Source organism: Vicia villosa, linkage group LG4, assembly GCF_029867415.1.
Source record: "Vicia villosa cultivar HV-30 ecotype Madison, WI linkage group LG4, Vvil1.0, whole genome shotgun sequence".
Taxonomy (NCBI): domain Eukaryota; kingdom Viridiplantae; phylum Streptophyta; class Magnoliopsida; order Fabales; family Fabaceae; genus Vicia; species Vicia villosa.
In genome coordinates, this window is record NC_081183.1 from 87,686,808 (window position 1) to 87,758,896 (window position 72,089).

The following is a 72,089-nucleotide window of genomic DNA, read 5'->3' on the forward strand; positions in this document are numbered from 1 at the left end:
CAGAGTTGTAGAGAATCCAATTTCCTTCAAAATAGGCTTTGAGTGGGGAATGTTTGATGTTCCATGTGAAAGTTATGCCCAGTCAAAGTTGGGTTGACTTTCTCCTAAGAAACCCTAATTTGAACCTTTTCGTATTCGTTCATCTCTGAGTTTCTATTAATGGAATCATGATCAATCTTTGATCAAATGATGGCTATGCTTCACATACTTGATGTTTGACCAAAATTGGGAGGCTTTGACTATACTCTGATTATGGTTGACTTTTAGGTTTGAATCAGTTGACTGTGGATCTTGGGATTGTTTGAGCAAAGCTTTGGAATTGAATCTTGAATTTTGAATCATTGTGAATGGAATATGGAAGGCAAATTTTGGGGTATGACAGCTGCTCCTGTTCAATCTTCTTGAACCTGAATAGGTAGAAGATGATTGGACACTGAAATGCCCTTAAATTTGCTTGCGTAGGGAAGAAGTTCCGCGGGAGATGGGCTTATAGATGCCACCTGTTTGCCTGGCGGGGCATTTGTCTAAAGCATGTGCTTTTTAGACCTGGATCATTTGATTGTATCTGAGGAGAGAGGAAGTAACGTCTTACATAAGACTACCTGAAGAGGTTCCTGAATAGGGCATATCAAAGGATGATGCGAAGAAGCTTAGGCTTTGATTAATGCTTAGGAAGAATGTCTTGGAAAAGACTAACTGAGGAGTTCTTTAAAAGAATTAGGTGTGTCTTAGAAAAGATTGGATAAGCATTTTAGGAAGGCTACCTAGAAAGGCATGATATGTCTTAACTAAGACTCACCTAGAAAGGCTCCTAAAAAGATATGAAACGTCTTAAACAGGACTACCTAGACAGGTTATGGTACGTCTTAAACAGGACCTACCTGGAAAGGTTCTTAGATAGGATACAGGATATCTTAAACAAGACTTACCTAGAGAGGTTCCTATAAAGGGAACGATACGTTTTAAACAAAACTATCTAGAAAGATTCCTATAAAGGGAACGATATGTTTTAAACAAAACTATCTAGAAAGATTCCTATAAAATACACGATACGTTTTAAACAAAACTATCTAGAAAGATTCCTATAAAGGACACGATACGTTTTAAACAAAACTACCTAGAAAGATTCCTATAAAGGACACGATACGTCTTAAACAAAACTACCTAGAAAGGTTCCTATAAAGGGTACGATACATTTTAAACAAAACTACCTAGAAAGGTTCCTATAAAGGACACAAAACGTTTTAAATAAAACTACCTAGAAAGGTTCCTATAAAGGTCATGGGACGTTTTAAACAAAACTACCTAGAAAGGTTCCTAAAAAGGTCGTGGAACGTTTTAAACAAAACTACCTATAAAAGGTCAGGATACGTCTTACACAAGACATGCTTGGAAAGGATAGGATACATCTTAAACAAGATTGCCTAGAAAGGTTAGGATACGTCTTACACAAGACTGCTTGGAAAGGATGATAATTGTCTTGGACAAGACTACCTGGAGAGGTAAGAAATTCTTTGATTGCTTCTAGACTGTCTTTGAAGAAAGACTTGGAATGAGGTATTGGAATTGTATCTGTTAAGATTGAATCGTTGATACGATCGTATTTGCACTGTAATTGGATGATAACATCCTTTTCGATTATGAAATGACCTGAAAAGGCAGCGTTAGTTTTATGCAATGTCATGATGGATGTGTCATGTAATGAGATTCTCAAAATAAATGAGAATTATGCATGTATGCTTATCCCACACTGCGGGATGTAAATAGTACAGGCGTGGGAAGATCAATTATGCAACAATGCTCCTTGTATGATACTAGTGTGACTCCCCGATTATCAGAAATTTTGAGAGACGTGCCCCTTAATATGAAGGAGGGGCCTTTAGAGGGAACTCGAGTTTCACCATGTCTTGCCTGATATGCATTGCCCCAGTGTTTGATTTTTTGAAAGATATGCCCCTAGTCAATAGGATCCTTGGTTGTATGCCCCTGTTTTAGGAAAACCCTCTGGATGTGGTTTCCCCATTCAAGAGTCTTTATCAGGAATGATCGTCTTTGATTAGACCAATTTTGAGGTCTCCTTGATGCTAAGTGTTGATTTGAATGTGAAGCAGATGCTTTTCAGAATGAGTCATGCGTTTAGGTTGCATCCTGACGGACAATGATTTGCTGAGTACTTAGGATGAGATGATGCCTTCTATAAGACTACCTGAAGAGGTCCTTGGAAAGAAATGGGAGATTGTCTTAAATAAGATCGCGCTTTAAACAAATCTCAAAGGGATGTGTTTGTGCAGAGGGTCAAAATATTCCTATAGAGGATAGAGACTGTTTTTTTTTTTGGCGTTTTAAACAAAACTTAGGAAAATATATCTTGAAGAAGATCACCCTAAAAAGGATGGTGAACTGTCTTAGAGAAGACTCTGTACTTTAAACAAAGTTTGACAAGGTTCTTGAAAGCATAAGAGAAGTTTGAATATGTCTTAAAAGACTAACTGAAAAAAAACTAAGAGATGTCTTACAGAAGACTACCTAGAAAAGGTTCTTGGAAAGGAATATGTCTTAGAGAAGACTGTTTGAAAGGGTTTGAAAATAGAAAGGATAAGAAGGTGGGTCTTTAAAAGACTGTCTGAAAAAGGCTCCTAAAAAGGGTGAGAAGTATTTGAACATGTCTTAAAGAAGACTACATGGACAGATTGAGAAGTGTCCTATAAAGGTTCCTGGAAAGGATGTGAGACTGGCATTGACACCATCTGATACTGAGTGACCTTTGCAACGTGCCTCCAGGTGATGGACTTGCCCCATGGGCTATTCAGCGTCCTTGAGAGATTCCAATGGATCTTGATTATATTGCCCCATGTAAATGGGATAATGACGAGTTATGCCATGTGTACACATTAGCCATCCCAGTCATGAGTAAGGGATGTTTCTTCTTTTGACGAGTTTTTAAAGCTACTTCGTCAGTCAGTAGGATTTTTAGCCATTAGCCATGCCCCATGCAACTTCTCCCTGATGTTTAAACATCTGAATCCACATAGACAAGTGTACTTTGTAATGAAATTCATAGGATGCGAATGCATATGTCTGTCTTGAAAGTTTAAAAACATTTTTTTGAATAAAACGAAGTTTTTTTTTGTAAGAAAGTGATATCAACTCAAGAGTTATAGTAGACCTTAAGGAGTCGGGATACCTTTGGTAACAGTATGCTTTCGAACTAACCATGCTTCAGTTAGGAATTTTAAGGGTTGTAACGTGGCCTGGTTCACGGTTTTAAGAAACAGGGATAGTGGCTCAAAGTTTATTTGTACCCATCCCCCTCTTCGTGATGTCCTCCGGTCCTATGCTCAGTTAGTTATGTGTTTAAGTTCCAAAAAGACTTTGGGAATATTGATATTTTTGATGGTTAAAAAACCAGAAGTTTATTTTGCAAAGGCAGTCATCCTACTTTCTTGTAATATTTTCTCTTGTGAGGGTATGTAATGACCTCTTTTCGACTTTGTTATCCCTAACTTTTGCCTGAACTGTTCGTTTTAAAACTACAGTCAGCGGGATGCCCCAATTTTGCCTAAGTCTCCTTAATAGGTTTTGACTTAGCAGGTCTTTGCATTGCTTTCTTTTTCTTTGCGGATATTGACTGCCAAATTTAATGATGATGGGGAACCATCGGTGATTATGTTCAAAGGAACAATTTGGAATAATTAAGTCAACTGAGCAGCTACCCTACCCCAGGTTATATATTAAGGGTTCTATTTTGTATGAAGGAAAACTCCTACTTCTTTGGGCTCAAAGGGGTTGACGAGGGATTAACATCTTTATATCTCCATTATTTAGGGATTGAACAAATGCCTGTACATCGTCAACACGGTCTGTTCGAAAGCATAGCGTATGAAATTATGGTATCGTTTTCGTCATTCTCCCTCAAAAGGTGTACGACTTTGATCGAGAGTTGAATATCACAAAGAAGAAAACCAAGTAAAAACACCGTTTTAAATATAGTGAGAACACTAGGAATGAATCAAGACAAACGTAAGCAATGCATTAATGATTGTTGTAAAGTACATAGCATATGTCGTAAGACTAATGTTTAAACAAACGAAAAGAAATTGCGAATGAAAACAAAATTAATGATCTAAGAAATCCTCCTTCTAGCCACTTATGGCTTTAGACTTGCTAGGATCTTCGAACTCAATGAGCCCTTCTTCAATTAAATCTTGTATCTTGTGCTTCAATGGCCCACAATCCTCTGTATCATGGCCAGGACTATCTGAATGATAAGCGCACCTATCATGATGCTTGTACCCGGGAGCGGGGTTAGCCGGAGCTGAGTATGGAGGCAACAGAGTTACCAAGTTCTAACTGAGCAGATGTTGCAGAGCTTGAGACAGCGGCATGTGCAATGGGGTGAATGATCGTTTTGGCTTGGACCTCCAGGGGCGTTGGCCACTGATCGGTCACCATTTCTAGTAAGTTTCCGCATCTTTTTCCGACCGAAATTCACAATCTTGGTAATACTAAGTGGCATTGTCATATGTTTTTGAAGTAAGTTTCTTGTTTCTCGATGGTATGATGTTGTTGCATTATTAGTGTGTTTAAGCTTCATAAAAATGCCATTTTATGCGTTGGTTGTTAGTATGTTGTTGGCCAGGTTAATCCCGAGAAAGATGGCGCTCCGAGGCGAGAAAAAGGAGCTGAAAGAGCTAAAGAAGAGGCCAACACGGGCACCCGTGTGCACCCACACGGCCGTGTCAAAAGCTGCCTGGAAAGTGGATTCTGGAGAGCAAAACAGAGGTTTTACACGGGCACCCGTGTTCCTGCACACGGCCCGTGTGGAAAAGTGCCCAGAAAGTGAATTTTGAGGTGAGGGCCAGATGGACAACACGGGCACCCGTGTTCCTGCACACGGCCCGTGTTGTTGAGCGCGGGCAGATGTTCTAATTTTGATATTTTGGAAACCTTGGGCCTCATTAAGGGTATTTCGGTCATTCCGGATACTGAGTGAGTGAAGCAACACTACTAAAACCTAACAGGAATAGAAGAGAGGCATCTTGGATCATTGAGCATAGAGAATTACAGAGAAAGAAGAGTCAAGGGTTTTGGAAGAAGATCTTCAAGAGCACTGGCGATTGGAGATCATATCAACCACTAATTTCTTGTAATGACTTCAATTACTCTTGTTGTTTTCTTTATCATTATGAGTAGCTAAACAACACTATGCTAGGGGTGATGTCCCTGAATCTTTTTATGTGATGAATTGTCACAACCGTTGTTGATGAATTTGATGTTTAATTATAAATTGAGTTTTTGATTCATTGTTCTTAATGCTTTATTATATTGGAAAGTATCTTATTGTTCTACGGTTAGGGTTTGGCGTGACAAACCTCCCTAATGCTTGTGAATCAAAACACTTCCGGCAAATCGCTTAGGAATAAGGATTGCACTTTAGTGATCATTCATTCTAGACTCTAATGCATAAAAGACCTAATACTAAATTCAGTTATTGAGGAATTGAGATTGTCTAATTAGTGTTAAGGGGTTCTTCACTAAGGAATTAGGGAGAACTATTTATAGAATTGATACACAGTTATAATTAAATCATCTCATGAACACGGTGGTTTCAAGGAGTTACATAGGATTCATACATCTACCTTAGCATATCTGCTCATATTTGCACCAAGCTATCTTTTATTTAGTGTTTTATTTATTTCTAGTAATTCTAATTAATCAAACAAACCAAAACAACCCCCATGATATTTTTGTTCAATTGAATCATTGTGAAACTTGTAGTTTACACGCAGTCCGCGAGTTCGATACTGGGTATTTACCCTTCTTTACTACTACATCGAGGAAATAGTACACTTGCTATAATTTCACGATCAAGTTTTTGGCGCCGTTGCCGGGGACTGCCAAACTATAAGCCGAACTCTAAGTCAATGGAAATTTTGTTGCTCTGCGACCAAAATTTTATTTTTATCTGTTATTTTAATTTCGTTGCAGTCTTGTATCTGTTCTAACTGTTGTCTAACTGTTTATGCGAGGTCAGACCTCAGCTAAATTTTCCTTTGACACAGAACCAGAAAGAGCTCTGCACGAGAGACGCCGCAAGGCAAGACTTGAAAGACTGGCAGCACCAAGTGCAAGTCTTAGTGTTCCACATCAGGAAAGCGACGACGAAGTGTCTGTGCACTCGGAGCACAGCGACTCGGACTTTGACAGGGAGATAGTTCAGGAACCAGTTAACATGGCTGGAAATCAACCTCCTGCAGAAAGATTGTTGGGGGACTATGGAGGGGCAAATGCTCACCCCAACCGGATGACTATTGTTAATCAACCTGTGAATGTGGCACATTTTCAATTGCATCCGTCCACCATTCGCCAGTTAGAGAGCAAGCCGTTCTCCGGAAGAATTAACGAGGATGCAAATAAGCATCTTCAGAGATTTCTCACTACGACAACTTCGTTGAAGATAGAAGGTCATTCAGAGGAGGCTAAGAGACTAGTTATGTTCCCGTTTACACTTACTGATGACGCAGAGGAGTGGTTTTACTCACTTCCGGCTGCAAGTATCACGACATGGCAAGAGATGGAAACGGCATTCCTCAACGAATACTTTCCTGCGTCGGTGTTTATCCGAAAAAGATACGATATTGTAAATTTCAAACAAAAAGAGGGGGAATCATTAGGGGATGCATACAAGAGGTTCAAAAGGTGTTTGACTGCATGTCCTACTCATAACATGGACGCTACCGAGCAAATGCAGAATTTTGTGAATGGGTTGCGACTTAAGACAAAGCAGCTCATTGATACCGCTGCTGGTGGTTCAACAAATTTTGCTACAGCCACAGTTATGAAAAGGATCATAGAGGCAATAGCTGCTAATGAGCATCTTGAGTTGTATGATCGTACCATGAGCCAACCGGAGGGCAAAATTGATTTGAAGTTGCCAGAACAGGTTGTAAAGATGGAGGATCAGATTGCTGCAGAGGTAGAGAGAAGGTTAAAAAAGATGAATATTGGAACTCAGACCGTAGCACAGGTGGAACCAGTTAAAGCGGTTCTTTGTGAAATATGTGGTGGACCGCACTTTGCTATGCATTGTGTGGCAACGAAAGAACAGGTTGAGCAGATTCATATGTTGAGGCAGAATAATCCTTATGCCAACACATATAATCCGGGGTGGAAAAATCATCCGAACTTTTCATGGAAAGACCAGCAAGGAAACATCCAGAAGCCGGTTCAAGGACAACAACCATATCAACCTCAGACTCAACAATACCAACCACAGGGGCAACAATATCGTCCGCAACAACAACCAAACCAAAACAACCCCCATGATATTTTTGTTCAATTGAATCATTGTGAAACTTGTAGTTTACACGCAGTCCGCGAGTTCGATACTGGGTATTTACCCTTCTTTACTACTACATCGAGGAAATAGTACACTTGCTATAATTTCACGATCAAGTTTTTGGCGCCATGTTGTTTTTGCTGATCCTTCTGTTGTAGTGTTGGTGTCTGATTAACCAGGATTGCCCCAACAGTGTTGGGTTCCTTTTTTCCGTCATATGACTTCTTGGTGTGATAGGAACCCGGGGATGCCCCTTGTATCTTCCCATTTTTGATTCCATTTTCAATCCTCTCACCAATGACTACCAAGTCCAAGAACCCTGAAGATATGCTTCCGACCATCTTGTCGTAGTACGGTCTTTGCAAAGTGCTCATAAATATATCCACCAGTTCTTTTTCCATCAAGGGAGGTTGGACTCGAGAAGCCATTTCCCTCCACCTTTGGGCGTACTCCTTGAATGATTCATCCTTCTTCTGTGACATATTCTGTAATTGCATTCGGTTGGGTGCCATGTCCAAGTTGTACTTGTAATGCTTTAAGAAGGTGTTGGCCAAATCATTCCAGCTTTGGACAGAAGACTTCTCTAATTGCATGTACCAGTCAATGGACTCTCCGCTTAAGCTTTCTTGAAAGAAATGTATCATTAGCTTTTGATCGTGGGCGTAGGCAGCCATTTTTCGCACATACATGCGCAAGTGATTCCTCAGACATGTGAGTCCTTTGTATTTCTCGAAGTCGGGAATCTTGAATTTGCGAGGGATAGTCAAGTCTGAGACCAAACTCATTTCGAAGGCATCCACATCGAAGACATCATATCCTTCTACCACTTTTAGTCTCTCCTCCAGCGCCTTGATTTGTTCACTGTCCTTGGAGTCTACCTCAGGGTTAGGAATAGACTGTTGTGTCTGAGGTGCTTGGTCTGAGTTGTCCACCTCTTGCACTCCGTATTGTTGCTCCAGGTAATCATCATTCTTAGGGATATTGTTAGCAGGAATGCGAACTGTGTGGGTTGCCCCTTTGGTTTGTGGAGGAGGGAGAAATCCTTCTTGAGAGGCCTCTCCTTTTTCTTGGAATTGGATAGCTCTCCTCACAGATCGGACTTGAGGTCTGTCCTTAGCAGGGCCAAAGCCTGGAACAAATCCTAGCAGCGGGTTTTCGTCGTTGGGGATCTCATCCTGAACCAGGGTATCCCTAGACTTAACCTCTTTTGCTTTTTCTTGTTTATCCAGGAGGGCCTTCATGAATCCTAGCATCTAAGTCATACCTCCTTTAACTTCCTCCATACTAACCTTCAGTTGATCCACTTCCTCACGAAGGGCGGCTTGATTCTGCTCTAGTTGATCCATTGATTTCTTTTGCTGAAATCTTGTTTGATAAGACGGTCGGGATGTTAGGTTATCCTTCCCAATGGTCCCTTGTTCTGGAGATAGAAGAGAAATCTTCTCTTAATGCCATGAAAATTATGTGTATGCCATGCATGATATGCATGATATCCTTTTTTCTTCTTCTTCCCTTTTTTGAATAAGATGTGATGCAAGAATGCACATGAGGAATGATGCATGCAAACACAAAGATATAGCAACAAACCAAAAACAAATCAAACGAGACAAAAATGCAAATCCGATCATAATATTTCAAGAAATCCAGATTCATAGGTTCGACGTAGCGGCTCTTGGGAGCCAACCTTTTTATAGGGGGGTTCTAGAAGGTCTCATGGGGTCGTTCGTAGCCTCCGAGACTTTTTGTCTCTTTGGGTTTTAGAACAACTCATTTTATCCATGAGGTTCGAATTTTTGGGGTAGGTTCCCGGAGAGATCAGCCAAGTATCCAGTCCTGCCCTCAACAAAGTCAAGCCTCGTTTTGGACATTTCCGAATACTCAACCCACTCCGAGTGGAGTTATCAATGAGACTCGTAGGCGATTCATGCTCCCCTATTGATCTCAAAGTTAACTCCCACACTTAGGGTTTAACACATCATAGAAAATACCAGCAATGCATATAATATATAATCAAACATTTTAAGGCATGCAAATGAACATTCCAGGAAAACAAAAACAAATAAAAATAAAAATAAATAAATAATTTAAAATTTATTAAAAAGATGAACCTCCCCAAACCCTAAAAATGGCTAGTTTGCCAAACCCTAAAAAATGGCAAGTTTGCCAAACCCTAAAACTTGCCAAACCTAAACCCTGCCAAAACCTATAGGAGCATAGTATTCACTATTAAGTGTGTCCCCAGCAGAGTCGCCAGCTGTAGCAACCTTCCCTAAAAATTAATATTTAGAGTCGCCACCTATTCTGAAGGGCGAATAGAAAACCCTATGCAGTATAGAGATCAGGGTAAGATACTATATTCAGGTCGAGGGAAGGTGTTAGGCACCCTCAACCCTTTCCTATGGCTTTGAATCTAAGGTTAACAGTTTTATGGCTAAGAGTATTAAGGTAAGGTTTATGCTTTCGAGGGTTAAATAATTAAGGGAAATGAAACGGGAAAAAAAGAGATTTAGAGGGAAGGGGGCTCGCCTTGTTGCCAAGTGCCTACGTATCTCCTTAGGGAGAATCAGAGTCAACGTAGTTCGGGGCACAGGATTGTACGCCTTAGAGTTGAATTGAATGTATTTGAATTTGTTTTGAAGTTGTTTTGAAATGCGAATGTTTGAAGGTATTTTGAGTTACCTTATCGTAGTTGTGAACATCGCAGTGTTGAAACACCGTAGTATCGTGGTTTAGTGTATTTTGAGTGTTTTAGGATTTGGGCGTACAACCCTGATTTGATTTAGCACTATTAACCGCGACGATCAATAGATTCAATCGCCATAGTTAACAGATTTGAAGTTGTATCGTTACCAATTTTAATCAATTGATTTGATTATTACTGATAACGAATTATGATATTTTTTAATAATTATGAATTGATTTGCATTGTTACCCCTCGCAATCGATTGATTCGATTAAAAAGAATAACAAATTTGAAGTTAGAAAAAGGATTAATCATCACAACTAATAAGATAGTTGCAACCATTTAATCGAATATAATTGAATTGCATTTTAATTAAATAGAATTTTAATTAAAATTATTGTTGACCACAGCGATTAATCGATTTAATCGGCACGAACAACAAATTGACATTTTAATATAAATATCACATAATAATTTATTTATAAAAATAATTATTATACAATTAATATATATTAAAAGGTATTTTAATTAAAACAAAATAAATAATTAAAATTAATTAAGCTAATAGGATTAGGATTCAGTGTGGTTATTATTAGGGACTATGGTATGAGTGTTAATCCCAGGGCGTTGGATCTAAGGAACGATTGGATTAAGAGCCCAGATCTGAGGGTTTACGAAGCATGTTGTGGTGTGGCATACACAGGATCCAAAGTTAACAATTTTAGAAAAAAATTATGTTGGAGGGAGGGTTCGAACCTGTGACCCTCCACTCCCGTACGCGTCTCCCAACCAACCCAGCTACCATGCTTGTTCGTTCATGATACGCACCCATGTTAATAAATTATATGCACCTTTTCTAAAGAAACTAACGCGCACGAAATTCAAAAGATCCAATAGCGTTTGACCACGTTATCGTCTTCCCCACCCAGCCTTGAGATTCTCTGCAAATTTAGCTACCAATTTGCTACGATTCTATTCGTAGCAAGCCTACCATGGAAATAACGAATAGCACATATATGAATATAAATTTTTCGCACCCCTTCTAAATCCTTCGTCCCGTCCCCACGAATTCAACCACACGTTCAATTAACCCTAATTTTCCCTCTAGCCAAAAACCCCAATTCAAAACCCTAAAACCCTTGCTCGGACGTTAATGGTAGCACACAATTAAACCATGCAAATCTTAGTTTAATCATCCAGAAACAATCACAGACATCATACAAACCATAACACATCAACAATTTAACATATGAATGCTTCAAACATGCAAATCGAACCAAAGTTTAGAAAGACTTACCTTGGCTTATAGGAGGTTATTCTGGGGTTGCTGAAGCAGAGTAGCGATCCAAATAGCTTCAGAAATCTTCAGGGAACCTTTTTCAATCCTTAGAACTCCTTGAGATGCCCTAATTCTCCCAAACCGGTTTTAGATTTTTGATGACTTTTGTGTTCTTGCAGTTGCGCTTTCGTCCAGAATTTTTCCACCCCTAATCCATTGCTCTGACTTGTATACTTATAGGAGAACCAAATTAGGTCAAAAGAATGAAGCCCAAAGTCCTTGAATCCAATATTGCAAGTTTGTAGAAATTGATTTTATTTTTTGAATATAATCTTTCTATTTTGGTCACAATTTGGTGTTGATCTTTTATCCAATAAATGTGCACGAAAATACATTGTTATTTTGTCATAATTGTGATTGGAAATAATCAACATGAATCCTTTTACCATAATATATGATTTTTTCAATTATATCTTTTTAAATCATTTTTTAAATGAAATAAAAATCAAATAAAAATCAAATAAAAGGTGAAATTTGTGGCACATGATTTGGATAACTTGTGGATCAAGTTTGAGTCATAAAATATAGGCCCACTTGCAAGAAATTCAATTTGGACTTCCTTTATTTCACATTTGGTCCTCTAAAATTACCCAACTTTGACCAAGCATATCTCACTCAATTTTTAAGCTATGAGTGAGTTCTAGGACTTTTTGGAAACCTCAAGAGGTCCTCCATAGGCCACTTTGGAATATATTTTTAATTTGGAGCTTTTATCTTGATCATATCCTCTTTGGGAAAAAACTGGTTTTGGAGGATGCCTGAAAATGACCTGTAATCTTTTGCACTGTATCTCTCAAATGAATCCTTTCTAGCCCTGGCTTGTGAGAGACAAAGTTGTAGAGAATCCAATTTCCTTCAAAATAGGCTTTGAGTGGGGAATTTTTGATGTTCCATGTGAAAGTTATGCCCAGTCAAAGTTGGGTTGACTTTCTCCTAAGAAACCCTAATTTGAACCTTTTCGTATTCGTTCATCTCTGAGTTTCTATTAATGGAATCATGATCAATCTTTGATCAAATGATGGCTATGCTTCACATACTTGATGTTTGACCAAAATTGGGAGGCTTTGACTATACTCTGATTATGGTTGACTTTTAGGTTTGAATCAGTTGACTGTGGATCTTGGGATTGTTTGAGCAAAGCTTTGGAATTGAATCTTGAATTTTGAATCATTGTGAATGGAATATGGAAGGCAAATTTTGGGGTATGACACTAACATGAAAACAAGATGGATCTAGGGGGTTTATTGTGAAAATAGTGGTGCAGGGAGAGATTGGGCGCAGCAGCCCAAGAAATTGGCCCAACATAATGTTTTTTGTTCAGCTTATTGTTATCAACTCAAAAAAGTGGTGTATCGGGCTTAGAGAGGGTGTAATTCGTGGCCCAAGCATATGGTGTGGATCCACTAGCATCAGATTTTGTTCCAGATTTACTAATTGATCCAAATTATGGTTATTAACAATTCAAATTAATGTTAATCAAAGAATTAAAGGATAAAATTAGGTTTACGTGTGTAGTGACCATTGGAATCAAACGAGTCTCCTCTCTTCTTCAGCGTGAACAGCGACGGCGCCGGTAGCTTCATCATCATCCCCTTCTCCGATCAGAATCGGCGTCGTGAGCAAATTAAGACATCGATCCCCTTTCTCATCTCAAATCTCTCTTCGGTTCTCTCATCCTTCTCGCAGCGGTCAAGCTCTCATCACTCAATCGTCTCCGATCTTCTCCTTGTTGTTGATGATATTGCAATGGCGATGATGGCGATTGAAGCGGTGTTACGGTGAAGGTTGAATGGAGATTGATTCAATGAGGCTGCGAAGTTGAAGATCCTCGGTGGAAGCTTTATGTGTGGCTGATTGCTTTGGTCACGAAGAGATGAAACTGGTTACGATTATTGTGTGCACAGAAGATTGAAGGTGATAATCGAAGTCGTTGTTCGGTTGTGAATCTTGAGGTGATATTGTTGTTGTTTGCAGGTTGACGTCTTGTAGCGTTTTGCTGCGTGAACATGGATTGAAGGCGAACAATGAACGAAGAAGATTGTTCTGGTTTTTGTTAGATTTTTGAGAAGCGAGATCGATTAACTTCGGAGCGTTTTCTGGTGATTCGTGAAGAGCAACATCGGCGAGAGTGCGAAGAGAAGGTTCCGAATTATGGTTGATTGAGGAATTGAAGAAACTGAAGATTCTTTCTGTGAATATTCTCTGATTTTCTTGCAGGTTATCTATGATGAAGAATGTGACGAGTCGAAGATTATTTTTGATTGAGATTTCTTGAAGATTGTTTAGAATTGTGATTGAAAGTGATGAAGATTGAAAGAGAGAGTTCTCTGATTCAAGGTTGAAGAAGAGAGAAAGATGAAGATTCAAGGGTGAGAGCCAAAAGTTTGTTACAAGTTCTGAGTTTTTGTTACGTTTTTTTTCGGTTCCTTCTGCCATCAATTTTCTGTTAGGATTCTACTCAAATTCTGTTTGATCCCTCTCCTTCCAATTTCTCTTCTCTGTTTGTTATATTATTTTCCCCTTTTTATGCAGAGCCGGTTCAATTTTTTTCCCCTGTAAGTTACTTTGTGGTTGAATTTATGCAGGGTCTAGATTGTTCATGAATGGTGGATTCAGTTTCTGTACAGGCTTCAGTTTGGCTTTGAGCTTTGAGAGCTGCACGATTAGATGTGGCTGCTGTGGTGTTTAATTGCAGGTCTGAAGCCGCTTAGGAGGATTCTTTGGTGCAACTCGGTTTTGGTTGAATGAGTGCAGGATTTTTGTTGGTTTAACATTGTATGCAAGTCGATTTTCTTTGTTCCTGGCTTGGTAAAGATGGATCAAGACTCAAGATTAATTTTGGTTGGTGTAATCTTTTATATGTTTTTATTGTAATGGACTTTGGATTATATTTGAACTTGAATGATGTAATGGACACTTAAGCCTTTTGTTGTGAACTTTCCTTTTGATGAATGAAGTAAAACTCTCACAACCTTGCAACGAACTTTGAAAGAACTTGTAATAAATCGTGATAGAAATTTGAATAGACTTTGCAAAATCCACATGAATCCTTTTTCTTAACATGCTTAAATCTTGACCCAATTTTATTAATTTGAACACGCATTTGAAGTCATAGTATTAAGTAGTCCGTCGAATGAGTGTTTTCAAGCAATAATTCCAACTTAACCTTCGCTTCTTAAAACCTTAACTTCCATCTTAGATCCAAGTCAACTTATATTGCAAACAATAAGTAGCAATGATGAGAACAAAAACTTCCTTGATCACAATGATTCCACAAGTTGATCTCTCACGCCATGACTCGCATTGTTATTTCAATCCACTATAGCAATAATGTGTTGAGTAGTCTTTTGAAGGTAACTGTAGCTTGAAACGATGGGAACTCTTTATCATTTTCTCAATTTTTGAGAGACGAAATAAACGTCTTTCATAACTTATAGCACAGAGAAAGAGGGCAAATTTTGGGGTGCAACACTTGGTCACTTATGATAGCTCGCGGTATTCCAAACCTGCAAAAGATATTAGACCTGACAAAATCTGCAACAACTCGAGAATCATTAGTCCTAGTGGGGATAGCTTCCACCCACTTTGAAACATATTCAACAGCAAGTAAAATGTAAAGGATACCAAATGATACAGGAAAAGGACCCATGAAATCGATTCCCCATACATCAAATACCTCACAGAAAAGCATAGACTGCTGAGGCATTTCACTCTTGCGAGTGATGTTTGTACCTGCTATTTGGAACTCTTTATAAGTGCGGTAAGTCTCAAAAGCATCCTTAAAAATAGTCGGCCAATAAAAACCTGAATCAAGGACTTTTCTCGCAGTTCTTTGAGGACCAAAGTGTCCACCGACTTGAGATGCATGAGAAAATTTCAAAATAGATTCAATCTCATCGTCGGGGACACATCTCCGGATTACCTGATCACTACCAAACTTCCATTGATATGGATCATCCCAAACATAGTATTTGGCATCACTCTTGAGTTTGTGAACCTGTGATCTCGATGCACCTGTAGGAAAAACACCAGCAACAAGAAAGTTAACAATGTCAGCAAACCATGGTGTAATCCCATGCAGAAGAAATAGCTGCTCATCAGGAAAGTCATCCTTAATAGGAAAAGGATCTTCATCTCTCTCTATCCTGCTCAAGTGGTCAGCTACTAAGTTCTCAGCTCCAGTTTTGTCTTTAATCTCAACATTAAACTCTTGGAGCAGCAACATCCCGAATCAATCTCGGTTTTACATCCGGCTTCTTCAGCAAGTACTTTAAAGCTGCATGGTCAGTAAAAACAACAACCTTGGAACCTAGCAAATAAGATCTGAATTTGTCAAGAGCAAAAACAATAGCTAGCAGTTCTTTTTCAGTGGTAGTGTAATTTGACTGTGCAGAATCTAAAGTTCTAGAAGCATAGTAAATAACATGGGCAGCCTTGTTAACTCTTTGTGCAAGGACAGCCCCAACAGCATAATTAGAAGCATAACACATAAGCTCAAATGGAAGTGTCCAGTCAGGGGGCTAAATGATGGGAGCGGAGGTCAATGCTTTCTTCAAGAAGTCAAACGCTTGTTTGCATTTGTCATCAAAATCGAAAGTGACGTCATTCTTCAACAAGTTCGACAACGGAAGAGCTATCTTGCTGAAATCCTTGATGAAACGCCTGTAAAAACCTGCATGACCAAGAAAAGAACGAATCTCGCGAATGCAAGAAGGGTAAGGCAGTGTAGAAATCACATCAATCTTAGCAGGGTCAACAGAAATTCCTTTTTCAGAAATAATGTGACCAAGAACAATTCCCTGCTCAACCATAAAATGACACTTTTCATAATTCAACACAAGGTTAGTCTTGATGCATCATTCTAAAATCAAGCTTAAACTGTTCAAGCATGCATCAAAAGAAGAACCATAGACAGTAAAGTCATCCATAAACACTTCCATGCAATTTCAATAAAACCAGAGAAAATACTCATCATGCATCGTTGGAAAGTGCCAGGAGCATTGCAAAGGCCAAAGTGCATCTTCCTGTAAGCAAATGTACCGAATGGGCACGTGAAAGTGGTCTTTTCTTGATCTTCAGGTGCAATATGAATCTGAAAATAACCTGAAAAACCATCAAGAAAACAATAATGTGATTTACCAACTAGCCGTTCAAGCATCTGGTCAATGAACGACAAAGGAAAGTGATCCTTTCTAGTAGCCTGGTTCAGTCTCCTGTAATCAATACAAACTCTCCAGCTGTTCTGGACTCTAGTGGGAACAAGTTCATTCTTTTCATTTTTTACCACTGTGAGTCCAGATTTCTTAGGTACAACCTGCACTGGACTTACCCACTTACTGTCAGAGATAGGATAAATGATACCTGCTTGCAAGAGTTTGGTTACCTCTTTCTTTACAACATCAAGAATCAAAGGATTAAGCCTCCTTTGGGGCTGCTTTCTTGTTTTCGCTCCATCCTCAAGTAAAATCCTGTGCATGCACATTGAAGGACTAATACCTGGAAGGTCGGCTAATGTCCACCCGATTGCTTTCTTGTGCCTCTTCAATACCTGCAAAAGTTTGTCTTCTTGATTGAAATCAAGGTTAGAAGAGATAATAACAGGAATTTTTTCATTATGCTCCAAGTAAGCATATTTCAGGTTCCTAGGGAGCTCTTTTAGCTCTAAGGACGGGGGCTGCTCGATGGATGGAAGGCTTGGGGAAGCCGGGATGTCAAGAGCATCGACGACAAAAACAGCCTCATCGGTAATAACTTCACCTGTAGGAAATGTATCAGGCTGCAAGGAAACATCATTCTCAGCACAAAGAACACAAACGTTAGTGTCAGTGCAATCAGGACATGAATAAGTATCATCAAAATCAGAGAGAGATGGAAAATCAAGTGCAAATAATTCATAACAACTATCACCAACTAGTTCAGAAATCAATTCAATGTGAAAAACAGAATGCTCCTCCAAGGGATGTTTCATGGCGTCAAAATGTTGAATTTTGCGACAATGTCACCAAATTCCATGGACATGGTTCCATCATCAACATCAATCTTCGTTTTTGTCGTTTTCATGAACGGTCTGCCTAAAATTATGGGAGCTCTGCTTGTCTTTGTTTTGCCTTCCATGTCTAGAATATAAAAATCTGCAGGAAAAATAAAATCGTTAACTTGAACAAGGACATCTTCGACAAACCCGGCGGGTCGAGCGTTGCTCCTGTTTGCCAATTGAATGATTAAACATGTATGCTGCAAAGGGTCAAGACAAAGGTTATTATAAACAGAAGTAGGCATAACATTAATGCCCGCTCCCAAATCAAGCATGCAATTCTCAAATTTACTATCCCCGATGGTACAAGGAATAGCAAATGTTCTCGGATCCTTCTGCTTTTGTGGCAGCACCTGAGTAGTGAGGGCTGAAACATTTTTCTCACTTACATCCTTTTCAGATGATTGTTTGGGCTGAATAAAGGCAGAAATATTTCGTCCTAAGTTCACTCTTTCACTTCCCTTAATCCTCCTCTTGTTAGTACACAAATCTTTCAGAAACTTTGCATACTTAGGAACCTGTTTTATAACATCAAGTAGCGGAATATTTACCGCCACCTTTCGAAACACATCCAAAATCTCTCTTTCTTTGTCTCCCTCCTTAATTCTTTTATTTTTCAGAACTCTATGTGGGAAGGGGACTGGTGGCACATACTCCTTTTCTTTAATTTTTTCAGTTTCGACCATAACAGAAGAAGGAGAAGAAAGTGCAGCAGGGGAAGGTTCAGATGGAGAAAGTTCAGAAGTTACCTCAATGACTTTTTTATTTTTTTCAGGGGCTGGTTCTGTAACCTTTTCGGATCTCAAAGAAATAGCGCTCACATTAGCATTACCATTCGGATTGACAACAGTTTGTGTTGGAAGTTGGTTCGAACCTTGAGCTTGCATATTATTTATTTGAGTAGCAAGTTGTCCCATCTGTGTGGTCAAGGTCTGAATGCTAGTGTCGGTTCTTTGTTGAAACTGAAGGTTGTTCACGACCATTTGTTTAACAAGATCTTCCAAGGATGGTCCGGAAGTAGTAGCTGGAGGGGTGTGATGTGGCTGGGGTAATGGAACGGTGAGCTGTTGTTGTGAGGGATGCTGATTTCCATATCGAAGGTTGGGATGATTCCTCCAATTGGGATGATATTTGTTGGTGGACAAGTCAGGGGTGTTGTTATACCTGTTCTGGTTGTAAAGGTTGGCTGCATAAGCTTGAGGCAGCTCGGTAACAGTATCATCTTTCAGAAGAGGACAAGTATCAGTGGGATGATCATGAGCTGTACAAATGCCACATACAGTTGCTGTTTGAGGTTTCGCTACTGCAAGTTGTTTGACTAAAGCGGTCAGCTCATCAATTCTGGTTTCTAAAGCTCTGTTCGAGGAACCTTGAATTTGATGTACACCCTTGGTCTGGACAGAATTGGTTCGAGTGGTGAACTGCTGGGAATTTAAGGACATATTTTCAATGAGGGCCCTGGCAGCAGCTGGAGTTTTGTCAACAAGTGCTCCACCACTAGCAGCATCAAGAATGTTTCTATCCATAGGTAACAACCCCTCATAAAAGTACTGAATGAGAAGTTGCTCGGTGATCTGATGTTGAGGACAGCTTGAAACCAACTTCTTGAACCTATCCCAGTACTCAACCAATGACTCGTTATCTTGTCTAATGCCACAAATCTCTTTTCGGATTGAAGCAGCTCTAGAGGCAGGAAAATATCTCTCCAAGAACACTCTTTTCAGAGCATTCCAGCTTGTGATTGAATTCAGTTCGAGATCATATATCCAATCCTTCGCTGCACCCTGCAAAGAAAAAAGAAAAGCACAAAGTTTGACACGATCTTCAGTGATCCCTTCAGGCTTCAATGGTGTAGAACACACCACCTGGAATTCCTTCAAATGTTTGTGTGGATCTTCACCTGCAAGACCATTAAACTTTGGCAACAAGTGTATTAAACCCGATTTTAATTCAAAAGGAACAGCCACAACATCATATTCAATACACAAGCCATTATAATTCACATCAGGGGCTGCAAGTTGCCTTAGAGTTCTATTGTCAGCCATTTCAAAAGCAATTTCAGAGTCAGAATCAAACAAATTATGCAAATAATCAGACTCAGAATCAGACTCAACTATGGTCGGTGAAGGTGAACTATTGCTAGCCTGGACTGCTCTACGAAGTGTGTGCAAGGTTGTTTCAACCTCAGGATCAAAAGCAACAAGTTCAGGACAAGAAGACCTAGTAGCCAGGACTAGTGCACAGCAATGCAGCAACAATCGTGAAAATGCCAACTATGTCCCTAAAACAAACACAATGAAGCAAATCGATTAAAAACAATTCAAAAAAATAAACTGACACCGAAAATAATCAAATGACGTAAAAACAAAATTTTGATAATTTTTTTGGATTTTTTCGACTCTTATGAAAACAAAAAATAAATCATTAAAAATAGTAAAAAGGCTTTTTTCGCGATCCGCTGTCGCGCGCGGATCAAAAACGAGTATTTTGTAAAACGTAGTACAGCGACAATGGCTCGAGTCGTATCGCAAGGATTCTTGATTTTATTAACTAAAAGCAAAGTCGAAATTGGGGGGATTGGTTTGGATTCGATTTAAAAAAAGTGATTCTGAAAATAAGCTGTTTTGAAAGAAGTGATTAAAACAGGTTAATCTGCCGGTTCGATATCCAACTTATCATCGGTCAATATAATTCCAGTCCCTAAATGATTCAATTCCTATTCGATTGTAATGTCGAATTGACAAGCGCAATTCATACTACAAGATTGTAAATTCCTAATTTCCGGATTAAGCAAACGGATTAAAGTATTGTGAATTAAGCAAACACAATTGCGCGGATAAAGCAAACGCGATTAAATTATAGGAAGAACAATCATCGAATCAAATCAATATATATTCTATGGAACTTGAATTAAGCAAACAAGACACAGAGCACGATATTGAAAGGAATGAGCAATTTAATTGGAATTGATAAAAAACCTCAAAGTATTTGGAACTCGACTCCGACAGATTTCACCTTCAGATTAGTTCTCCATTACACGATCGTACAAGCTTGGAAAATTTCGTGAATAGTGATAATGATGAACAGTACCGTGGCTGCTACCCTAAGGGGAAAGAGTACAACCCGTTTTACAATCCAACTGGGTCAAACATACGACCCAGGCCTAAAACTAATTGACCCGAAACTTAACTAAAACTAGTGCTGGAACTTCAACGGATTTTCTGGCCCTTCTACAGTCCGATTCTGACTTCGACTCCAACATAAGAATTGTATCTCTTTCTCTTAGCTTTCCGTCGATTATTAGAACGCCTCAATCGAACTCCTGGAACTCCAGTTATGATCGTTTCCGTGCAGACTGCTAAAGATGAAAATTAAATACGAAAATCAAATAACAATAAAAATAAATTAAAAAATAAAAACATTATAAAATACAAAAATAAGACAAGCAAACCATGAAAATGTATAAGTACAACCGTAGAGGAATGTGCATCAAAATGCACTGATCAAACATCAACAAGAATGATGATAGGGTAATGTTTATGTCCAATTTGTGTGGAATATAGAATTGATTTGGTGTTAAAATTATGGAAAAAGTGGGTTTTGTGGTCAAGAAATCGCAGCCCTAGAAACCCAAAATCGCTGAAAAATTCAGCTTTTAACAGCAATGTGTCGACTTAAAGAATCCATGCGTCGGCTCATGTAGGAAAGATACTCAGTATGAGTCGACCATAGGGTCGGCCTGAGTGAACCTGAGGGGGACAAGATTATCCATGTGTCGACTCATGAAATCCATGCATCGGCTCACAGCCTCCAATTTTTGACAAATTTTTGTAAAGACCATAACTTGAGTTTCCGGACTCCGATTGATGCACCGTTCGAAGCGTTGGAAAGATAAAGCAATGAACTATACCATGATTTAATAAAATGATTTATAGGATATAGTCTCCTATTATTTTTATTAGGATTAATGGATTAACTATGTAGTGTTAACATATGAAGTATGCTCTTTGCTATGAATTGACGTAACCATGTGTAGCGGGGAAAATCTGATATCGAAGCCATGGGATTGACTCGAATCAATATTCCGTTTTGAAATCGCCACCGCGCTTTATTTTTTCAAAGGAAAAGGGAAAAGAACGTAAAACCCAAAGTTTTGTTTTTTTAAAACAAATAAAGAGATCTCAGGTACGGGTGTTGATTATATGAGGGGAAGGTTTTAAGCACCCCTCATATCTGTGGTATTCCACAGGAACCTTTTTGAAAATCTGTGTGTGTGTGCTAAAAAAGAGAGTTTATTTTATTTTTAAAATAAGCTCGGCAAAGCGTTAAGCTTTGGGCCTACATACCTCCTCGGTGCAATGGAGAAGTCAGAGCTAATGTAGTTCCGCTTTTGGGAAAAAACATTTTAAAACGAATCAACACTTTGTTGTCGTTAGAGAGAAATACTCAGCCATTGATCTTGAGCATGAGAACAAACAAGTTCTTTGCATCGCAAATGAAAGAAGGGCTCCAACTCGGATAAAATCAACGAGTATGCCACTAGCTCTCTCACACGGAAAAGATCTCGTTATTATCAATCAATTTCAAAATCGTGGGGTATAACCACTCGTTTCGACAATTAACGGTGTCTAAACTTTTGAAGTAAAGCCACTAAGGGCGAAAGATATTTTTAAGAAAAAGGTTTTGAAAAGATTGCAAACATAAGAATATTTTGGAAAAAGGGAGAAGATTTTGAAAATTTAAGAATGGGAGGAGATGAAGAGGCTAACCTAATGCATAAAATAAAAGCTAAGGAAAGAAACGGTGTAACCGAATAAGAAGCCAACACTTGACATTAAGAGCCAAGGTAGTTTTCCCATCCTTTGGATTTATCAATACCAACACATTAACACTTGGGGATCCAGATGAACTTATTGTCTTAGCACCACTTTGTATTAAGCACATTAAAATTCTGACGAAAATCGGGCAGAGTAACGGCTGTTTTCGGGTAAAATCCTTATATCAATGCCTTGGAATTAACCATCAAGGGCTTTCAAGGAAATACCTGCACACATAAACATACAACAGAACAATGCCAGACAGACAGAACGATCACAGGATAGTAATAGAATGAGTCCAGAGGTACTAGGTCCATAAGTCCGAATCTCCAAAGTGCTAGGGATAGTAACCGATAGTCCAAAGAGAACCTTATGTATTTTTTAGATTTTGGTTATTTATTAGTGTTTTAGCGAAAAAAGTAAAGTATGGTCCAAGTGGACAAAAGAAAAAAATGCGGAAGCATAAACATATGTCCAAGTGGACAAAGAAAAAATGACGGAAGGTAAATATGATGAGATGATAAAGTAAAGCGATAAAGCAAGAAATATAAAGAGCGGTAATATAAAGAGCGGTATAGTAAAGGTGCGGAAATTAAAGTTAGTTGTTAAGTGTTAAAGATAACCATCTTGAAACTTGTCAAGTATGTTATCAAAGTTAGTAGGAAGATCTATGGTGAGTGAATGATGTACTCGGATTTAAATTCAATGGGGTTTATCAGAAGCTTGATAAAATCATAGCGACTACACGATAAAAACCTCCACAAGTCTTAAATCAACCGCATACAATTCTCTTCCATGTTTGATCTTTTTTTATTCGGGACACGAAATATTGCGCTATGTTAAGCAGATCGCCAAGTGATTTATGTAGAAATCACCCTACAACGAGGCCGGTCAAAACTTTATGTGCTAATGCATGCGAGAAGAACGATATGTAGATCGCCTTCCGAAAGCAATACCGCACGAAAAGAAAATAGGTGAGTGATCTAGTCTTCACCAAGAATCCATAAGAATTCTCAAGGCATTAAGACTTTCATCGACCAAAAGAAAAAAAAGAGAAGGAGAAGATAAAATGCATAAAGATAATCAACTCACACTATCATTAATATCACTCATCTAATATTATGGATTTGGTTCTTTCAAACCTATCAACATCCTAGATCCAATGATATTAATGAAATGGAGGAATAAGAATAAAATTCACAAAAGATAATCAACTCACACTATCATTAATATCATTCATCTAATATTATGGATTAGGTCATTTCAAACCTATCAACATCCTAGATCCAATGATATTAATGAAGTGGAGGAAGTAGGAAGCCAAAACAAGCATAAAAAAGGCAAAAAAACACATTCTGCCAGCAGGAAATCGATTTACCTCTATAGGAAATCGATTTCCTGAGTGCAGAGTTCAAATTTTGAAAAAAAATAAGGTGGAAATCGATTTCCTACAGAGGTAAATCGATTTCCTGCACGCAGCACTCAAAAAATCAGCATTAGGAGGCATAAAACTTGACTTAAGCAAACATACAAACACCTTATGATCACATATCCATTGGAGAACGAATTTTCCATCAATTCACCATCAAATAGGACCAATATAGCATCAAAGATGCATCACACACAAGCACAAAAGAATCACATTATGATAGATGAAAAAGGATGAAGAAAATTACCAAATCTTGAACAAAACTTAGATCTACTTCAAGAATCACCAACACAAATCTTGATCTCTCAACAATTGAAGAAAAAGAGTGAAATGGATGGTGGTTTAGCTCAAAGTTTTTGAGGTTCAAGATGTGACTCACAAACTTTATGAAAGAAAAAGAGCTTTGGTGAATTTGGTAAGGATGAGGAGAGAAATTGCAAGGGGTTTTTTGGCTCTCAAAGCTTGAGAAATGAGAGAGTAGAGGGCTCTATTTATAGAATTGGAGCAAGAGTAGTGGCAAATTGGTCTTTTTGTGTTTGGTGATTAACTTGTGTTTAATTGGTGATTAAAGTGGCAATTAAATGGTAAAAATGGTAAAATGAGGTTAAAGTGGGTTTAATGAATGAGTTAATTTTGATGAGGTGGAAAATTGATAAAATGATCAAATAAAAAGGTGCCAAAATGATGTCAAGCTTCCCTCCTTATATTTTTTTTGAATTTTGCGCACAGGAAATCGATTTCCCACAGGGGTAAATCGATTTCCATATTGAAAATTTCAAAAATTCCCTTTCTTGCACTTTTTGATTTTTGCCCGATCTTTCACCTGTAAAATATAAACAAAAGAGACAAAACATATATTTTTTGATTTTTGGTTAGTATAAACAAATAAAAAGGCTATAAATGCTCGATAATTCCCCTCAGAGATAATCACAGTATCAAAGATAAAGCTTCACAATGGTGCTCTTGATTGATGATTGAATGCAAATGATGTATGATCTTAGGGTCAAAAATTGGGGTATGACAGATGCCCCTATTTAAGTTTCTTCTTTCCGAAGATGTGAGGGTTAAAATCCTCAGCTCGACGTAATTGAAGAGACTTAAATATAAAACACACAATTTTTGAACCTAAGGTATAATGCGATGCTAATGGATGCATCAAGTATGATTATGGAATAGAGAGGAGTATAACACCACTGGGGAGATAAGAAAGGATTCCACTGGGGGAAAAGGTATACGTCATCTAGGGATAAAACTTGGATTCCACAGGAGAAAGAGACAGTCAACAGAAGCTTTCAAGATAAAACATGATTGAACTTCGAGAAGAGAATATCTGAGGCCTACATGAATGTGGCTACATCAAAATGAATATCAAGGTAAAACATGATTGGACAACATCAAATGACAACCAAGGTAAAACATGATTGGATATCGTCAAAGGACAATCAAGGTAAAACATGATTGGATAATCATCACAGGTCCATCAAGGTAAAACATGAATAGATAATCATCACAGGTCCATCAAGGTAAAACATGATTGGATGTCATTAAGGGATAATCAAGATAAAACATGATTGGATAACATCAAATGACAATCAAGGTAAAACATGATTGAAAAATACCAAATGACAATCAAGGTAAAACATGATTAGGTAACACCAAGGTCAATCAAGGTAAAGCATGATTTGAACTTTGGGAAGAATGTATCAGAGACGTTCAAGATAAAGCATGGACGAAGCAACATCAAATGACAATCAAGATAAAACATGATTGAAGGTAACCAAGATAAAACACGGTCGAAATTGATCAGGATAAAGCATGATTAGAGACAATCAAGATAAAACATGATTGAAGGGAAACAAGATAAAACATGGTGTAAGTGATCAGGATAAAGCATGATCAGAGACAATCAAGATAAGACATGATTGAAGGGAAACAAGATAAAACATGGTGTAAGTGATCAGGATAAAGCATGATCAAAGACAATCAAGATAAGACATGATTGAAGGGAACCAAGATAAAGCATGGTGTAAGTGATCAGGATAAAGCATGATCAAAGACAATCAAGATAAGACATGATTGAAGGGAACCAAGATAAAGCATGGTGTAAATCTTTCAGGAATGACACTAAAAGAAGAAAAGATACATCTAGGAACAACACTAGACGGACAAGACAAACAAGTATCTGTTTTGGATAGGTGCCAAGTAAGTTGGACTTTGATCTCAAGGTGAAGATGTTGATAGCAACAGGACCTCGAAAAATGCAAATGAGTATGAAATTTGTTTTAATGCATGATGTTGAATTTTTCTATGCATGATATATGAGCAATGCAATGCAATTGTTTGTTACAACTGAGGGAGGCTCTTTTGTGAGGCAAGATTAGGACTCTGATTCCTCAACACGGGAACTCTGCCCATTCTGCTTACGAAGAAGATGCTTGGACATACTTCTATTACACCGGTAACTGTATCAAAACGATGATCCTTTGAGAAGGGCTGATAAAACTGCTTGGGGATTGCTGAAGAAGATTGCCCCTGATTCACTAATTGTAGAAAGTTAACTGATCATTGCTTCAGCTGAACTGTACTGGGGATGAACTGATCATGGCTTCAGTTCTTGAAATGCATATTGGGATGGCTTGCCCCAGTACAAGTATTGAAATGATATTCTGATCAACAAATCTTGAATGAACAACAGGATCTTGAAATAACGTGCCCCTGATAGGATCACTGATCAAGTTTCTCGACTGTTTGAACTTCCTGAAAAATGAGTGCTTACTTGAAAATAAAATGTTCATTCAAGAATGGCAATTTTAATGCAATGCTCAAAGAATATTTTTGAAATCAAAATCATTTTTGGAAAGATGTTATTGATGTAAAGCAAATGGAATCACTGGTCAAAACATAAAGGTTGAGACGTTCAAAGTGAAAGATAAAGCAAAGGCATGATATCAAACAAATGATTGGAAAATCTCATGGGAGTCAGCTCACACAACCTTGTTGTAGTATGCTTTCAAACAAACCTTGCCTCAATTAGGTCTTTCATAGGTTGTAACGTGGCCTGGTTCATGGTTTAAGAAACAAAGGATATAAGGCTCAAAATTTGATTGTTCCCACCCCATCTTCGTGATGATCTCCAGTCCTAAAACTCAGTTAATTCAACTTATGCATTCAGGTCCCAAGAGGCTTCTGGAATTGCACCTTTGATAATGATGATAGTTCACAAGCAAAGAGAACTTTTGAGATGGCAGTCACTTCTTCCTTTTGGCAGTCACAACATTGTGTTGTTCAGGAATTTATTGACTTCTCTTTTTCATCTTTTCTTTTTATATATCCCTAACTTTTGCCTGAACTGTTTATTTTTGTACTTGCAGTCAGCGGGATGCCTTTATTTTTGCCTAAGTCGTTTTTGGTTTTGACTTAGCAGGCTTTTCTTTGTATATATATATTTTTTGATACATTTTTTTGAAAGATAGTGACTGCCTTGCTTAATGATTGATAAACTATCATTGGCTTTTAATTGGCATCTCCAACATTTCTTTGATGTATGCGGAGGAAAGCTTGCGATTGAAGCACTTGTTGAAAGGTGTACTGAATGATTCTCTTAAAATAGAATGCACAGCCAAATTAACTGAGAACTACCCTGCCCCAGGTTAAAAATGCGGGTTTTTTCATACAGAAAGAAACTCCAACTTCGAAGGCTCAGAGGGGTTGACAAGGGATTAACTTCCTTATTTCTCCAGTGTTTGGGAATTGAAACAATGCCTGTACATCATCAGCAAAGTTTTATTTGAAAGCATACAGTTCAACAACTTGGGTATTTCGTTGTCATCATCCTCCCTCCAATCTTTGCATAAAACACAAGTTTGATAGAGAAAGCAAATGGAAGAAAAAGTTTTGTAAAAGAATGTATAAACATAAACATAGTAGATGAATGAATTCAAAATATGCAATGCTCATTTCATTAAAATCACCATTCAGAAACAAACAAAGTCTAAAAGTAAACAGCACAATAAAGGAAATGCAAACAGTAAAGAAACAAGGCCCAGTGACTAATCAGTAACAAAGATGAGCTATCTCGTCTGAAACACTTAGCTTTAGGAATATCTGGCTTTGACTTATCTTCAGCCACTTTGATCTGGCAAAGGATTAGTGACGACATTAGGACCCATATCTTTGAAAGAAAGCATCTTTGATCTCACCAACTCTTGAACTATTTCCTTCAGAGGGAAACATCTTTCTAAATCATGGCCTGCTGCACCCTGATGGAAAGGACAATGAATGTTGATGTAGAGTCCTACGAAGCACTGATCGAGGAAAGAAAACAGGCGTTTCCTTCTCTACTTCAAAATATGAATTACATGACACAACAGATGATTGCCCTTGAGTTGGAGTAGAAACGGAAAAGGCTAAAGGAGTACCCACTTTCTTTGTAACAATCGGAGGAATGTTGCATTCTCTCTTCAACAAGACTTGCAGGATTTCCACAATCTGATCCATCTGGCTTTTCAACTGGCTAACCTCTGCTCTTAGCAACTCTTGGTCTTGTTGAAGTTCTTCCATACTCTTTAGATACATGCTTCTAGTTCAATGTGTCGAGGAATCAACTTGACAGTAGACAGACAAACTCTGAAGATGGAGACAGACGAGAATAAGTTTTCTGGACAACCTGGATGTACGTATGCAAATGATGCAATTTCTGTTTTTGTTTTTTATTTATTTGATTTTCAAAGAGTTCAAGTTATTAATTTGTAAACATCAAAACATGAAGGAAGTAAATCCTATATTTGATCAAAGCTTTGATCAAGTTATCATCAAGATCAATCATCCATTTTGGTGGATTAAGGTTTTCACCTCATCGACACCCAAGATCCATTGAGTTTGATGAAACTTATGATGTTTACAAAGAAAGACCTATGAGTTCCTTGGAAATCAAATGAATGCATGGATGCATGATTTATGCATCAATCACAATCAAGATCACACACGGTCACACAAACAGGGTTCAAAGGTTCGACGTCACGAGCATGGAGTCAAGGTTAAGAACCACCCACAAAGGTATGTACTATGGAATTTTGTACCTGCCGAACGGGTTCTACCAAGGTTCCCAGAGTTTTCAATCTTCTATCGGATATTACCGGCACACACAATTGCTCATGGGCGCCAATAATATGCCTAAAAAGACCTCGTCTGAGCGTAGTATCGCATGACAACAAGCTCAAATTGGTACTTGATCTTGTTTCTGCACTACATCCTAAAAAGGCTTAGATTGGTTAAAAAGGTTTTAGGCCATTCAGCTTCTACGGACACTCACTATTGAAAGTAATAGCGTTATCACGATGATTCGTAACAACCTCTACTACCTTCCATGAGGCCTCCACTGATTGGGGTTCCACCATATGATGCTCATGTTAAGGATTGCTCCTGACATGCAACTATTGGTCTTACCACCTCCTATCTCAAGTTACTCACCAAAGTTCGGGTTAGAACTTTATCTCATCACAGAGGAACCATCGAGCACCAAAAAGAAAAAAAAGAAAATAAACAAACAAAGCACACAACAATATATACATGTAAAAACACACAGATAAACAAAAATAGGCTTAACACACTTAAAACTGGATCCCCAGTGAAGTCGCCATTTTTTCTGTAGCGGGGAAAATCTGATATCGAAGCCATGGGATTGACTCGAATCAATATTCCGTTTTGAAATCGCCACCGCGCTTTATTTTTTCAAAGGAAAAGGGAAAAGAACGTAAAACCCAAAGTTTTGTTTTTTTAAAACAAATAAAGAGATCTCAGGTACGGGTGTTGATTATATGAGGGGAAGGTTTTAAGCACCCCTCATATCTGTGGTATTCCACAGGAACCTTTTTGAAAATCTGTGTGTGTGTGCTAAAAAAGAGAGTTTATTTTATTTTTAAAATAAGCTCGGCAAAGCGTTAAGCTTTGGGCCTACATACCTCCTCGGTGCAATGGAGAAGTCAGAGCTAATGTAGTTCCGCTTTTGGGAAAAAACATTTTAAAACGAATCAACACTTTGTTGTCGTTAGAGAGAAATACTCAGCCATTGATCTTGAGCATGAGAACAAACAAGTTCTTTGCATCGCAAATGAAAGAAGGGCTCCAACTCGGATAAAATCAACGAGTATGCCACTAGCTCTCTCACACGGAAAAGATCTCGTTATTATCAATCAATTTCAAAATCGTGGGGTATAACCACTCGTTTCGACAATTAACGGTGTCTAAACTTTTGAAGTAAAGCCACTAAGGGCGAAAGATATTTTTAAGAAAAAGGTTTTGAAAAGATTGCAAACATAAGAATATTTTGGAAAAAGGGAGAAGATTTTGAAAATTTAAGAATGGGAGGAGATGAAGAGGCTAACCTAATGCATAAAATAAAAGCTAAGGAAAGAAACGGTGTAACCGAATAAGAAGCCAACACTTGACATTAAGAGCCAAGGTAGTTTTCCCATCCTTTGGATTTATCAATACCAACACATTAACACTTGGGGATCCAGATGAACTTATTGTCTTAGCACCACTTTGTATTAAGCACATTAAAATTCTGACGAAAATCGGGCAGAGTAACGGCTGTTTTCGGGTAAAATCCTTATATCAATGCCTTGGAATTAACCATCAAGGGCTTTCAAGGAAATACCTGCACACATAAACATACAACAGAACAATGCCAGACAGACAGAACGATCACAGGATAGTAATAGAATGAGTCCAGAGGTACTAGGTCCATAAGTCCGAATCTCCAAAGTGCTAGGGATAGTAACCGATAGTCCAAAGAGAACCTTATGTATTTTTTAGATTTTGGTTATTTATTAGTGTTTTAGCGAAAAAAGTAAAGTATGGTCCAAGTGGACAAAAGAAAAAAATGCGGAAGCATAAACATATGTCCAAGTGGACAAAGAAAAAATGACGGAAGGTAAATATGATGAGATGATAAAGTAAAGCGATAAAGCAAGAAATATAAAGAGCGGTAATATAAAGAGCGGTATAGTAAAGGTGCGGAAATTAAAGTTAGTTGTTAAGTGTTAAAGATAACCATCTTGAAACTTGTCAAGTATGTTATCAAAGTTAGTAGGAAGATCTATGGTGAGTGAATGATGTACTCGGATTTAAATTCCATGGGGTTTATCAGAAGCTTGATAAAATCATAGCGACTACACGATAAAAACCTCCACAAGTCTTAAATCAACCGCATACAATTCTCTTCCATGTTTGATCTTTTTTTATTCGGGACACGAAATATTGCGCTATGTTAAGCAGATCGCCAAGTGATTTATGTAGAAATCACCCTACAACGAGGCCGGTCAAAACTTTATGTGCTAATGCATGCGAGAAGAACGATATGTAGATCGCCTTCCGAAAGCAATACCGCACGAAAAGAAAATAGGTGAGTGATCTAGTCTTCACCAAGAATCCATAAGAATTCTCAAGGCATTAAGACTTTCATCGACCAAAAGAAAAAAAAAGAGAAGGAGAAGATAAAATGCATAAAGATAATCAACTCACACTATCATTAATATCATTCATCTAATATTATGGATTTGGTTCTTTCAAACCTATCAACATCCTAGATCCAATGATATTAATGAAATGGAGGAATAAGAATAAAATTCACAAAAGATAATCAACTCACACTATCATTAATATCATTCATCTAATATTATGGATTAGGTCATTTCAAACCTATCAACATCCTAGATCCAATGATATTAATGAAGTGGAGGAAGTAGGAAGCCAAAACAAGCATAAAAAAGGCAAAAAAACACATTCTGCCAGCAGGAAATCGATTTACCTCTATAGGAAATCGATTTCCTGAGTGCAGAGTTCAAATTTTGAAAAAAAAATAAGGTGGAAATTGATTTCCTACAGAGGTAAATCGATTTCCTGCACGCAGCACTCAAAAAATCAGCATTAGGAGGCATAAAACTTGACTTAAGCAAACATACAAACACCTTATGATCACATATCCATTGGAGAACGAATTTTCCATCAATTCACCATCAAATAGGACCAATATAGCATCAAAGATGCATCACACACAAGCACAAAAGAATCACATTATGATAGATGAAAAAGGATGAAGAAAATTACCAAATCTTGAACAAAACTTAGATCTACTTCAAGAATCACCAACACAAATCTTGATCTCTCAACAATTGAAGAAAAAGAGTGAAATGGATGGTGGTTTAGCTCAAAGTTTGTGAGGTTCAAGATGTGACTCACAAACTTTATGAAAGAAAAAGAGCTTTGGTGAATTTGGTAAGGATGAGGAGAGAAATTGCAAGGGGTTTTTTGGCTCTCAAAGCTTGAGAAATGAGAGAGTAGAGGGCTCTATTTATAGAATTGGAGCAAGAGTAGTGGCAAATTGGTCTTTTTGTGTTTGGTGATTAACTTGTGTTTAATTGGTGATTAAAGTGGCAATTAAATGGTAAAAATGGTAAAATGAGGTTAAAGTGGGTTTAATGAATGAGTTAATTTTGATGAGGTGGAAAATTGATAAAATGATCAAATAAAAAGGTGCCAAAATGATGTCAAGCTTCCCTCCTTATATTTTTTTTGAATTTTGCGCACAGGAAATCGATTTCCCACAGGGGTAAATCGATTTCCATATTGAAAATTTCAAAAATTCCCTTTCTTGCACTTTTTGATTTTTGCCCGATCTTTCACCTGTAAAATATAAACAAAAGAGACAAAACATATATTTTTTGATTTTTGGTTAGTATAAACAAATAAAAAGGCTATAAATGCTCGATAATTCCCCTCAGAGATAATCACAGTATCAAAGATAAAGCTTCACAATGGTGCTCTTGATTGATGATTGAATGCAAATGATGTATGATCTTAGGGTCAAAAATTGGGGTATGACACCATGTTATGGTATAACTTGATGTATGTTTTCCTTATGACGATACGATGCTATTAAGATGATGATATGTAATTTAATTATGATGAGATAATGATGTCTTGTGATGAATTAACAATAAATATGCTTTTATTAAGAAGTTGAATTAACCGTGCAATGTTGTTACTTGACTTGTGTGCTATGATGTTGATGTTATTGTGATGATTTATGTATGTATGAAACATGCAATGAGGTATAATTAATATGATGTTTGATGTTAATATGATGATATATGTAAGTATTAAACATGTGATGAGGAATGGTTAATAAGATGAATTGATGTTGTTATGATGAGAGGATTATGATGGGATTTCTTGACGTAATGTTGTTATGACGATGTATGAATAAGCGATGTGGAAGACGTGGCCTGTGGTTGCATAGTTTTTGGATGTGTGTTGTGTTAATGCATAAGTTGTTATCATATGATAGAGTTGCATGCATTTTGTAGCGATGTGGCCTTTTATGGCAAATAGCGATGTGGTCTTTTATGGCAAAAAGGATGTGGCCTTATATGGCAAAAAGCGACGTGTTATGGTACCACATGCATTTAGTCAAAGAAGTCGGTCTCATTGCATTTTGTGATATTGTGGATGAACAAGATGTAAATTGTATGATCGTGAGATGTGATTGTTGCAACTGCGATGTGGATTGATGAGATGCATGAAGTATGAATATTATAATTATGTATACCATACTTTATCTGCTCATTATCATATTTTCGTTTATATTGTTATGATATCTCACCTATTCTGTTTGAATGTTACCTCTATGTGGGTAACACGCAGGTGACGAAGATTAGAGTTGCTTGAGGTATAGAGTGGCGCCTAGTATTATGTAGATTGAGTCGAGTCTTGCTCTGATACGTAACACCGGGGATAAACGCTTGTTTTATTATTATATTTTGAATTGTTTTTGAAATATTGTGAGAGCATTTTAGACTCTCTTTTATTTGTTGCGATGTTGGTTTTTAAGTTGTTAAAGATGATGACTGATACATTTTGAATTGTTTTTGTTGCATTAATAAAGTGTAGTTGAACACCATGATGATTGCGATGTCGATTCATCCGAATAAGTGTGTTATGTATCCATTTGTTAAATGTTTAATAAAATTGTTTGATGTTGAAGATGTAGCATCCTAATTCATGTTGATTGAAATTTTAGTTACTCTTATTTTCATTTAAATATCGATGGGGAAATTAGGTGTTACAATTGCCACCTAAAGAGAAAATCAAATGTTGGATACTTAAGTAGGATCCTTGCCACCCAATGAGGCGATCAATAATCTGATCCTTAAGTATGATCCTTTTCGTCTAATGAGGCGACTAATTAACTGGATCCTTAATGGCCAATGAGGTGATAAATCTTTGGATCCTTAAGCGGGATCCTTGCCTCCCATCGAGGCGATCAAATTGTTGGATCCTAAAGTAAGATCTTTGCCTCCCATTGAGGCGGTCAAATTGCTAGATCCTTAAGTGGGATCCTTGCAACCCAACAAGTTGATCAATTGTTATATTCTTGAGTGAGATCTTTGCCGCCTATTGAGGTTATTAAAACGCTGGATCCTTAAGTGGGATCCTTATGACCCAAAGAGGTGATCAAACGCCAGATACTTATGTGGGGTCCTTGTTGCCCATTGAGGAAATCAAATGGCTAGATCCTTAAGTGGCATCCTTGTCACCCAATGAGGCGATAAAAAAATATGGATCCTTAAGTAGAATCCTTGCCGCCCATTGAGGCGATTAAATCGTGGGATCCTTGTCGCCCATTAAAGCGATCATATTCGTTGGATCCTTAAAATGGTTTCCTCGCAGCCTATAGAGGTAATCATGACAAGAAACACCCTTAGGAAAATGTTAAAAACAAACAGATGTCTAAACCCTGAAATGCTTCTATGAAAAGAGAAATGGAAAAGGAAAATAAAAGGGTTTTGCAAAATAATAAAGGGAATCCCAAAGACAAGTGGCTATACGTTCACCTAATAAGGGAACTGCCACAAGAAATGGGAAAGTCTCAACACTTGGAAGACACGTGTAAGAACTAAAACAAAATGTTTTTCCCATGAAGTTGCATATTGAGGTGCATTAAATGCCACCATTCCTTTTTACCACTTAACCACTTAAGATTTCATAAGTGATTGACGTTTTGACGAATCAGAAACTCATCTAAAAGTAGGCATGTTCTTTCATAGTCCATTCACCCTTTTAATAAATGCCTTTAGCTGAAGGACTCACCCCTATTTGAGGGTCTCTCCCTTTAAATATTGGTGCCTTCAATCGATGGACTTGCCCCAGTTGAGGGGATTACTCTTGAGCATGGTCGCCTCGACTAAAGAAATCACTGATATGGAGAGGCGCGCGCTTTAAGTACAAAAGGAGTTTAAAAATATTTTGTCCGTAGAAAAGCTCTCATGCTGGAGGGATTATGAAGTGTTATATTTGTGGAAGTCCTAAACAAGGGAACCCTCGCCCTGGAATCATGTTGTAACACCCCTTTTATACCCCAAAATAAATAAGCATATAATCAGAGAATAAGCATGCATATAATTCAAAAGGGCGTCACATCGATGTTTTCAAAAAACTAAAAGCTTTTAAAAACCGACAGTATTTATCCACAATATACAATACACCTGGTCATTCCAAATAACACCTAAACATTTAATTACAATTCATGCAGAATATGCATTCACAGCGGAAAGTACTAAAAATACTCATGTATTTCATAAAATGATTCATGTCCCATACCATGATCATATCTCAATAAGTATCTCAACATAAAATAAACCATAATCATAATATTTGGCTTAAAAGCCTCCCGAACAACAAGTAAACAACAAACAGATTCACGAGTCATAACATAATACATAAACAAATATAACATGAGTTCAACACGCCTAGTCTACCCACACTAGTACAAAAATGTTAATTTACACCCGTTTTTTATTAAATTTACACCCATTATTTTTAATAAAAATCGGGTGTATATCCACAGGGTGAGAAATGTCTAACGAATTTACACCCGTTATTTTTAATAAAAATCGGGTGTAATTGGGCGTAATTACGTTTTTAATTACACCCTGTTTTAATACAAATTGGGTGTAATTGAGCGTAATTACGTTTTTAATTACACCCTGTTTTAATAAAAATCGGGTGTAAATGGGCTTAATTACGTTTTAATTACACCCTGTTTTAATAAAAATCGGGTGTAATTGAGCGTAATTACGTTTTTAATTACACTCTGTTTTAATAAAAATTGGGTGTAATTGAGCGTAATTACATCCTGTTTTAATAAAAATCGGGTGTAAATGGACTTAATTACGTTTTAATTACACGTTTTATTAAAAATCGGGTGTAAATGGACTTAATTACGTTTTAATTACACCCTATTTTAATAAAAATCGGGTGTAATTGAGCTTAATTATGTTTTAATTACACCCTATTTAATAAATATCGGGTGTAAATATGTTCTTAATTACCCCTTATTTTAGTAAAAATCGGGTGTAAATACGTCATTTATGAATGAACAATTATATCTATTTACACCCTATTTCATAAACACCATTTAGTTATATTTTATTTTCAATCATAATATTGTAAATACTATAAAATCATACACATAAATATCATATTTTAACTAAGTCAAAATATTTTTAATATTAACCAAAAAGTATACAAAATCATGTACAGTCATAATATTTCAAGTATTATAAAATCATACACATAAAAATTATATTTTAACTAAGTCATAACACTTTCTTCATATATAATTTTACGCCTTGCTTGACGGTTAGCTTCGGTGTTCTCTAATTCAATTGAATCCAACCGCTTTCCACATGTAGCATTGGATTTATCCATGGCCAAAATACCACGTCCTGGCGAAGCAATTGTTTTCTGTATGCAAAAAAACAAGACACAAGAAATTATTACAAGAGCCACATGTATCAATGGTAACCATACCGAGCCGTTGATAGTGCCCCTCCGAGAATATGACAAAAATGCCCGTTCAAGAAACACAGAACGAGGACTATCAAAATCACTAGTTGTCTTAGAAGACCTATTCCTTGAGTGAGCTACAGTATGAGTATCTACACAACAATGTTAAACCCATTAATTTATTATCGTATCCTCTTTCTCATAGAGATAACTTAGTTATATAAACTAAAAACAAAATCCAAAATTCTACATTTCTTAAACAAATAAACCTCGTACACGATTCACCAGCTGCGGTGTTTCGACCGACAACAAATTCTACATTTCTTAAACAAATAAACCTCGTACACGATTCACCAGCTGCGGTGTTTCGACCGACAACAGTAAACGACATAGCAACTCTCATCAAGCTGTCGTTCAACAGAGCCATGGAGATCATCACTACCAACAGAGTTATTCCACGCGGGGACAAGCCATGGCACGTGACAGTGTTGTTGTGGACATGAAAGGGTTAAGAGAAAGAGAAGATGGTGAAGTGGTTAAGAATAATATTAAAATGAAAAATGGTAATGAGGGGATTAAGGTTTTTGGAGATGCTAAGGTTGGATACTATGTTGATGTTGGTGGGGAACAACTGTGGATTGATGTTTTATATGAAACACTTGAATATGGACTTGCACCTGTTTCTTGGACAGATTATCTTTACTTGACTGTTGGAGGAACACTCTCTACTCTAATGCTGAAATTAGTGGACAAACCTTTCGTTATGGACCTCAAATTACTGTTCATCAATTGGATGTTCGCTCTGAAACCCTATTACCTTAAATGGTCCGAATTGACATTTATAAACTTAAGAAAAAGACATTTTTAAGAAAAAAAAAAGCTGAGGAATTTCGCTCTGAAACCCTATTAGGGTCTGCGACAGTGGTTTGGACTGGAGCCTCAATTAGAGGCCACTGTAACCGCTATTGTTGATATTTCTTCATCCGTGAAAGAATGTAAAGAATGGAATTACAAAGTATGTCAGAGCTGTGTTCTTTTTATTTTACTAGCTCTGTTTTTCACTTTCTTCATCTAAAAGTATGAAATAATGTGTTAATATTTCTAAGTATTCCTAACTCATGAGCCATTACCAGAAAACAAGTTATTTCTAGCAGTAACCATTTCAGAAAAACCCATAATAATAAACATACCAGAAGTTCCAGATTTAGCTATGGTCCCCAAATTCTTTATCAAATCCTCCTTTGTCATACCAATACCTCTGTCTCTAATAGATAGAATTTTCTTTTCCTTATCTAACTTAATCTGTTGCAGTACATAATACAATTTAGTTTCACTAAATAAACTACAAAAACAGCACTAAAACATATTTCACAAATCGCCGTCATAATTTACAAAGAAATAAACTATAGAGAAATAATTACTAAAATAGATAGAAGCTTATAAATAAATATTTAGCTAAACTAACCTGGATTTCAAGCTTGGCGTTGTCACCTTCACCCAAAATCTCTCTAACAGTTAGAGAAAGGAACTTAATCTTGTCCAATGCCTAAAACACACAACTCATTTCCCATCAATACAAAGTTCATTTTCAGTATACAAAATCAAAATGCAACAATTTTCCAATTCTAAATAAGCTTACATCAGAAGCATTTGAAATAAGCTCCCTAAGGAAGATATCTTTGTTACTGTAAAGCGAATTGATGAGAATATCCATAAGTCGCGAAACTTCGGCTTGAAACTCAAACTTCTCCGCGTTGTTTCGTAGCGATCTCTTCGAGATCGACTCCGCTTCTCTTCATTCAACAAATTCAAACACCAAAATCACAAATCTATACATAGAAACAAAGATCGAACTTCTGGTATGTTTATTATAATGTGTTAATATTGGAGACTGTTGTGGCGCTTTACCAGTAAGCATTTCCAAAAGGAGGACACCGAAACTGTACACGTCTGATTTATGAGTGTGTTTCCGAGTTTCGATTACCTCGGGAGCACGGTACCCTGAGGTTCTGGAAGGGGTCGCAGGAACATTCATGATTGGCAGCGTCAAGCTTCTCTTTAATTTCCTTATTTTCTTCATTCAAATAGACGATAGTATCTTGTGCTTCATGCAATGCACCCTGTAACTCATTAATCAATCTACTCATTCTATTATTTTCTTCTAGAGTTTCATCCTGAACTTTCTTGGTCTCAAATAAATCCTGTTCCAAGGCCATCATATCAAGCTTCATAGTTTCAACTTCAAACTGAGACTCCATGGATGAAAATGGTTCATCCAGTTTCTCCACGGACAATGCTGATAGCTCTAACTCCACTTCTTTAGTCTCTAGCTCACGAATCAAAGAAAATTGCTTTGAATTGGAGATATTCAGTTCCTCCCTTAAGGTGAAAACTTCTTTTCGTAAATCTTCCATCTCCTTGAACTTCAAATCAAGATCGCAAGCATGCTCTTTTAGATAGTTCACTTCCGTGTTTTTTTGTACTGAGTTGATCCCGAAGATAATCTGTATAAAATAAAAAATAAATCATGCCAATTAAAGAGCACCAAAACCTCAAAATTAAATATGGGAATCAAATAGTTATTACAAAAGTATTCAGGGCAAAATGACAACCAAGACGGAAACAAAAATTACTCTCCAAAGGCAATCATTGGTCAAAATTGGTTTACGAATGAAAGTTCATCAATACAATAAATTTATCCACACAACTGCATGTATGCCATGAAAAAGCACTATAAAGTTAGATTCTTGATAATTTGTTAATTGCAAACATGAGTGAAGTTATAAAGCTTAAGCTGAATATATCAATTTCATATTGAAAGGAACTCCATTCATTTCTAGGATTGGATTTTTAAAGTCTGTACATACTTCTGTCCAAAATATTCTGACTTCCTTCATTTCAGATCTAATTACCTTCGATTTCGAGAGAAGTTTGCCACAACTTTCTTAATAGATGTTTCCTTTGCGCCGGTTGAAGTTTACAACCAGTGCAATACATGAGATCCTAAACCTTTACACCCTATCAAATTCAAAACACTCATGTGTAAAGAGAGATACTACATGATGAATACAATTTTCCTTTATACATAATCAACAAATGAAAGCCCGTACAGAACTAGCATTCAAAATGAGGTATATATAAACATTTTCAGGCAAATTTCCAAGACTAGTCGGAATTGAACCACTAAAATGATTATGAGACAAATCAAGATTTCCTTGCAAACTCGACAATTTTCCAATGTCACTAGGAATCAAACCATGAAAATCATTGAAAGAAAGATCAAGCTTTTCAAGAGAAGACAAACCAGCACCAAATCCATTAGGAAAAAAGCCAGTAAAATTGTTCCTACTCAAAACAAGAGCTTTAAGTCTCTTACATTCAAGAACTGAATCAGGAAATGACCCGTTAAAGAAATTCTGAGACAAATCAAGAGTTTGAAGGTACTTAAGATTCTGAATCTCATTTGGAACAGACCCGGAAAAGGAATTTCCATAAAGCACCAAACATAAGGTACAAATTTTCGCCACTCGACCATGTTTATTTTGCCATCTTGGTTCAGGTCAGCGTCCATGAAAGTCTGGCCATGAAAATTATAATGGTGAAATGGCGCACAAATTTTACAGCCAATGGAAATCTATGGCAATTATAATTGTTACAATTAACTAGTTCATATAGTATAGTAGAGCCTAACTTGATAAAACATAAATAACAGTTTAATAAATGCATCTAAAAAACATACCAAATTGGTGAGTTGAGAGCGGTGGGTCAAGCGTCGACCGGCAGTCAGTGAGGGTAATAATCCCATACTTCTTACAACTATTCTTGTTACCATGTGCTGCCATTAATCCTGCTGCTGTTATTGCTCCACACACCGATAGGGAGGTTAGCGAAAATCCCGAGCCAACGGTTGTATGCTGGAGATGAGAAGCGAGATTGTGGCTGAGCTCATGGATTGCCAAGAACAGATTATGGTTGAGAAATGAACCGAAAAAATAAGCTACTAGAAGTATCTTCAGCCATCCTGCATCCTTAAGTACAATAGCAGTACCAAGCTGAAGTAAAACAACAATACTAATCTGCAAAAAAAACAAAACAATTCCAAAGATCATCAACATGCAACCTATCATATTCAATCCAGACAAAATACGTTTCAAATCTCTACCACAAACTAATATCATCTGCATTTACAGTTTACAGAATCTCCAACTGTAGAACCAATTCAAAGTTGTTAACTTAGTTTTTTGTGGTCCCTATAATCACATGTCAACTTGAATTTTAATATCTTTAGCAGCTTTTCATAATAAGGGTGTGTGTTCTCTTAAGAATTTAAGACAGATCCCACATCTTTATGTCTCTTTTAAAATATGGATTTCACAATCAACATCAAATTCGACACTAACATGAATAATCAATGTACCTCAACTAAAACTGTTACATAGACTAGACACATTGAATATTCAATAAACCTAAAATAATTGAATACAACCACATGTGTCGTGTCGGTGTCTAACATCAACGTGTAATAATTCAAAATACTAGAAGCAAGTAAATGCAACCGACACGAGAGCCTAAGAGACGCTTGGTGTCAGACACCTAGATGCCTTCAACTTAAAATGTCAACTAAGAACCAATTCTTAATAATAATATAAAATAAGTGATCTTGCCTATAAAATACAAACATCAGAAACAACACTGATCACTGTCATAATTGGCCATCATGAATGATATCTTCCTGGTGTGAGTTAAACACAATGACTAAATATCATGAATTCATTCGACTATTTTAAAAAGTTTTATAACATCAACAAATCAGAATAAATATCTATGAAACACATACACATAATACTAATGATAAAGAGGAATTACGAATTGGCACCTCAAAATCGAGGATGGAATCGAGATCGATACCAGATTTTACATTTTTTAAGCTTTACACTATAAGTTGTGTCAATCCAGTTGTCTACTGTTAGTTACAGGTTGTTATGTGTTAGAAACTCAGCCAAAACACTCACCTTAAAATGTGATGCTAAAGATGCAGGGGTTGGTTGAAAGAAGAAGGAGATTTAATCAATACAATTTGTTTGGACCTATACAATGAATTTGCATCATTTCAAACAAAATTACACATAGCAATAGGAACTAGTTTCTGAGTATAAAACCCTAATTCTTCAGCTACCAATGTCGCTCAAAGTATAAAACCCTAATTCTTCCTTACCAATGTCGTCACGAAATGGTTTCCTCTCAGCTTCGTTGTCGTCACTGCGAAATGGTTTCTCTCAGCTTCGTCGTCACTGCGATAGTTTCCTCTCAGCTTCGTTGTCGTAACTGTTTCGGTGAAGTGAGAGTGAGCGAAGAGAGCTTCGTTTTTCAGTGAGCGAATGGTGTCGTCACAGCAAGTTGAAGGGTATCGTTTGACAAAATGGGGTTTAGAGAAAGGATTTCGTGAAGCCCAAAATCAAACTTCGCACAAACCCAAAATCAAACTTCGCACAAACCCAAAATCAACCTCTTTTTCCAATCAAACTTCGATGAAACCTCAAATCACCATTGCCATTCATTGCCTGAAGTAGCGCGCTAAAGAACAGAGTTAGATTGAAAAATGGGTTTCTTGAAAGAGTTCAAAATACGTTTCGTGAAATAAGTTGATTGCAATTACTGTTTGAATAGGAAATAGAGAAAGTATTTTATTATGTTAATAAATTTAAAGTATTATGTTTAAAGTATAATGTTTCACCTATTAAAATTTAAAATAAAAAAAAAACAATAACATATTAATTTACACTCGTTTTTTGTTTAAAAGGAGTAATTGAACTTTGATTATAATAATATTTTTAATTTAAACCCGTTTTTAGAATATAGGGTGTATATTGTCACCTCATAATATTTAAAATGACATGTTATTTACAAAATTGCCACTATATTTCTAATTTACACCCGTTTTTAGTATAATGGGTGTAAATTTTAAAATTGTATTAATCTATTTGTACTAGTGCCAGTGTTACATGACCAGAGCATCGACTCACTACCTAATCTCCAACAAACACAAAAGAAACTCCAGTTAAGTCTCGCAAGAGCTACTAAACGCCAGAACCTGCATGTCGCCAAACGAGGGCAACATTAAAACAGAAGGGTGAGAATACGAATCATTATGAAGAAAGTATAATAAGATACAATGATTCAATCAACAGTTATAGGAATTCATCACACTTATATAACCATGTAAATAATATTAACCAACATTTATTTCACATGTTACAAGCATACATCAAAACTCAAGGAGTATAATATTAAATTCCAATACTATATTCCCAAATAATACACATAATTATAATTATCATATAATCATATATTTTACCAAGTCATGTGTCCAAACATCACCAAATCCAATTATCACATCTCATGTACACATAACAATCACATAAATGCATATACTCAAACATCACATAACCTCAATGTGACTCAATGCAAAACATGTGACTCAATGCATGTGGTACCCAATGTGGACCCAAAGTTCTACCGCTTCTGATTCATATAGAATCTAGCCACGCTTCAGATCCGGACAAGATCGAAGCCACCAAATGTAAACATATAGTTTACCGCTTTCCGAATTCACTCTAGAATCCAAGCCGCTTCCGATCCGGACAAGATCAAAGTCACTACGCATGTTTCCAATTAAGGATCAATGTAATCTACGTCTATTTCCATTCAAGGATCACCGTCTAATACCATGTGAACCCACAGTTTCACCGCTTCCATAATAAAGCTGACTATGCCATGAATGAATGTACAATTACCAACCAATTATGCAATTAAGATCATCTCTATTATCTTAACATTCCGCATATCACAATAATTCAACTCGATGAATTATCCACTAATTGTACACAACATTCACAACACATACATGCCATTCACATATAAAAGGCCAATTAATCAATTATGATTCACAAAATCCAATTAACACTAGTATCCATACTATCTCATGTCAATTCACATTTACCACATATATATGAATATACACATTATTAAAACAACAACATTGGCATAACAATATATTATTCTCAACATAAATATTCGAGCCAAAAACACAATTACGAACAAACTCTCAAAATACCGTAATTTACCGATAAACCGAATAAGTTATCCAAGTCCAAACATAATCTGATTAAATAGACTCATCGCAATTAATTCTATTATTTGTTTAACCAATTAATATCAAACTATATTAATTTAATTCACTTCTATTTCTATCCCATTTCCATTTTCTAGCATTCTATTGCTCAAGACTATTTTTATTGAAAAGAATATCGCGCTAGCTTTCTAACGCTTCGAATGGAGACTCAAACGGAGTTACGGTTCAAAAGATATGAATTGTTAAAGTTTCAACGAAAAAGCAAACATCGACATCATACACTAACAACTCTAAACATGTCAAAATTACGCAAAACAAATAAAAGTATGACTCTTAATAACTCAAAACAATTCTGACAATTTATTTTCAACTCCAATAACTCTATTGACAATTCTATTGACAATTTTATTAAATTGTTATAATTTATTTATAAAGAATATTTAAATAAAATACAATTTCGTTCGATTCGTAAAAATCACAATTTCAATAAAATAACATCACCACATTAATCTACTAATTAAACTTAGCTACCACGTAAATTTTCATTAAATTCCGAACAACTAATTATACCGTTTAATTCAGTTATTTCGATCAAACGGGACTGTTTTATAGTTCATTGTGTTCTATAATTGCTACTGTTCACAATTTATTTTCCCATCTATACAAGTATATTTCATTTCTATTATATATTTAAATTTCGGTTTCGGCGGGTTTTCTTTGAGTTTCCATGAGTGGTGTAATTGTTGTTCCGTTGTGTTTAAACGTGTAATTTGTTCTTTGAAATTCACCTCATGCATGCATGCTTGTAATTTACTATATTGTGGAACTTTGTTGTCGCGTTTTTGCGTGTTTGACTTGATTTTCCGTGTGTTTCCATGTTGAGCATCATTGCTGCCCCGTTTTTTTTTTTAAAGTTAATGATTTATAAGTATCAATAACTTATTTACAAATAAACGCTATTGTCAGGATTTGAACCCTGGACCAACAACTCCCTTAACCCAACAAGCAAGTGTCAGCTGAGCTACCCCACCCACCCCGCTGCCCCATTTCTAAACGTGTGGTAAATTGTGTTTTCTTTATGTGGTATGTTTGTGTTATCCTTGTTTCGTCGATGGTATGACTCATGTTTACTTTGTGGTCGTTTTCACGACACTAACTTTGACGTTGTCATGGCTGCCCCATGTCGCACCCTCACGAAAAAAGATACCAACTAACTGGCTAAAAAAATAAACAGAGTTGCCACCAAACTTTATTTATCCCACGGAGGGAAGGGAAAATATCGAGAAAACCCGGAAAAAAGAAAAGGATAAGAAAAGGTCTTACGACCAGAGATCGGGTAAGGAAATCGGTTACGCAAGTGGAAGGTATTAGCACCCCTCACGTCTGTGGTACTCCATAGGATCCACTTATGCTTGCTTCTAATCTAAGGGTATGTTATCTAATGCTAAAGCTAAAGGAATATGAAAAATAAAGGAGAGAAAATACGGGGAAAAGAAATAAATATTTACAAAACTGTGCTCGTTCAGACCCCGCGACCTGATGCCTACGTATCCCTTTTGAGGAATCAGAGCACCGTAGTTCGACTCAATATTTTCTGTTTGTTTTGTGTTTTTTAGCGGATGAAGTTACATTCGCATTCTAGCATTATGATAGCAACTCGCTGAGTGGAGTCTTATGCGTTACCTGTTTGCGATCGAAAGGAAGTAATGTGTCCGTTTAAGGGAAAGAAAGCCCTGAAGGCGAGAGAGAAGAGAAATGATTGGTTGGTGTTTTTTGATGTAGATAATGGCGAATTGAATCCCAATGTGTTTTTTATTGGGTTTTTTGTGTTTTTTGTTGGGTTTTTTGTTGGTGTAGATAATGGTGAATTTGAAATTTATCTAGTGTTTTATGTGTTTTTTATTAAGTGTTTTATGTGTTTTATACTTTTTAAGAATTTGAAATTTATTAAGTGTTTTATGTGTTTTTTATTGGGTTTTTTGTTGGTGTAGATAATGGTGAATTAAATCCCTATGCAAGGATACTCACCTCTTCTCTATCTTTTTAAGAGTTTAAAATATTATTAAGCGTTTTAAAGGTTGAAAAACAAAAAAGAAGGAAAGGAAATTTAGGGGAATGACTATCCTATTGTTATGTACAATGGAATCCTAATATTTGAAAGACTAATATAATATTTTTGGGGTTTTTACTAAACTAAAAGAGAGAATAAAAGTCTAATAAATAAAATGTTTTTAAGTTTTTTAGACATTATGCATTTAGAAATTAAAACAAGAAAGGAAACTATTTAAGAAAGTAAAACACTTAAACAAACGGCTACAAAGCAAAATAAAAGGATAGTGTAGCTGGTAATGAGGCGCTGGCTTTAGGAGCTAGGCCCAAATTAAACAAGAAGCTGCTAAGAGGAGGTGTACTGCAATAATGGTGCTGCAGTATGGGAACATGGATAGGGTTTGAATTCATAAGCCCAAAGCAAAGTTAAAAATTAACAAAAAAAAACCCTAACAATAACAACAAGAGAGTTTGCCTTCTTCTCTTCTATCAAACGGTCAACTCTCTGCCTCTTACCTAATTCCACGCTCTGCTTTTTCTTCTTAATGAAACATCTCTCAATTCGATTCCCTTCTAGTCTAACAACAAACAAAACCGAAAGCCATAACAAAGAAATCTTCCCATCTCTCTCGATCTCACAATCTCTTTCACTCTGTTCTATCTCTCGACACTCTCTCACTCAAATGTCTCAAATCTCCATAAATAACACAACAGAACAGCAACATGAACAAGCATATCAAACATCAGTAAAATAGATATCACGGAAGAATGACATACCGATCGGAATCCTAGAGATGACTTACTGATAAATTTCAGGATGTGAAGCCTGATGCCCGATGAGTTGTTGTATTTTGCGTCGGTTTGAAGCTGATGCGTATTCTTCGTTTTACTTCCAGGTTAAATGAATCGGATGTTGATAACTCAGTGTTGTCGCCATTTGTTGCTTGTGGTTCTTCGTTGCGAGCGGATTGAAGACGTGTTGCTTGCTGTTGTATCGAATTGCTTGTTGGAATTAAGGTTGTTTTTGTGTGTAGGACAAGTGTTTAGAAATATTGGAGGCTTGAATAGAAATTGGGTTTAATATACTTCACCCCCTGCCAATATAGCGAGTTTTGGTTTACGCCCCTGAAAAGTTTTTTTTTTTATTAAATGCCCCTTATAAAACCCAAAACCTAGATTTACCAAACCCTTTTACCATATTTGCTGACTGGATTTTGATTTAATTGGTGATGTGTCAAAAGAGTTGTATAATTGTTCTTTTCCCTCCACATTTGTATAATTGTATAATCGTTCCTCTTTCTTTCTCTCACCACCACCACCACCACCCCCACCAGATCCTCCCTCTTTCTCTCTCTCCGAAATCGTTCTCTTCCCTTCCCCTTCATATCGCGCTGCGTTTCTGAAATCGTTCACTGCCATATATTGCTTGGATGGTTTGATAAGATTACAAGGGGCCATGGTTTTTGGTAAGAAACTAAACTACCCAGGTGCAGGCCATTGCATTATATTTAAAACTTTCACCACATTTATGGACAAATAGTCAATAGCCAATTACTATAGGTTGTCGTTCTCTTGCACATGGAAAGTACTTTATAGCTGCTTGTGCGGGTTGACAAAGTAGCAGTTTTTTATCTCCAAAACATTTGTTACCAAACTAGATTTAATGTAGTTCATGTTATTAGCAGGGCTTTTCACCTACAATGTGGGAACCATTTTTCCATCTTTGTGTTGGATAATTAGAGCAACGACATATAAGAACTATATATGAACTGATAAACAAACAAACAAATAAATAAATAAATAAATAACATTGTTTTAAAAATGACTGGTCAAAACTGTTACAACCGGGAAAAAAATAACAACAAAAGAATACTAGAATGCTATGCGGTTTACTGAATCAAGCATGACGCAGGGAAGCGCCTCCTCTCCGCCATCCAAACAAGGATCAAGTCACGAAGTTCATTCCTTTTAACTATAACACACGTATACACATTTAACACCAAAACTGCTTCTCAATCTAACCAACCCAACACCTCGCTGTAAAAAAGCCATACCTCAAAAGTCATGGGGTGGATACTTGGATCGCCAAAATGGTTCAGCAACCAAGAAACAATAATCAGGTGCAGCTGTTGGTCTGGAAGGCACTGCAATGCTAAAGGAACAAATTTGACCTGACACAGTAGTTTCACCGAGAGCAACCATAACATCCCATGACAAAAGACACAAACTTTCTTAAGGTAATGGACACAAGAATCTAAAATAACTAGGATCATAGAATGGACTGAAGTGCAAGCTGTTGCTGAGGGTGCCTCGGCAAAAATTGTAACAATCTTGGGAAGATATTGATTGTTTTGACCTATAAGTTCTCTATCAGATCTGAAATTGAATAAATGTACGACAGATTAAAATCATTAGTCAACAGGAAGTAGAGACATCAATTAGATATAAAGCATTTAATCAAAACATATTCTGGATAAGACTTCTACCTTTCGACCATTGAACAAAGTAGGTCATGTACAACTTTAGCCTCAATTAGTTCACCTTTTATAGGCAAGCAACTTAGCCAGGCCGGAACAACCTGCAATCAAGAAATGATCAATGAAATAACAAATCAAAACATACAAGCGGGGTGGATGTTTCCTCAATCTCATTTCTACAAGGAAAACAACTGGCAAATTAGTGCTAAACTTGTGTCTTCAACTAGTGTTACAAAAATATTAAGTGGAAGTAAAACCATGACCAAAATTAAATAAATATCTTATAGTAGTTTTCTGCATTTAATATAATACTCAAGGAAGCCATGATGTAATATTTGGCAAAAGCTGAAAGTGACAGCCCTCTATATTGCCAAGACTGGATTTGAATAAAGGTAAGTCAAAAACATAGCTGTGATGATCAGAAATTCATTACAAAAAGTAGTTTTAAAACAAAAAAACTCAAGAAGTATGACTAACAACCTGTACTTGTTCAAGTGATATTACGATCGCATGCATGACTAAGATCAAAAACATTATAGTGTGTACCTGGGCTGCATTTATGCTATCACGGTGGAACTGGCATATTTTTCCAAGAGCTGAAACAACATTATCATATGCCATAACATTATCAGAATCCCGTGCATTCGGATGTGTTATTACAGCATTTAACCTTGAAAGTGCCTCTGTGATGGAAAAAAAAACGATTATAACAATGGTGTAATAACATATGGATAAAATAACAAAAAAAGAAACTGGTACGAGTAACTGACCTCCAACAAGGGGTTTGAAAACAGATCCACCAAACTCAGCACATACCCCAACCCCATAAACAGCTGCCTGAGAAGATATTTGAATTTTGCTTTGAGAAAACACATTTAAATGTAACAAAATTGTAAAAGAAATACTGTAGCATGGAGCAAATACTTTTTTAGTTCTTTGTATTTTCAGAGAGTGAAGGAAGTAGAGAGGTAGTAGTGGTGGTGGTGGTGATGGTGATGGTGGAAGTGATGATAGGAGTGATGTTGTTCTAATGGCCATGTCATCAAGTAGCTTTTGCCACATCACCAATTAAATCAAAGCCCAGTCAGCAAATATGGTAAAAGGGTTTGGTAAATCTAGGTTTTGGGTTTTATAAGGGGCATTTAATAAAAAAAAACTTCAGGGGGCGTAAACCAAAACTCGCTATATTGGCAGGGGGTGAAGTATATTAAACCCATAGAAATTTGATAGGTAGGAGAATTCTTTATGGAAGAGAGAACTTTGTATTTTTGCTTGATGCAAATGTGTGAGATTACATCTCTATTTATAGTACTCTAAGGAGAACTCTAGACTCACTAATTCTAGAGATTTCTCAATCCTAGAAAGTCAAAGAGTATTCTAGAGAATATTATAATAATTAGAAATATCTAGACTCTCTAAGTACTACAAGAATTCTCTAGAAACACTACTCAAAATTATCTAAGCTCAAAATAACTAAGCCCAAGAATACCATTAATAATTAGGCCCAAATTAAGTTTATATCTCAACATCCCCCCTTAAACTTGATTTGTGACTCCAAGCATACTCCTTAGCTTCACGAAAGTTTCCAGCTTGAGTGGCTTGGTGAAAATGTCGGCAGCTTGATCTTGAGACATCAAATACTTTAACTTTACCTCCTTTATCTCGATGCATTCTCTTATGAAGTGGTAACGGGTGTCGATGTGCTTACTTCTTTCATGAAAGACGGGATTCTTTGCTAAAGCAAGTGTTGATTTATTGTCAACACATATTTCCATAGGATCTTTTTGTGGCATCTTTAACTCTTTCAACAAGTTCCTTAGCCAAATTGCATGACAAACACATGATGTGGCGGCGACATACTCAGCTTCACAGGTTGATAGTGTGACTATAGGTTGCTTCTTTGACATCCAAGTGAAAGCAGTATCTCCCATAAAGAACTCAAAACCAGTAGTGCTCTTTCTATCATCCAAGTCTCCAGTCCAATCGCTATCACTATAGCCAAAAATCTCATAATTGTTAGAAGAGTAATAGTGCAAGCCAAAGTTTGTTGTACCTTTGATGTATCGAAGGATTCTCTTTGCCGCCTTGAAGTTTGTTGTTGTTGGAGCTTCCATGTAACGACTTAGGACTCCTGCGGTATAGAGAATATTCGGCCTTGTACATGTCAAGTAACGTAAAATTCCAACCAAACTTTTGTAAAGAGTTGGATCCATAATCTCTCCATTTTCATGCGTGCTCAACTAGCTTCCACATTCCATTGAGGTGCCAACTGGATTGGCGTCATCCATCTTGAATTTCTTAATTATTTCTTTGGCATAATCTTCTTGGGTGATGAAAAATCCTTTGTCTCCTTGCTTTACTTCGATGCCGAGATAATATGCCATTAGCCCCAAATCTGTCATCTCAAATTCATTTGCCATGTCTTTCTTGAACTCTTCAAACATGCTTGGACTGTTTCCTGTGAAAATCAAGTCATCTACATACAAGCACACAATCAAAATATCTCCACTTTGCGCTTTGATATAAAGTGCATGCTCATATGGACACTTGATGAAGTTCTTGTCTTGAAAGTACTTGTCGATTCGAACATTCCAAGCTCTTGGTGCTTGCTTGAGACCGTACAATGCCTTCTTCAACTTCAAGACTTTTTCTTCTTGCCCTTTTACTTTATAACCCAATGGTTGCTCGATATAAACTTCTTCTTCGAGGAAACCATTCAAGAAGGCCGACTTTACATCCATTTGATATATCTTCCATTTATTCAGGGCTGCCAAAGAAATGATCAGTCTAATAGTTTCAATACGAGCAACAGGAGCAAATACCTCATCATAGTCAATTCCTTGTCTTTGACTATTTCCTTTCGCCACCAATCTTGCTTTATATCTCTCCACGTCTCCTTTTGCATTCTTCTTCGCCTTGTACACCCATCTTACTCCAATTGCTTTGTGTCCTCGTGGAAGTGTAGTAAGTTCCCACGTATCATTCTTCGTGATTGACTTAATTTCTTCGTCCATGGCATCTCTCCGATTTATGTTTTCCGCCGCTTTTTGGTAGCTTAGAGGCTTACAATCACCAAAAAGACAAAATAGATTAATGTCATTTAGGTTTTCGGTTACCTTATAAAGCTCTTCAATGCTCCTTAGTCGTGGTGTACTCTCAATTGAGCTTGTTTCTTCCAACCTTGGTGTCGGTGAGGTCGGTGGTGTAAGATGTTCCTCTATCATTGGTTGTTCAATTTCTTCTTCTTCTTCTTCTTCTTCTTCTTCAAAGTAAGGAAGAAAATCATACCTTTCCTCTTGAACACTCTAATCCCAACAATCTTCTTCATCGAACTCCACGTCGCGGCTTATGACGATCTTTCCACTATTTGGATTATAAAGCTTGTATGCTTTGGAACTTGAGTCGTAACCTACGAACACATATTTCTCACTTTTATCATCGAGCTTTGTTCTTATTTCGTCTGGAACATGGGTATACACAATACTTCCAAACACTTTGAGGTGAGAGATCCCTGGCTTCCTTCCACTCCATGCTTCGAGAATCTACACTCGGATGCATAGTGACCAATCTTGTTGCAGTTGAAGCACTTGATTTGTGATTTTTCATACCTCGACCATGAATTTCCTCTTCCACGACCTCTTGTCGCTTGTGGAATCCAACTTATTTCTCCATTGTTGATGTTGTTAGAGTAGTTGTTGTAACCTCATATTCCTTCTCCTTCACGTCCTCGTCCACGTCCACGATCTTGGCCACGACCTCGTCCTCTTTGGCTCTTGTAGTTTACATAGTTTGCTTCCTTTATGTTGAGTTGTAGTAGTTTCTCTATAGCCTCCTTTTGTTTAGTTTTTCTCTTTTGTTTTTCTTCATATGCTTGTAATGAGCCCATGAGTTTCTTAATGATCATGGTCTTTAAATCCTTGTTTTCTTCAATGTTGGTAACAATGAAGTCAAAACTTGGATTTAAAGTGCGAAGTATTTTCTCCATGACTTTCACATCAACAACATCTTCACCATTTCTTTTAAGTTGATTGACTACGACTAATACTCGAGAAAAATAATCAGAAATTGATTCGGACTCCTCCATAAACAAACGTTCAAAGTCACCTCTAAGAGTTTGAAGACGAATCTTTTTTACCTGCTCAACTCATTTGTTGCAAGTTTGAAGCTTGTCCCATGCTTCTTTGGCCGTCGTTGCGTTGGATATCTTCTCAAAAGTATCTTCATCCACTGATTGATAAATGAGGAAGAGAGCTTTCTTGTCTCTCTTTCTTGACTCCTTCAATGTATCTTTTGCACCTTGACTTAGTGAGACTTCATCTTGCTCCTTGAAGCCTTTCTCAACAAAATCCCACACATCTTGAGATCCTAGTAGCGCCTTCATCTTGATACTCCAATTATCATAGTTGTTCTTTGTGAGCATCGGCATTTGAAAAGGGAAACCTCCATTCGCCATCTTTTGAGGTCCTTGAAGCTCTGGTACCACTTTGTTGGAATTAAAGTTGTTTTTGTGTGTAGGACAAGTGTTTAGAAATATTGGAGGCTTGAATAGAAATTTGATAGGTAGGAGAATTCTTTATGGAAGAGAGAACTTTGTATTTTTGCTTGATGCAAATGTGTGAGATTACATCTCTTTTTATAGTACTCTAAGGAGAACTCTAGACTCACTAATTCTAGAGATTTCTTAATCCTAGAAAGTCAAAGAGTATTCTAGAGAATATTATAATAATTAGAAATATCTAGACTCTCTAAATACTACAAGGATTCTCTAGAAACACTACTCAAAATTATCTAAGCTCAAAATAACTAAGCCCAAGAATACCATTAATAATTAGGCCCAAATCAAGTTTATATCTCAACATTGCTTGCAGATTTGTTGTTCTGTAACTCGCATACTAAATGTTTGGTGAATCGGTTCAGTTTGGTCTGGTGTGATATGCGACGAAATCGAAGATTGGTGATAGTGGTTGTCTGATCTCGTTAATCTCAGTTGAAGCTGTTTTGAAAGGAAATTGAAATGAAGTCAAGCGTAGAAAAGACGCCGAAACGGAGACACAATGGTGCTGAGTGATGTCAACTTGTGCATTTGGTTTTCTGTTTGATGTTGTGCAATGTCTTTATATAGTCTCAGTGGTGGTGAGCAGCTCAGGTGAAAAAAAGTGAAGGTGAAGAACAAAGTTATTTTAGCTGTGAGTTATGTTTATGGTGGTAGGGTGAGCTTCATGAAGAAGGTTGTGAGGGAGTGAAGTGCAGAAGGTAAGAATGATGTGGATGAGTGGGGAAGAAAATCGTGCATTGTTTTGCTGCAAAGTGGAATCAAATTTGTTGCATTTTGTCTTTTTTGAACTTCTAGAAGAAAGATGAAAATGGCTTGGACCAATGACTAGCAAATGGGCCTCTTGATTGAATTAGCTTGGATCTCCTTTAATATTCACACCATACAATAAAAAAAGAACAAAACAAACAAAAATACAAAAAATGTAATAAAAATAATTTTAATTTTAATAATAATTAAAAAATAAATTGAATTAGAATTAAAAATGAAAAATAGTTAATAGCAAGAAAAACACCATGAATAAAAAATGTACAAAGAAAATGTATATGCAAATGATATGCTATTAATATTTTTTTTTATTTTTCTCGAATGAGATGCAAACACGCTAATGTCTTAATAAAAGGATGCAAATGAACACAAAAACCTAAGTCGGATAGAAAACGAAATTAGGAGGGCAAATTTTGGGTTGCAACACCCCATGGGGGATTTGTATGTTAATTGCCGAATATTTTGTTGTGATTACTATGTATGATATTGCCTTGCTATCCTAATGCTATGCGCTCGATTGCGGTTCGGTTTGAGGACACGTTTTCATGTTGTGCTCACGGCTGTCAATGCATGTTTTTCATTTATTTCTTCACCATTCATTCTTGTTTTGCTTCATAATACAATTGTGCAACCCTGGTTGCAATTTCTTTTTATTTCTAATAAGTGTGATAGCCTGTGCAAGGAACATTGAGGACGGTTTCCGATGGATGCGTGTTGCTCCGTGTTTCACTTTATTTGCGGAACATGACGATATTTTCTCTATTCCTTCATTCGTCCCACTCTTTTGAACATGATACATATACCTGTTGTTGCTTGTCTGTATTTCGAATTTTCTTGCAGGTTTATGGTTCGGATGTACCGACACACATCCTGACACGTGATTTATTTTCACATTGTTGATGCGCTTTGTTGATGCTTATGCCATCAATCGAATTTCTCACACTGTTTGTTGCTTGATGTTAGCTTGCACGCATTCTCTGGGTTTCTGTTGGAGCGGTAAAGCGGCAAGCAACAAAAGTTTTGGAAATATTTATCCGGGAAATTATCGTGTCCACAGAGATTAGTGATATTGAACTGCCGTTCAATAGTTTCCAAAGTTATGAGTTTGGATTGAATTGGTAAAGATAAAAACGGAAAAGTAAATATCAACACAAAAAGAATTCATTTTTCAGAAAGAAGAGACTTATCAGGGATTGCATATAATCTACTTCTCACAAACTTAAACTTATCGATCAGTTATACTCAACCTGCAATACTCATCAATATCATCAAGTACACCCTAAGTCATTTCTAACCCAAAGTAGAGAGAACTACTATATCATCTCGGCGACGATCTCTCAGCTAACCTCAATAACACAGCAGACAACTGTATTACTCGTATCGATGATCTCTCAACCAACACAAACAACACAGAGGCATTAAACTTTGATACCCATGGCGAATATTAGCTCCAAAATCTATCTCTAGAATCTAGAACTAATAGATATCCATCCCTAATCAAGATTTGTGAGGTATATGTCTATAACAACCCAAATCCAAACATAAAGCAAAAAGATTAAGGAAGACATCAATAATGATTTGTAAAGCAAGCTTTATACAACACCATGATCAACAAATATACATGAGTTCAAAGTAAAATCATATACAAAACCCAACCAAAGAGAAAATACACAAAGAGGAAGATAAATGAACAAAAAATCTACCGGTTTTTCAGCTCCGATCGATGATCAATCCACCCCGGATCATCCGTATGCAAGCTCCGAAGTTGTTTTCTAAGCTAATCTAACTAAAAAATGTTTGGTGATGGAGTGGGAGCAAAAAATACCCAAACCATAACCTAAAAATTGTGTTTTTGGCCCTTAAAACGTGTTTCTGTCAGCACCGCTTCGCTCGGCGGCAAAACGGCTTCGCCCGGCGGAACACACCAGAAACAACAAAAATTTCTGACTGTTTCGGCCATAACTTGAGAATTGTAACTCCGATTTGCGCCTGGTTCGAAGCATTGGAAAGCTTATTCAATGCTTTATCTAACTATGAATAAATATCAATGCTTGAATACCTACAAAAATGAGATGAAAATAATTAAACTCAATAATATTTACACGATAACGCAATATATACACTATAACATAAACTATACCAAATATTGGCTAAAGTTGAGGTTTATTGATGTAAAACAAATGAATTAAGCCGATGAGTGCTAATTATTCACACTCAAATTTACAACAATTTAGCACTCATCAGTTTCTTATTACTTATCTGTTGTTATTTACGGATTACTATCCGTTTGGTATTATTTCTTATCCCTTTTACTCTTTCCGCACTTTTTGTTTTCAAATGCCATGAGAAGTAGGACTGGAAGACCTTGCCACTTGGCGGGCATACTGGAAGTTCTCACTAGGAGGCCATGTTTTTGTGTGTTTATATTTGTACTTGCAGGTAGTCAATGGTGTCGTAAGACCTCATCGAAGGCAACACCGTTAAGTCTTATTTGGTAGGCAAGCGGAAAGGGTTCTCAATCGACCCCCACCATGTTTCATCGAGTTTGTTCAGTTAAAGCGCGTTACACACTGTTGCCCTTGAACTCGTCCCCGGATCTTTGTCTTTAGTCGCAAGTGGAAAAGGATCTTGCAATCAGATCCCCATATTTTGTCATGCTCGCGTCGACCAAAAGATGATGCTTTGTGTATGCACGCATAGTTTAACGAGTCTCCCTTTTTCCTCCCATGATAGCTTTGTTTGCCTCAGATGATCTTTCCTGTTGGCTAAAATCTCCTCGTTTTATTTTCTTTTTTCCCTTGTCCCCAGGTCACTACATCGGTAGTTGTTTAATTTTCGAGCGGCACTTGATCGTGTGATATTGCTTATGTTGTTTCCTCCCGTAGGATTGCTAGTCTTAGCATAGTTCCCTTTTGCATGCCAACTTAGGTAGATATTTCCCTTCGCATTAGGATTTCTTTTCATGCATGTTTAAAACACAAACCACACTCTTTCTTTTCTTTTTCCTCACGGTGCTTAAGAGCATGTTATTTCCTTCCTACCTCCCTATCATAAGTCTCCAAAGGTAGAGCTGCCGTAGGATGCGAATGTAACTATTCCCCTAGAAAACACAAAACAAACAGAAACTAGTTAGCCGAGCTACGATAACTCTGATTCCTCAAAAAGGATACGTAGGCAGCGGGGTAGGACACGTCCGAGTACAATTATTTCTTTTCCTACATTTTGCATACATTTTAGTTTTTAGCTTTAGACATAGACTTTTACACCCATAGATTAAACAACAAGCGTGGATCCCATCGAGTACGATGAACGGTGATAGCATCTTCCCTTCACATAACTGACTCCCTTACCTGTTTCTATGGTTCGCTTTGATCATACTTATTGATCCGCTGTCGCACACGGATAAAAAACGAGTGATTTTGAAATATAGTTACGATAACGACAACTCGAGTATCGTTCTCAAGGATTCTTGTTTATTAATCAAATGTAAAGTCGAATTTGGGGGGGGGGGTTGGTTGAGTTTCGAATTACAGAAAAAGTGATTATAAAATAAGTGATTAATAATTAAGCTAAAACGAATCAACCTATTGTATCATCGACTTCCGCCATATCATTGATTCATATAAATTTCCAAACGGGTCTGATCCTATTCGATTATAAGAACTATCAACAAGCGCAATAACAATTATATGAAGGAAGTTTCTGAAATCCGAATTAAGCAAACAGAATAAAAACTATTGCGAATTAAGCAAACGCAATTTGATCGAACGCGATAACGCAAAAGCTACGGTAACACGAATATGATTCAGAAACGACAACAACAATCGAATTTAAGAATTATATCCTATAGCCACAAACAAATTAAGCAAATAATTGAGATTATAAGAATAATTCAAAGGAAACAGATTAATATGGAATTTATAAAAGAACCTCAAAGTGGAATTCGATTACAGCAGATTGATCCTTGAGAAATTAGTTCCTCCTCATCGTACAAGCCAAGCGTATTTTTTTGTTCGTGAATCGTGAATAGTGAATTTCGTGGACCGTGTATTCGGCTGCCTAACCTAGGTAAAAACAACCAAACCCGTTTCACAACTTAACTGGTTCAAATGTACGACCCAGGCCCAATACAACTAACCCAAACAAAATACAAAAATAATGAAGCAGCTTCAACGAGTTTTCTGGCCTTGTTAGATTCCGAATTAGCTTCTGACTTCTGAACAAAAGTCGTAGATCTTTTTCTTATCTTTCCAACGACTGGTAGCACGCTTCAATCCGATACTCCAAGCTCCAGTTATGAATTTATTCGTGCAGGCTGCTAATGCTGAAAAATTAATACGAAAAACAAATAAGTGCAAAAATAAAATAAATTGTAAAAACATATTAAAACATAAAAATAATTAAAACAAATCAAAGAAATGCTTGAGTACAAACATGGAAGAACATGCATCAAAATGCACTGATCACTTATTCTTTCCCTAAGTTTACTCTGTGTTTCCTTTCCTTCTCTTGGGATAAATATACACGGATGGCGACTCTATTTCTTCCGCCACTTTCACATTTGTACTTAGATGAAAATCCCGGGAGCAACAGTTGGCAACTTTGCTGGGGAAAGATTGACCTCTTGCCGGTCCCTTCGCTATGGGAGTCAATCCTAGTGCTCTCTTGTTTATTGTCTTTGGGTGTTTATTTCTTTATTGTTTTGCATGTTTATTTGCTTGCATTGCATCTTACTTGCGCCTTTACTTTTTGCATATGGATATTGCTGGACTGTCTGATTTTCCTTGGCGGTGAGATTGTTTCATGAGGTAAAAGGCCTTGTACCAAGACTATGAGTGAACAATATGAACACTAGAAATAGAGTGGCCATGACAGCTATGAGGCGTATGTCATACTAGTCTGATCATGCAACCGCGTTTCAGAGGGTGGTTCGAATGAGGTAATATTGTATGGTAGCACCTTCATTCGAACCAATTGACTCTGATTAGCATTAGACCTTACCTTGACCTAGACTACATCCGTGAGTGGGAAGGGAATTGTAACGCCCCGAATTTAATTAGTTATTTAATTAAATTAGTTAAGGGATTATTTTATTGGAATGGTCGAAGTTGGGATTTATCAGTGTTATTTTAAGAGGCGTATTGGATTGACTCGTCGTTTGGAGTTTTGAGTTTAATTTAGATTAATTAGTCAGTTAACCGGAGAATAGATATTAGAAATAATATTAGTTATATTTTATTCTTAAACTATTTTGTGGTGTGTTTGTGTACTATTTGGCATGGTGTGATATTGTTATTAGTTTAGTAATTAGCTATAATATAATAATATGGTTAATTAGTTAATTGGGCCAAGTATGTGATTAGTAATTGGGAGGGTGTGTAGTAAACCCATTAGTAATATTAGAAATTAGTATTATTAATAAAATAAAATAGAATTAGAAGGAGGAAGGGTTTTTTTTGGCTAAATTGTGAAGAACGTAGAAACAGAGAAAGAGGCTAGGGCAAGAGAGAAGGAAGGCTTCCACCATTGTTGAAGGATCAAAGCTCAAAATTAAGGTAAGGGGGAGAATGGGTTCTTTAAATGGTGATTAAAACATGAGAGGGTAGTGAGGGTTCCTTCCCCTCTATAGGAATGAATTGGAATTGATTTGTGTATAATCTTTTATTGGTTTGATGTTTGATTAATGAATGTTATTGATTTTGTGTGTGATTGATGTCATCTCTGAATTGAATCTGTGTGAAGTTCTGATTTGATTGATGAATGTGATATGAGTATTGTGTCAGTTGATGTGTTGTCGTGTTCTTCTCTTAAAAACCCAAATCTGAAAATATAGGTTGAATTGATGAGGAGAAAGTGAGTTATTATCATGTAAAATGAATGTAGAACAATAGGTTAATGAATCTAGATGAAAGGTATGAGATAATAGGTGAAAAAGTGATGTTTTAGACTTAAAATTATAGCCTGTTATGAGTGAAAACGAGTGGAAAACATACTGGTGCGAAATTGCATATTTTTGGAGAAATACTGGTGTTTTGCGTATGGAATTCTGGCATACGCGTATGGGATGAGGCCATACGCGTATGGGTCTGTTGATACGCGTATGGGATGAGGCCATACGCGTATGGGTCTGTTGATATGCGTATGGGAATTTTCAGTGTAAATTTAGTTCTGTTGATTCGCGTATGGGATTGCTGAAACGCGTATGGGTTTGGGTGATACGCATATGGAAATTTCCATACTCGTATGGCTTTCTGTGTGTAAAAATTCTGTTTTGTGATTTTCTTCGAAAGTTCAATGATGGGTAACTTTTGATCCGTAACTCCGTTTTTAGTGCCGTTTCGAGCATGATGAACCTTAGGAGATAACCTATGTGTAAATGATGAAATGAGATGTAAATTTCAATTAATTTTAAGTCATGATTTTATTGCTTGATGAATGATGTACTGTGCATATATGTTATAATGATGAACTAGTAAGCTATTAAATAATGTTTCGATAAGCGAATTATGTTGTTGTTGGCTAATGGTATTGTTGTGATATGTTGTTGATTTTTGATGTCGTTGATTTGTTGATATGAGTTGTAGGCCGATGGCCAGAGTTGATTGGTTTGAGTTGATTTGTCCTGATATGTGGACATTATGAGTTGTAGGTCGTATGACCAATGTCGATGTTGTTGAAGGCTTATGCCTTGTATGGTACGATTGTTGTTGATTGTGCATCCATGTTGCATACATACATTGATGAGGGCTTATGCTCTGTTGCTGAAGGCTTATGCCTTGTTGTTGAGGGCTTATGCTCTGATGCTGAAGGCTTATGCCTTGTTGTTGCCCTTTTAACTGCATTATGATGGGGGCTTATGCTCCGTTGGTACCACATGCATATAGATATCGTTGGTTGCATCGCATTTCATATATTTGAATGCCGATTTTGTGAATAGTATTATTGATGTTGTGAATGGTGTTGTTGATGATGTTGTGTGTGAGAATTGATGTGTGATCTATAATTGTATATATGTGTAGATACTACTCCTTAGCATGTGATAATTCGCCGTGTATTCATTGAATGTAATTCTCACCCCTTTTCTGTTGTTGTGTCTGTGCTTCTTCGGGAGTACAGATATTCAGGTACCTGAGTAGTGCTTGGATGTTGAGTGTTGCTTGATCGAGTCTTAGGAGTTGCTCTGATACGTAACACAGGATTGGGAATTTGTTATGTTTTACTTTGTTTGATTTTGTTACGTATCTTACCTTTATATTTTGTTGGACCACGAATATTTGTGGAGGATATTGTTATTTTAAGCCATAGTGCTATGAAACTGAATAATTGATATTTCCGCTGTGTAAGAAATTCTTTTATGAATAAATGGAGTAATAAAATGAACTTAAATGTTATGAGTTTTTGGAAGATGTGACATCCTACTGGTATACTATGATATAAACTGTATACTTTTATTATAAATCTATAAGTTGGAAAAGTGGGGTGTTACAGGAATCATATTCTTTACAGGTACAAGTACATGTTCTATTGGTGACTCATGTTCTGATGGTGACTATGTTTCCGTTTGTGATGGTGACTTGTTTCGTTGGTGACTTATGGTTTGTCTAGTGATCCTAAACTACGTCGAACCTTTGAACCTGCGCCATGTGATTTTGCGGCAGTCCAACAGTTTCCATTATGGAGATCTTTGGTCCCACCATATTGCATCATTGCATGTTTATTTCATAAAAAATGATGTACAAAAGAATAACTAGCATTTTCATGTCATTTTTCCATGGTCATTCAAGAGTTTGCCTACGTCGAAGATGGAAGATAATACAGATCTCGTCCAAGAGCCTACGAGACATACACGTGCTTACAAAATTCCGACTACCAATGTCTCTGAGTTGAAAAGGTTGAGTTCTCATCTGACGGGGAATGTTTTTCAAAACTTCAACATCAGTTACGACAATTTGTTATCAATCCTTAAGACTTCTTTTGATCTGATGGCCTTGATCACACTCCTACAGTTCTATGACCAGAAGTTATGTTATTTTACTTTCCAAGACTATCAACTGGTCCCTACACTTAAAGAGTATTCATATCTCATCAATATCAAAATAGCTGATGAGTTTCCTTTCGCCCGGGTGCTTGAGGTTGTAAAGTTTGAAGTAATTGCCGAAGCTCTTCACTTGAGTCTGAAAGATGTGAAAAACAATTGGAAAACGAGTGGAGATGATTCTGGTTTTTATTTGAGTTTCCTGGTTAACAAGGTTGGAGACTTACCAAGGAAAGGAAATTGGGGTGATTTCAACCTGCTGTTTGCTCTCATGGTATATGGTATTATGTTATTCCCTCATAAAGACAAGTTCATGAGCTTGGCGGCCATATGTGTTTTCAATTTTCATGAGTAAAAATCATGTGCCAACACTTCTTGCTAATACCTATTACGCCATCCATTCTAGGCATGGGAAGAAAGGGAATGTTAATCTGTACCATCCGATGTTGTATCAGTGGCTTATGACGCTTTTACTAACAAGTGGACCATTCATGAACATGAAAGGTTATCTTCAATGGGCGTCGAGGATTGTCAACCTCACTTCTTTTGATATCCGATGGAATCATATCATGGGAGAAGTTCGGAGTATCATTACAAGTTGCGAAGAATATTCCAATGTTCCTCTCATGGGAACCAAGGGGTGTATCAACTATAATCCTGTGCTCTTCTACAGTCAGTTGCGAGATTATGGTGATTGAGTGACTAAATGTGAGGTGACTATCACCATTAAGGAGTTGTGTAATCTATAACACCCTAAATCTACCCATCGAATATTAATAAAATCAGAGTGCAGAAAATTTATTCATATAAGGGATGTCACATTTACTTCGCATAAGCAACATACATTAATCATAATCATGCAGATACATAACACTTAGAACCTGTATGAACTTATAACAATATTTTGCAATTCAATTAATCAACTGAACAATGGAATCATAATTTCTCAATGGTAACAACGTCACATCTTTTATTCACTAGAAACACTTCGCAACTATTAATATTATCCAACTTCAATTCACTTAACATATTTATTTGACTAAAAAAACTTCAAAATCAACATGATAATTCATAATTCAACTTAAGGTGATAACAACATTTAAACAAAACAACAATCGTTCATCCCCGAGTGCTACGTATCAGAGCAAGACCCTTTTGACTTATTATAGAGCAACATGAAGACTTCATAAATTAACTTCAAACTTCCACAATTATACTTGAGTACCTACCCATTTCCCATGGTAGGGGAAACATCAGCAGAAGGGGTGAGATATCTAACGATATAATATGATGCATGATAAATAATATAATAGAAATCAAATCGTATAATTTACCACTTCACAACTTTCAAACAACAATTATAACAACAATTATAACAACAATTATAATAACAAATAGCAACGACAATTATAACAATAACTATAATAACAATTAGCAAAAACAGTTATAATAATAGTTATAATAACTATTACACATCTTCCCAACAATACCTGTCACAACAAATTGTTAGCATAATTTCACACTAAGTCATCAACAACGTATTACAACAAAATCATCAATTTAATACAACACTTATCCATCATCACAACAACATCATCAACAACAATTAATCAACTCGAAATGCGACTCATAACAATGCATATGCATGTGGTACAATTTGGAGTAAAACTCCCAACTTAAACATTTGTCATTCAGGCCATCATCACTTTTGCCATTTTCAGGCTAACTTAAACATTTGCCATTTTCAGGCCAACTTAAACATTTTCCATTTTCAGGCCGTCATGTTTGCCATAATTTTCAGGCCGTCGCGTTTGCCATAATTTTCAGGCATGCATTATGTAATAGATGTGACTCAATGAATGCAACAATCACATACAACACAACAAAATCTCATCACGAGGCATACGCCTATATCCCTGTTATTACCAATTATTGGAGGTAATCATCATCACAAAATGCATAAGCCTATATCGTCACTACAACACTGGCCATAGGCGTACAACATCATCATCGTATCAACAATATAATCATAACGATAATATAATCATAATCACATCACCAACATCACAACATCAACAACATATTATTACAACAACATAACAACTATGCCAACATCAACATAGAACAATTTTCAACAATAGATTCATTGACAGTAGAACAATTTCAGCAATATCATAAACAACCACCACAAACAACCACACACCGCAACAATTTTACACAACCACAAACAGAGGCGATTATACAAACCCAATCCCACATACAATTCATCATAAATCCCATTATTGAATCAGAACCCCACCCTTACCTTGGATTGTAGATTACTCTAAAATTCTACCGATCGAAGCCTTCTAGCATTAGCTTCTAACCCTGACCTCTTTTAATCAGAACCAAAAGCTGAAAATTTTCCCAAATATGCAGCTACAGTGTGATGATGATATATTGCAACTCATTCCTTATTTTGAAGATCCTAACGGTCAAAATCTAGATATATGTGTTGCGAACCTACTCTCAAAATTTGGTAACGATCCAACGGTTAATGAATCGAAGATCTTTGATTTAGTGAGACTGCGGCAAGAAAAACGGGAATATGTTTCTCTCATATTTTCTCTCTTCTCTGCAACTTCCCATGACCAATTCCCCATGACTTTTTCCCTTCTAATTAACCTAACCCCTATATTAACCTAATTTCATTAAACCTATTGGGCCTAACATTCTCACCCCACCTTTTACTACCACCATCACTTAATTAAGTCCATATAATAAATCTAGTATTTCTTCAATACTATTTCTACAACTTAATTAATTAATTAATCAACTAATTAATCATAACAACCCATGTCAACAATTCTCAACACTCCACAAATTCAATAATTAAATTTGAAATAGTTCGAAAATATTTAATTAAATAATCAATTAAATACGGGGTATACTTAATTGAAAACATTGATGACAATGAGAAATTCTTAATTGTTATCACACGAGTGAAAAACATGGAAATACTTAATTGAAAACATTGATGACAACGAGAATTTGTATGTAATAATGTGTATTTTTTAATTTCAAAATAATATATCAATAAAGAGGTGAAAATCACCAAAGTATAGAAAGATTAGTAACTAGTAGCACAAAGAGTGTTAAACATCCCCTCTCAAGAAAAAACAAATGATACAACAAGCAATATAAAAAACTAGAAAGTTATCAGAACAACTAAAAACTCAGAAGGTTCTCACAAAGAAAACAGACGAGCATATAGAAATCTCACCCATAAGGTTAAGGTTAGATCTTATACTGCTAAGACCATCATCAAAAGTTCAGAGGACAACAAAAAAGGACTAAAAAATTGTTAACCAAAAAATTTCACTATGGTAACTCGACGAGAGGAAGTTGGTCGAAACTTCTGCACAAGCGTAACACAAGGTTTCATACTATTTGACCAGAGGCAAGTTTAAAGCGAAGTGTTCAATATTCGACTTGCTGAGACTTAGCGAAATTTCCAGAGGTTTGAAGATGACTAGTTCAACGGATTGAAGGAGATTTGACTGAGGCAATTTCAAAATTAAATCAAGTAATTGCTTTCTGATCTTATCTAGAAGCGCCAAAGACATGTGGAAATCAATCGGAGGCAAGCAAAATATGCAAGATAGACGTGTCAAATGGAAGTTAATTGAACATTGAAGACAATTATTTTTACAAATACTATAAATAGGGATCCTAGTGTTAGGATTCAAGGTGGTAAAATGATTATAAACTTCAACACACACTCAAAGTACCCACACATAAGTGCGAAACGAGTCTATGAAGGAAATGTATGAACTTGACCACCAATTTTTACTTATGCAAATAAAGTCGTTTAACTTTTTTCTAAGTTTGTTTGCTTCTTTCTGTTCAAAACACCAATTCGACCCAGTCGAATTGTTGTTTCTTTTAACTCTTACTTGCATGTATATAACCCTTATTTCTCAACACAATTGACACTAAAATCACTACAACTTTAATGCTCACTTTTTTCATAAAGAAATCACACAATATGTCCCAGGGTTTACTAGTTTGGTCTTTCATGCAATTAATTTAAAATTAAGTGATTATTTACCAAAATCACTTGTGAACAAAACCATAAACCACTACCAACATCAGAATCAAGAAAAATTCCCAATCTACTATTGGTTTAGGCGAATGATAGGTTTCTTAAACAAGTTAGAGGAAGTGTATGAGTCCACCTTTATTCCTGGATGATTCTACCTCCACTTATAAGAGAGTAGAACTAAGGAGCGTAGAGAGAAGGTGTTTACGGTGATTTCCGGTAAACAACCGCTAGTCTTCCAAATTATAATAAATATGATTTGGTTACTCGCAGGATCGACTAGATTGATCCTAGGACATAGTCAAAAAGATTGTTATTTATGATGATTCGAACCATGTTTATGATTTTGCCTTGAAAATAAGAATTACTCAATCGAAACAATAAAGGTTAGTAGTCACTTGGTTATACACGTAAATATAACTTCAGCGAAAGGTAAGTCAAGATAAAACATAAGATAAAAACTGTAAAAGTGCAAGAATCTTAAAATGCAAAAATGTTAAATACTTCAAAGATAAATAACATGAAAATAAAGAGTGCAGGAATGTAAATGGCAGGAAGTAAATGAAATGCAATAATATCGAAAGATACTTGAAAATAAAGGAAAATACACATGTATTAAAATGGTGGTGGTGTCATACGTACATTTCTCAGCGAACTCTTTCTCTTAACGCTTGATACTTGAGTAATATGTGAGTGATTTGTACAAAATGAACACACTGAATCCTAACATTAGAACCCTTATTTATACTAGTTTCGACCTTAACGGTCCTACGCTAATTTAATGCCACGTTTCTCATGAGAATCCCCGGAAAGCCATCTGTCTCTGGACAGTTATGCAAACTTCTTCGAATTTCAAATCTTCCCGCCTGAATCCTCCTTCGACGCGTGGCAATATAACTTAACATTAAAATACCACGGAAATACACTAAGCATCAGTACTTAACATATTTCGTAAAATTTGTCTAAGTCTCGAAGATATACACTCCTACTAGTTTCAGCACTCACTATCTTCGTTATTACTTAAAATTCTTCATTCTCGAAACATGGCCATCAGGAGCCATTTTATCTTCAAAGATGGTCATCAATAACCACCTCCTTCAAATTTCAGACCTTCGAAGGACATTTCTTCCTAAACGAAATCTTCAGCTAACAAATTGCCCCCAATAAATGCCTGTTTCGAAAAACAAGAGAAATAGGCGTTTCTTGCTGTAATAAGATTTCGTTTTTAGAGTTCCAAGATCATTGACTGACGTCATAATCATTGATGACCCTATTTCCAAAATGTCTTGTCATTTTCAAAGATGTCTACTCATAACTTACATTCCCACGTTCTGGTCTTACTTTCTGATCATTACTCCTATATACTAGGAGTAAAGCTAATAATTATTCGACCGCCGTTGGATGAAATCAACGCCTGCCGTGTGTCTCTTGGCTTTTACCCAAAAGATTTGAAAGGGTTTCTGTTAGACCTTTAAATACCGAAACTTTAACCTTCACATAACTTTCACCTCTTATTTCCTTATTTCTCCACAGAAAAGAACACTCCTGATTATATTCAAAACCCATTCCAAAAAATCAAACTTACTCATGGCGTCTTCCTCAAATGTTCTTCAACCAGCTCTGAAACTTCAACAATCTACACAGATGGGGGATCAAGAGTGCGTACCAAACCCAAATTCTGCGGAAGTGCGCGCCATTTACGCTTCTCAGGTAATCATTCCTTTTGAACTTTCTGGGAAAACTCATGCTTTCATGGGTCCGTTACCAGGAGAAACTAACCCTTCTCTGAATAAATTCTTTCCTGCTTATTATAAAACTAGGCCGTTAGTTAGTAAGAACAAAATAGATGAAGATGGTCGTCCTATTTCAGCAAAGCCTGATGATACGGAAAAATCTTCGACCGAAAACCCTTCAGCCCTAGAGAAAATTAGGTTAGACTATGTAACCAATTTTGTAAAAGTTTTTAGGTCAATTCCCTTAGCAAAAGACCCTGAACTATACTATGCCTGGTTGGCAAGAGTAGAGAAACACAAGGCTGCTTTCTGGAAAGAACTGGGCATTTATGATTTAATCCAATTGTCCAAGACTGGTTTAGAATACAACCAAACCATGTTAGTTGCGTCAGTTTATTTTTGGGATACTTCCCACAACACTTTCCATCTTCCATATGGAATGGTCACCCCCACGCTTTTCGACATAGCTGCCATTACGGGGCTTCGACCAACTGGAGAACCCTTCGACCCCAACGTCATGGACACTGATACTATTAACTTCAATGAAGCAACTGTTACTTATACTGCATTCATTCAACAGTATCATGACGAAAATAATGAGGTAGTCTCAGACGAAGAGCACATTGCTTTCTTAGCCTTATGGCTTTCGAGGTGCGTCTTCTGTTCTAGGTCCATACAAGTAGCAAAAAGATATCTCTGTATGGCTAATCAACTCCATGCTGGAACAAAACTAAACCTGAGCCAGTTAATTCTAGGGTTTCTCTACGAGAACCTAGGTGAAGCAACAGACCTTGTAAAGAATTATAAAACAGGTTCTTTGCTTTTCGCTGGCCCCTTCTGGCTGCTACAACTATGGCTCAATGCTACTTTCGAAGCTCAACTCCCATTTCGAGGTGTTGTGAACGAAGAAGATCCAAATATTAAAAATTGAACTGTAGAAGGAACCAGGTTGGCTTCGCTAACTCCAAAAGAAGAGACTGGTAAACTTCGCGAGCATTTTCTAGCATATGTCATGATGTTTGCTCGGTGTCATCAATTCAGCCCTTCGATGGCTCCATTCGTAAACAGGACAGTGGGTCCCGAATGGTTCACTCGAAAGTTTCCACCAACATCTCAAGATCAAGAGACTGAATCTATGACTATTTGGGGAGCTTTCCTTACCCCAAGGTTATTCTATCACCGTCTTCGCCCCTCCAAAAGCCAATATGTTCTCCTTTGCTACCAACCAAATCTGGTATCAAGGCAATTTGGATTGGTTCAAATAAAACCCAAGTGTCTATACGAGAAAAGGAACCACATGTGTTTGCACACTTTATATCTGACTGAAGAAGAATGTGAGTCAAAAATTGCTAGATATGCTGATGTGACCAATCTTTCGCCTATCCCTTTCAATCCCGTATTTTACTCTACTCCAGATTTTCAACAATGGTGGACGGACTATTACACCACGCAAATCTTTGATGCTGAGAGCCTTACTCGCGAACTAACTGAAGCTTTTGCTGATGTGCAGGAAAAATTTCAAAAAGGTACTTCGACTCATATTAAAGAAATACAAGCCTTTCAAAAGTTCTTTGAAACCATTTACAGGCCTGATGACCTTAGTCGGACCGTTCGTGAAGCTGCAGTCACTTTGCGCGAAAAGTTTTCTGCTAAACTGGATAAGTTGAAACTGCCCTCGTCTGTTCGACCAGAACTGTGTTATGAAGTGGCTTTCAAACTTAATCCTCCAAAATTCCCTCCACTGCCAAGCGCTGATTTTGGTGTGGCTTTAAACCCTCCTTTCCCAGACTGGTTCGTGTGTGGGAATGCTTTTAAAATTCTTCAGGAAAGTACTAAAAAACGCGCTGAACGAGTGGTCCCGACTAAGCATACCCTGGATACTTTCAAAGGACATCTCCATATAGATCTTGAACATGTTCGTGTCTTGACTCCAATACCTGAAGGTTTGGGTTCAGACAAAATTCTTTGACTAACGTTCCTTTTCTGCTGAAATACTAATTCCAGTTCCAACTACAGCTGTCGCTCGATGGAGAAAGATTAAACAGCTCCCTGCGCAGAAAGCTTCTGAAGTTTCGCAGAGCAACAAGCCCAGTGAGAGTGACTCTTTCACTGCTGACAAGAAAACCACGGTATATACATACTTTATCTTTCATTTGTATGTTACATGAATCATCCTTACCTTACCCAATTTATATTTTCAGAGTTCGAAACCTCCACCACATTCGAAGCGAAAAACCTCTCCAGTAGTTGTCTCAGATGAGGATGACAAATCTCCACCTCGAACCAGACAAGCCCAAAAGAAAAGGCAGAAGGCCGCTACTCCTTCAAGAAAAAAAAAGGGATCTGGGTCTTCGAAACTTACTTCACCGGGTGACAAGGTATCTTCTGAAGAATCACCTTTGAAAGGTGGTAGTAACGCTTTCGTTGTCGAGAGCCACAATTCGAGCCCAGATAACATCCTAACTAAGGTATTTGGATTTCCCAACCTGCTCATCTTTATAAATTTTTAACTTAAAATAATTAAGTTAACGTTTTACCTTATGATTGTAGGATGATGTTGGCACAGCCACTTCCGACCTCAAATCCTTCACTCTTAATATTGATCTTGATAAACTCCAAGGTAAATGCATATTCTTTTTACAGCGAAGAAATTTCTTGCAACTTTCCTTACCATGACATGTTCTAATTATTCCATGCAGGTAAATCTCATGTGCTTTCACCAGTGATCGAAGACGCTCAACCTCTTGCGACTATCATTCCTAGTACAGCAGTCGAAGGGAGCCATTCAACTGATGATTCTCCACCTACCTACAAGAGCGAAAAAGCAGACCAACAATGTTCAGGTAGCAACAATGCAGCTGGTCATCCAACTGGTAGTGAGGACACTTTATCTGAACAAGATGTCATGGAAGAAACCTCCAAATTAACCACAGTAGTTCCTCACGAAACCATAACTTTTGGGACCATAGTTTCTCCTGAAACTACTTCGACTCCTGCCCCAACAAAGCCTACTCCTTCAGAATTGGAGCAGCTTAAACAAACCGATCCTCTCAGCTTCCTCAAGGCTATGATGGATATTGATAATACTTCACCTTCTGAGCTCGAAACTTCTCCAGTTGTACAGCCAGAATCTGGTAATAAAGAGGATACTTCTGTCCTTCTTCATCAGATAAAGGAAAAGTTCTTCGAAACCAAACTCGTCGAAACTCTTAGCAAGGATCCTATCAAAAGTCACAGCTTGAATCAACTTCTGAAAAAGGTGGATCTACTCCTAGTTTCGAAGGAAGTCTCAGAGGTGATTGTTTTGCTGGGTTCCCTGATCGAACAACTCCAGGCCAATATTCTTCGAAAACACAATGTCGACGAACAGCTCACTGCGAAAATGGCCTCTCATAATTCTTCATGGAAATCTACTATTGATGCAACCAAACAGGGTGAAGCCCTTAAGCTTAAATATTCGAAGAACCAGGAAGCATATGACGAATGTGAGAAGAGAATCAACTCCTGGAAGCAAGAGATAAAAATGCTCGAAGAGAAGATAAAGGAGGCTGAATCTCGTAAGGCAACCCTTCAACAATCCAGTGAGCAGGAATTGACTGAAGTTGCACGTTTAGGAATCCAACATTTCGAGGCTGCACGAAAACTAGTTCCTGAAATTGACGAACTGAAGAAACAAAGGGCCCTGATTGAACTTCGCATGTTTTCCTGGGAGATTCAATATTCGAAGATAAAAGATAGTCTCCCTAAAGATTTTAATTAGTTATCTCAAACCTTGTACTTCATTATCATGCTGTACTTTTGCTTTGTAATCAAACTCTTCGTAGAATATATATGTATGCTCAACTTTTATCTGCTTAGCTTTTATCTTCCACTTTGTTCATATTTTTGCAATCCTCGCAAGCAGTATTTTTAGCAAATCTTCCAGATTTCGCCAAAATCTATTTCCTGATTTGCCACAGTAATTTTAATTAATGTAAAACACGTGATCTGACCATCCTTCGCACCTTTTAACTTCGACTTGACGTTTCCACTCCCTTAGCCGTAATCATTATTAAGTGATGACGTCACTTTCTCCAAAACATCTCTTTAAGACGTGCGTGCATCAGTTTTTCATGATTGCATCTCAACTTCCAAGGGCGGGAAACGGCGGAAGCCATAACTCCTCTTTGGAATACCAAACGCAGTCTAATCACACATTAAAAATTAAACCGTTCCACTCCTGCCCCCAGGTCTATATAAGGGCTTAGCATCACACTTTTTCTCTTCATTCTTGTTCCAAAAACCTTATCTTGAAACTTCGTTCCTCCTTTTGCATTTTCTTCAACACAAAACCAGAAAAACATTTCCAAATTTTTCTCTACAAAATGGCAGTACCCTTCACTTATAACAATATCAGAGCTTGCATCAAAAAAGAATTCAAAGTTTCTGAAGAAGATTTTGAAAGCAATTCCATAAGCATTAGTGCTTTCTTTGTTAACCAAGAGCTTGATTTCTATTATGAAATCCTGGAAGGACCAGTTTATCCCAACATGCTGGCTGATTTCTGGATGTTTGCGTCTTTACGCATAGATCCAGAAGGTAGAACCACCATAATCTCTGAGGTTCGAGGTGCCCACATTAGGATCACTCCCACCACTATCTCTAAACTTATGAGATGCAACAACTCGGGGAGACCTTTGATGATAACAGCTTCAACATGACCACTCATCTTCTGTTGAGGACTCTCATGGACAATGACCCTTTCAGCGCCAAGGTCATCAGGATTTGGCACC

General features: G+C 36.9%; 1 protein-coding gene and 1 long non-coding RNA gene across 2 annotated transcripts; one reads left to right on the forward strand and one right to left on the reverse strand.

Moving 5' to 3' along the window:
• Positions 1-36,244: 36,244 nt before the first annotated feature.
• LOC131599318 (uncharacterized) lies at positions 36,245-38,530 on the reverse strand. The gene is made up of 4 exons (XR_009282703.1): positions 38,399-38,530; positions 37,956-38,283; positions 37,681-37,792; positions 36,245-36,448 (listed from the first exon to the last, which is right to left on the reverse strand). It is a non-coding gene; the product is annotated as an uncharacterized LOC131599318 (long non-coding RNA).
• A 22,740-nt stretch (positions 38,531-61,270) lies between these two features.
• On the forward strand, positions 61,271-62,201 carry LOC131597482 (uncharacterized). Its single transcript, XM_058870178.1, has 2 exons — positions 61,271-61,777; positions 61,959-62,201. The coding sequence occupies exons 1-2, from the start codon at positions 61,271-61,273 to the stop codon at positions 62,199-62,201; spliced, it is 750 nt and encodes a 249-aa protein (XP_058726161.1).
• The last annotated feature ends 9,888 nt before the right edge of the window (positions 62,202-72,089 follow it).

What these genes read in the sequence shown, in the direction of transcription:
- LOC131597482 (XM_058870178.1), top strand. Translation starts at nt 61,271, where the DNA reads ATGGAAGATAATACAGATCTCGTCCAAGAGCCTACGAGACATACACGT. An exon ending in ACCTGCTGTTTGCTCTCATG is followed by an intron (nt 61,778 to 61,958) that starts GTATATGGTATT and finishes ATGTTGTATCAG; the next exon opens with TGGCTTATGACGCTTTTACT.